Genomic DNA, 57,005 nt, shown 5'->3' on the forward strand with positions numbered 1-57,005 from the left:
TGTGAGTGTGAGTGTGTGAGTGTGTGTGTGTGTGTGTGTGTGAATGTATTTTAGTTGAATCATTATGTTCTCATCATTTGCTGTAAGGAAGAAACAGACTTGGGATCACTTGAATTCTGCTTTGCAATTTACAAGCTTTGTGCTCCTGGGAAATCCCTTGACTTCTCTCAGCTTCAACTTCCTCCTCTAAAGTGGAGCTGAACTCAAAGGGCTGACCTGAAGATTAAATAAAAGGAGAGTGGCATAGGGCCTGGTCCATGGAAAGCACTAGATCGTGCTTTATGAAATTTGTATTGTAAATAAATATCCGTTGAAGTGTAATTCCAGAGTCCCTTATCTCTCCTTCTGACAAGTCTTCATCTGGTTATTACTCAATGCCACATAACTTTAAGCTTATCCTTCTCAATTTCTGCCACATTAATAATCCAAACCCGCAAACAGACAAGAACACATTACAGGGATTTGTTATTTAAAACAGTGACAGCTAACACTATTGAACACTTAAAACGTGCCAAACATTGTGTGTGCTTTTTTAATTGTCATTGACATACAATGTTATATTAGTTTCAGGTACACAACACGGTGACTGGACAGGTCTATACATTACGCGGTGCTCCCCACAATAAGTGTGGTCACCATCTGTCACCATACAACATTATTACAATGTTATTGGCCATAGTCCCTGTGCTGTGCATTTCATCTCCATGACTTAATTATTTTATAACTGGAAGTTTGTATGTCTTGATCCCCTTCACCTATTTTACCCGTCCCCCATCCACCCACCTCCCTTCTGGAAAGTTCCAGTTTGTTCTCTGTACTTAAAAGTCTGGTTGTTTGTTCATTTTTGTTTTTTAGATCCCACTTAGGAGTGAAATCATATGGGATTTGTCTTCTTCTGTCTGACTTATTTCACTTAGCATAATGCCCACTTGGTCCAGCCATGTTGTCACAAATGGTAAGATTTCATTCTTTTTTTGGCTGAGTAATATTCCATTACTGAGTGTGTGTGTGTGTGTGTGTGTGTGTATGTATGTATGTGTATATATATATGTGTATATGTATATACATATACACATATATATATACACATACATACACACACATACATACACATACATACATACACACAGCCCCTCGGGCTGCTTCCATATCATGGCTATTATAAATAATGCTGCAGTAAACATAGAGGTGCATGTATCTTTTCAAATTAGTGTTTTCATTTTCTTGGGTAAATACCCAGTAGTGGATCATATGGCATTTCTACTTCTAATTTTTTGAGAAACCTCCACACTGCTTTCCACAGTGGTTTACCAACTTACACCCCTACCAACAGGGCACGAAGGTTCCCTTTGCACCACATCGTGGTCAGCACCTGTTATTTCTTGTCTTTTTTAGTCTAACCATTCTGACAGTTGCGAGGTGTTACCTCGTTGTGTGCGTGTGTGTGTGTGTGTGCACTTTTCTTGATCTGTCGTTTGATGCTCATGACAGTCCTGTAAGTCCTATAAGGGTCATACTATCATTACTCCCATTTCACAGATGAAGAAACTGAGGCACAGATTAAATCATTTTTCCAAGGTCACACTGCTAACAAGAGGCAGGGTGGAGGGGGAGGGTGGTGAAAAGGCAGGATTTAAACCCAGGCAATCTGACTGTGGAGTACCTGCACTTAACCACTACTCTACACTGCAAGGTTTTTTTTAATGGATTTTTAATCTGCACCTGGGTGGCTCAGTCTGTTAAGTGTCCAACTTCAGCTCAGGTCATGATCTCCTGGTTCTTGAGTTCAAGCCCCACATCAGGGCTCTCTGCTGTCAGCATGGATTCTCTGTCCCCCCCTGCCCTTCCCCTGCTTGCTCTCGTCTTTCTCGAAAATAAATAAACATTTAAAAACTTTTTAAAAATGGATTTTTAAATACTTTCATTAAACAAATCATTACAGATGTACCTGCTTGATAATACTGGATATTGTCAGAAAAGCCACAGAAGTCTTAAGAAAGGGATTTTCCGGGGGCGCCTGGGTGGCGCAGTCGGTTAAGCGTCCGACTTCAGCCAGGTCGCAATCTCGGGGTCGGTGAGTTCGAGCCCCGCGTCGGGCTCTGGGCTGATGGCTCAGAGCCTGGAGCCTGTTTCCGATTCTGTGTCTCCCTCTCTCTCTGCTCCTCCCCCGTTCATGCTCTGTCTCTCTCTGTCCCAAAAAAAAAAATAAATAAATAAACGTTGAAAAAAAATTTAAAAATAAAAATAAATAAAAATAAAATTAAAAAAAAAAAAAAAGAAAGGGATTTTCGGGAATGCTAGATCATCTGAAGTCCACCTGCTGCCTCCAGGCAGGGCCAAAGTTAAACTACTCAGGTCTGGCAAAAAAACTTCCTGAGAACAGAATCCCAAAGCTTTCACTCATAGTTCATTCCAAAACTTAACAGTCAAGATATTCTTAAATTACAACAAATTCAAATCCTTTATACTACAGGCTAAGCCCCATTCCTTGGGCTGATAAACCCCAATATTTCTATTTCTCTGACTCATCCACTCAACCATTTAATAAACTTACTAAGTGTGCCCTGGTGAATTATTTCACTGAAGGTGGAGATAAAAAGCTCTTAAGTTCTGATAGGATCCATCAGGAGACTGACCAGCTGGGAGGAGGAGGGATTTGCAGTGACAGGATGGGGAGAGAAGAAGTCCTCGCTGATGGAGGTGGGCACAGAGCCCCCAAGGCAGCACCAGGCAGCCCACTTGTGGGCTTAACCACGTAATGCTGAAACATCCCAGCACAGACTCATCCAGGGCAAACCCAGGATGAATTCCAAGCAGACATGCCCGGAAAACCTACGCTTTTCTTTCCCTGTGTCCTAAATCTGTCTAACAGCACCATCTTGCCATCCTCTCTGTGTAAAAGCTTTTCATTTACTGGGGGCTGCAATTAACTGGACTCTTTTCTCTTCTGCAAACAAAATAAGTTCAGTGGCTGAATGAGAAATGTCCCGATGTGCTGCTGTTGAACAGCCACAGCTGCGGACAACGTGAGGCCCTGAGACCAGAACACCCAAGCTCTAGATCCTGATCCTGGTGCCATTATGCCTTCAGTCTGCATTTGCTGAGTACCTAAGCTGCCCTCAGGGAACTTAGTCCCTCCAAGGAGAGCGCACCAGCCTCTGTGTACCGCAGTTAGGTGTTATAAAGGCAGTTAAGCTCCCGAAGTTGACGGAGCGCAAGGGAGGCTTTCATCCACCTTTACCCCCGCACCACACTGAGCTCAGGATCCTATTTACTAAAACTGGGATAACTCCTTTTTTGTCTACTGTATGGTGCTGTGGGGACCTCAAAGGCCAAGGCTCCTAGGAAAGCAATTCAAAATAGGGACTGTTTGTTGATGAAAGACGTAAAGGTGCTAATCCACGCGTTAAAAGACGTGTTTCATTCACCGGTGCTACAGGAAAGCGCGAGCAGAGAGCTAGAATGGCTGCAACTCGCTGGTACCTGCCCCGAAGAATACACTTGACCTAATGGCAGGGCTGGGGGGGAGGGGGGGCGGGGGGGAATCCAGGGCAAATTCCAAAGTCAAAACCTCGGAAAGCTACACGCTCAGTCACTCAGCACCCGCCGCTACTAGCGTCCTCCCGCGCGTCACTCTCCAGGCGCTCCGCACCTTCCCCGCCCTGGAAACCCTAACCAGAGGTCCCAACTGGCCGGACCAAGCCGAGGGCGCCCCCTGGCGCCCACGCGCGGGCACCGAACTCGGGGAGCGCGGGGGCGGGGCTGACGAGCTAAGAAGGCGGGAGTCTTCTCGCGTGAACTAAAGGCGTCATCGAGGCGACGGACCCGGAAGGAAGTAGCGTGTGGAGGGGCGTGGCGGTTTCTACGGTTGCACGGGCGTTCGGACGAGTACGGAGTGCCTGGAGGGACAGCCTGGTACGCGGCCCCCGCCCCTTAGTGTGCGCACTGGGCCTTTTTGCGGCTCCCGGCCCGAGCTGATCAGCCGTTCTCCCGGGCTCGAACCCCAGCAGCCTCTCTCCCTCAGGAGCTAGAAAGCAACCCCTTTCTGTTTCGTCCCTTCCCCCTGAACCCCAGGGCGCTTGGGACGCGCGACCCTCTCTCGGAAGAGGGCAGGGAAGGGGCGCGATTTGGGAGCGGGGAGGAGGGCATCTGCAGAAAGGACACAGCTGCAGATCGGTAGCTGGAGTCCGCTACGGTAAAATAAGCGCCTTGCAGATGTCTGAGCCCTAGCTATGTTAGTCCTGGGAGGCAGAATCCACGCCCTGCACGGGTGGGCCCGGGCACGCCTGTGAACTTTGCTGTCAGTTACCATCGTTTTTCCAGATCCTTCGGTGTTCAGAAAATGAGTCTCTAGATGCCAGCTGTTTCTCATCCTGGTGCCTGGACCCAATTGGACCCAGGAGCCCATCTTCCCACCCTTGGGAACCCTCTTTCTTCTCTAACCGTGGGGCTTGGGGACCTGTCGGGTGCAAAGTGCCAGTCAAGTGTATGGGAGGGAGTGTAGAGCCCTCCCCCGTTTAGATCCAGAGGAATAACTGGGAAGGTGGACGAAAAGCCAGAGAATCCCATCCTGGAATTCTGCTCACATGCTGTGTCTGTCGCTCCAGCATCTGGAAGGACTAAATAATGGTTTCTTTTGAAATGGCAGGCAATTAGGACTGGGAGGCTCTGACCAGAATTACATAGCCACAACTGCCTGTCATTTGACATCCTCTGTAATTTGGGCAACATACTGCAGCTGCCTCTCTTCCCTTTTACTAGCGTGAGTGGCTCCCGTGACAGCACATTCGTGTTCACAGGAAGAGAAGGCTGTGTTCTGAACGCTGCCCAATTGGCACTGGTTCTCTCTTGGGGCCCGGCTGTATCTGGAGCCACTGCCTCTCCAGCGAGGTGGGGAATATAATTCCACAGCTAAGGAAGGAGTGGGAATGTTGCCTGAGAACAGGGATGAAGAGAGTTGTAGATCTAGCCTTGTGTTCATACTACAGCAGGCTGGATAGGAGCCACTTGCAGGGAGCCCAGCTTAGTAAGGTGCTCTCTCTGCTTGTCATAGCTTTTCTCCTGCATGTCGGACCACACACATTTTCTTGCATCTTTTTCCCTAGGATAAAGGCTCACTGATGGCTCAGCTGGGAGCAGTTGTGGCTGTGGCTTCCAGTTTCTTTTGTGCGTCTCTTTTCTCAGCTGTGCACAAGATAGAAGAGGGACATATTGGGGTGTATTACAGGTAAGGAAGGGACAGGGAGAAGCTTGCAACTTCCTGTTAAATGACTTTCTTTCCTACTCACTGTCTAGCAGATTCTGTTGAATATCTGTGTACATTGAATAGAGGAATCTTTTAGACTGAGCTGTTGTGTCAGTGACCAGGGGAGGGGGGCATATACACACACGCTTATATACATACATAAATGTAAATATGAAACTTAGTAGTCTCAAGTTGATGTTGTGGACGGTGAATGATAAATGTGTATAGAGGTTTAGAGTTAAAATCCACAGGAAACCAGTGCTTGCAGGTTATCTCTGAAACCTCGTTTTCTCATATCCCCCTCCCGGCATCTTGGTGCCACAAGGTTACCTCCGACGAGCACCAGTTCTTGATGGCAACTTGAGCTAGCCTGATCTGCCAGTTTGTACCCACTCTTTAAAATTAACGTTTCAGGCAAAATGAGAAATCCTGCAGATTGATACATAACCGTTCAGGCAAGCGCTAGGATAGTGGTTCTTACAAGAAAGCTCCATTGGGTAGCTGTTTTATTGCTCTTTTTAAAAAATATAATAATGTATTTTTTTCCTTCATAATATAAAGCAAAGAAGCACTTACAAATCTTGGGTTGCTTTCCTTTCAGTAACCTCCATGACCAGGTTTTTTGCTTTAAGTCTTTATGAGCTCCTTCTCATATATGCTCAAGATGCCTATTCCTGGATTGCTGATAGCAAGTTCTAAAAGTCTCGTTGGGATCCACTCTCCCCTTTATTTCTCCCCACCTTCTGCTTATGTGTCCCCCAAAAAAGGCTTTTAACTTTGTTACCCTTTACATACAACTTGGTTATAAAGTAATGCTACCGCCTGAAAAATATTTGTAAATGATTTTTAAAAATTTTTTTTAACATTTTTATTTTTGAGAGATAGAGACAGAGTGTGGTGGGGGGTATGTGGGGCAGGGGCAGAGAGAGAGGGAGACATAGAATCCAAAGCAGGCTCCAGGCTCTGAGCTGTCAGCACAGAGCCTGACACGGGGCTCAAACTCATGAACCGTGACATCATGACCTGAGCCAAAGTCGGATGCTTAACCGACAGAGCCACCCAGGCACCCCTTGTTTGTAAATGATTTTTAAAGCATTTCTTAAAATTATTCTTTTGATTGTTCATGTCACTGGGATCCAGCATCAGTGCAGTTAATTGATAAATGTGTTAATGGACTTAACTGCCCTCCTGGATTGCCACAAGCTCAACGGATATGACAAAGTCAGAGTTCCTCTTACGTTAAGTATTGCCAGGGATTCTGCCGTCTTTATTCCACTTGGCCCATGTGCCTATTTTTCTTGCCACAAAAGCATAAATAATGGTTTTATGTTTTACCATCAGACTTCCTAGAATATTAGGGTCGAGTTGAGAGGAAGGGGTCTGTGGACATGGCTGAGGCACATGGCACTCTATATGAAACGTTTATGGGGCCGGTGCAAATAATATTGATGTAATAGATACCTCTTGCTAAACTGCCTCTCTCTTCTTCCTCTGCAGAGGCGGTGCCCTACTGACTTCCACCAGTGGCCCTGGTTTCCATCTCATGCTCCCTTTCATCACATCATATAAGTCTGTGCAGGTATACTTGGCTTATGGGGTGTTTGGACCACTGCAGATTTGGGGTGTTGACAAACACGTGATTGTAATCACTTACCATTAGGTCAGTATAATGCCTTTCCAAGGAATCTCATACACACACACACACACACACACACACACACACAAACACGCACACACACATATATATGTGTATACATACATACGTACATGTGTATGTATATATGCACATGTTTATATACACGTATGCATATATGCATGTGTATGTGTACGTATATGTATATGTGTATGTATATATATCTAATGGAGAATGAGGCTCCATGAACCATGTACTCTAGAGCTTTATTTGGTTGTTGAAATAGCTGGATGGAGTCATTGCCTTGGCCCAGCAGCCCCAGCTGGGAATTATTTCTTCACTTCAAGGTAAAACCAAAGAAGAATATGTTCTGAATGTATAGAAGGAAAAGTAGGGTGCGTGTGTCTGTGTGTTTTAAATCACAGGCTACCAAGATAAATAGAAATAAAACATGGTAAATTTGCTGGTTCTTATTTGAAATTCATAGATGTGAACATAATTTGGTGGAGGGGGGGGGAGTTGGACTCAGTGAAGGGAAATGACATCTAAGTAGAAGTAGGATTCGTTATGACAGATCTAAAAGCCTGGCTAAGTTAGACTAGCCATCTTTGAAGTATGTCCAGCTAAGAGGAATAAGATTTAGAGAATGACTTTAAAACTAACCCAGGAAAATATCCCAGGATACCTCCTCAGCATTCTCCCTGTACATCACTTCTGCTATTTCCTCTGCTCGATGGTTTCTAGAGTGCATTTGTGCACATGACCTCACGAGTCTTACAATAAGGCTGAGAATGGGCTGAGCCAAATAAAGAATCCGCTGTTTCAAGACTGGTAAAGGAAGAGACAGAGATAAACACAGGTCTTAGGACTCCTAATGCAGGGTCTTTTTTACTAAGTCATTACTAAGCTCATCTGTATGGTGATTCACTTACAGTGAAGGGGGGGGTAGGTACCTTTGTTTGGGTGTCACACCCTATAAGTAAGGAGGATTAGGTGAAACATTCATGTTTAACAAGAGCAAAGCTCCTCCCAGATAACTTCAAGGACCAGGCCATTTGCGATTCTAAAATGAAGTTACTTTACTTGTCACTGCCCATTTTACAGCATTTTATGTCTCCTCCATTTCTAGACCACACTGCAGACAGATGAGGTGAAGAACGTGCCTTGCGGGACTAGGTAAGGGCCCCGGAGTAAAGCAGTTACACCTGCAGCAACAGAAGGGCTGTCTGGCTGACTGCAGCAAGAGATAGCGAAAAGGGATGCATTCCTTCTTGGTAGTTTTACCAAGTTCCCCACCTCCTAGCTCCCTAGGCTCCAATTTGACTAGGCGGTGCAGTGCATCGGGGAAAATCATGGGAGGTAGACAGGTTTGGGAGAGCCTGGAATGCTGTGATAAGTTTGGACTTTTTCTGTTGCAAGTGAAGATCCACTAAAGGCCTTCAGCAGGCAAATGACCCGATACAAGAAGATAGGTTTTGCATAACCAGCTATGGAGAATGTTTTAAAGGTAGGGGGAGGGGCGCCTCGGTGGCTCAGTCGGTTAAGCATCCGGCTTCGGCTCAGGTCATGATCTCACAGTTCGTGAGTTCAAGCCCCAGTGCCTGGAGCCTGCTTTGGATTCTGTGTCTCCCTCTCTCTCAGCTCCTCTTCCGCTTGCACTCTCCCTGTGTCAAAAATAAATAAACATTTAAAAAAATAATAAAAAATAAATAAAAAGGTAGGGGGAGACCTCAGGGTCTGGTGATCCAAACAGAACACTGCTCTAGTGGTCCGCTTGGAAAGAAGAAGGAGATCTAAACTGGACAGGGTGACAAACACCACCACAAGGAAACATGGGAGCAAATCCAGAATTAGGACATCTCACGGGATAATGGGCCTGATCTCATCACAAGGAGGAGCTTTGGGTTGAAAAGGAGACTTAAAAGACATAAATGTGATGGATGGTGAGCCTTGATTAGAACCTGGTTCAAAAATACCAGCTATGAAAGATAGAGAAGGCCTGGATTCGTCAACTCGGGCTGCTATAACACAGCGCCACAGACTGGGTGGAAACTGGTGAAGCCTCTCTTCCTCGTTTGCATGTGGTGGCTTTGCTGTGTGCTCACACGGCCTTTCCTCTGTACATGCAGGGAGAAAGATGTTTGGTGGCTGCCTTTTTTCGTTTACCACTCTAATTGGGTGAGCGCCCCACCCCTAAGCCCTCATAACCTTAATTACCACCTGAAAGGCCATCTCTCAATACAGTCACCTGGGGGTTTTGGAGTTTACACTTAAGGCTTTTTGGAGGGCACACACTTCAGTCCGCAGCAGGATCGAGTGAGGAAATTGGAATAAGGACTAGGTATCAGAGGCTGTTAAGGAATTCTTGCTAATTTTCTTAGGTTTGGGGATGGAGTTAGGACTACATAGGAGAATGTCATTACTCCTAGGTGAGTGTTGCTTACTAAAGTATGAAGGGGTGAAGAGTATCATGACTGCAACGTTGAAATGTTCAGCATAAAAAAGATCAATCAATAAGGTAAAATGTTAACAGTTGTTAAGTTTAGTGTTCGTGTATGGCCGTTAGTTGTACTATTCTTTTCGCCGTTCCTGTATACCCAAAATTGTTTATAAAAACGAATATTTGCAGGGAAAGGGAAGGGCTGAACCAAAGTGAGGGTGGAGACCATGAGAAATGGTGACCGGAAAATCCCACTGTGACCTTTAAGTTCTGAGAACACCTTGACTTTTCCCTGCAATTGATTGCTTCCGTCAAAAGGCATGGTAGATTCAAAAGATACAGACTATTCTTTTTCTTACTGGTACCCCCAAAAGTTTCATTTTTCTCCGTCTGGAGATATTTTTAGGAGGTGTGGTTTCTTGGGAGACTGTGTTCTTGCTCCAAACTTGGAAGATTCCTACTTGGAGATCCCTCCTGCCTTCTGACCTCCCGAGAACTCTTTCCTGCTGAGTCACACTTCTTACGCCATCGCCCTGGGACTGCACTATGTTCCAGAGCCTACTGGTGACTTCTCTGTCCCTTCTTCCTCCAACAGTGGTGGTGTAATGATCTACTTTGACAGAATTGAAGTGGTGAACTTCTTGGTCCCAAACGCAGGTACGTTTTCCCAGTTTCCCTTCTCCACCGGCTTACTTTGCCCAGCATGTCCCCCCGTGCCCCCCCCCCACCAGAGTCTGCTGCAGCACCTCAGGCAGTGGCGGGGGGGGGGGGGGGGGCTGCCTTTTCTTACCTTGCAATCCCACCCTCCCTCCCAGTGTATGACATAGTGAAGAACTACACTGCTGACTACGACAAGGCCCTCATCTTCAACAAGATCCACCACGAACTGAACCAGTTCTGCAGCGTGCATACACTTCAGGAGGTCTACATCGAGCTCTTTGGTAAGGAAGCCTCTTCTGGCCATGGCATGCCTTGGCAGCTGTTCCCCCCACCACCGACTTCCGAGCCACCGTAGGGCAGGATGGGTACGGGGGGACAGGAAGTGCAAGCCCAGTGCTCAGGAACTGGTCTGTGCCGATAGCAGCAGAAGGTCAAGAAGGCAGGTGAAGTTTGGGCACACAGATGACAGTGGACTGGAGGCCTCCTGGTCCACATCAGGGCTGGAATGGCAGTCCCTAAAACACCTGCTGTCCCTAAAATACCCTTCTGTAATAAGACAGGGTCAGTTCTCAAGCACCTGAGAGAGTATCCAACCCAGCAGCCTCATTTTCAGATAAGGGTACTGAGTGAGGCCCAAAGAGATAAACGGCAGGGCTGAAGCTAGAACTCTCGCTTCACCTTGCTTCCCACCACACCACGCCGAATGCAGGGAAGCCAGGAAAGGCGAGGAGGACGGCAGAAGTCGCATTTAATTCTGGAAGGGGGACAAGGACCATAGCTACTTAAAGTTCCCAGAGCTTTGTGGTGGTGGGTCTTTTTAACCCTATACCTGTAGGGATGAATAGGAAAATCCTTAAAAGAATCCACGTACTTAAGTGGATCCCTTTTGTCCTCTTTAGCCACCAAAGTAAACATAGTGTGACTTTAGCAGCAAGGGAGGGAAACAGTTCAGTAATCCTTAAAGCTCTTTCGCAAGAAGCGTTCTGGTTCAGCTTGCTGCCGGAAGTGTTCTAGTAGCCGGTGCCGAAAGTAAACGATGGTACAGCTAGTCTTGATATGAGGACTAGACAGTGACTTTTCCCAGGAATCTTCTGAAAAAGGACGGTGCGTGAGGACATTTCAGAGTAGACAGGGGAGGAGCGCCTGGTGCTGCCGGAGACCGTGATCAGAGCCCCCTGCACACGGTGTTCCAGATTTGGGAAATCGTCAGAGTCACTTTCGATTTTTCTGCAGTAGGAAGTGAATCTAAATTCCCTTTAGAGGGTTTGGATTCAGCATGCTTTTACAAAAAATGCAGTAAGTTTGCCTTATTTTTTTCTTTTTTTTACCTCAAACTGATTAGCATTTTATAAAATATCATTACTTTTCTCTACAGCCACTGTTTTAGAACTTGTGCCATTAAATGAACATTTTAAAGCATTTGAAACAACAAAAAGCAAAAGAGTCTAATTTCCATGAAGAGAAAATGAAAATGTGACATCATTTTGCATTAGAAAACTTCTTACTGTCAAGGCGCCTGGCTGGCTAAGTCAGTGGAGCACGTGACTCTTGATCTCAGGGTCATGGGTTCGGGCCCCACATTGGGGGTAGAGATTACTTAAAAATAAAATCTTCAAGATAAAGTAAAAAGAAAGAAAGAAAACTTACTGTCACAGAGATAAATTTAGTAGCTTAGTGAAGCTTCTTTTACAGAGAAGCTCAGAAAATACATTTGCTTTGAAATGTTTTTCTTTTTAGAGTTAAGTCTTGGGGTGCCTGGGTGGCTCAGTCGCTTGAGCATCTGACTTTTGATTTTGGCTCAGCTCATGATCCCAAGGTTGTAGAGTCGAGTCCCACGTCAGGATCCATGCTTAGATTCTTAAGATTCTCTCTGTCTCCCTCTGCCCCTCTCCCTTGCTCATACTCTCTCTCTTTCTCAAAAAATTAATCAATTGATTAAAAAAATTAAGTCTTGGGAGATCACTGTCTTGCTTAGAATCTATTTGCGTCTGTAAAGGAGAAATTCATGTCTCAAATCCCACTCGTTAGGCACGGAGGTTTTCTCCTGGTTCTGTCCTCTCAGGACTCACAGCCCCGACTCAGCTTCGCGGCCTAATTCTCATCACTGCTTACCCTGCTGCGTCCTCTCTGCCCACTTTATAAATTTTTTTATGTTTTATTTTTTATATTTGAGAGAGAGACAGAGAGCGAGTAGGGGAGGGGCAGAGAGACAGAGACAGAATCTGAAGCAGGCTCCAGGCTCTGAGCTGTCCGCACAGAGCCCAGTGCAGGGCTTGAACTCACAAACCATGAGATCATGACCTGAGCCGAAGTCGGACCCTTAACCGACTGAGCCACCCAGGCACCCCAGTCTGCCCACTTTATAAAAACATTACCTGGTACTTGCTCAGAAGTTGACCTGATTCAACCTCTTTGTGTAATGTAACCTAATCAGCATTTATCTGCAGAACTATAACGTGTAAACAACTTATTGGTATTGCTTTGATAATAAACCACCTTGCAAAATATTTCTTCCAGATTGTCCTAGAAAGTTACTAGCCCAGGACCACAGGTGTCCATTAATAAATGACAATGTTATTATTAACCTAGGGAGGGCACAGAACATCTCAAATTTGGTTGATCTACCTAAAATAGAAAATATGAAACGTGATGTTTATCTCCATCTGTCAAATTGTTAAACACATATCAGGTCTGAGGTGCTACCTTTGGGGCATTTCTCCCTCACGCTGACAGGCTCATGAGAGCATATCCAGCCCATAGAAATGTTAAAATTCCTTGCTGACCGATATGACAGTTGAAGAAAGTGCCATTTTAGACCTAAAAATTAAAGCATAGTGACCAAACAGGTTTATTAGTTTGACTGCTAACTCGCTTGAGCACATCACTGAACCTCCATGGGCCTCCATTTGGGCATCTGTTAAAGGCATTTGCTGTTCCTCAGTGGCTCCTCTTTGGGCACAGGTGACCAAGAACGGCTACTTCAAGCAGGTGACAGCTGACAGTAATAAGAGAGGTGATTCAGTTCCGATGTCCCAGCCAGATTTCGAGGTTTCATGAAGTCTTCTCAGGGCCTTGCAGGGTCTTATAGAAGACCTTGGGGGGTGGTCGGCGGGGGGGGGGGGGGTAGGAAGAGAAGCCCCAGGCCAGAGAGGGCAGCTGTGGCCCCGCATGGTCACAGCCAGAAGGGGCAACCAGTTAGAGCTCTTCCTAAACTTCCCTATGAAACGACTCCCATGTGAATTCTGACAGAGCAATCAGGGCCAAAGCAAACGACACATCAGAGGACTTAGGCTCATTTCCAGAACCGTAAATTTTCATTTTCCCCTTGTGTTATTTGATGGGAGTTCTTAATGGAAATAGTCTTCCCTGGGGCTTTCCTTGACGTCAGAGTCTGTTTTTCTGGTAGAAACTTCTAAAATTACCAGATTTAATGTGCTTGGCTCCCTTCGAAATACCTAACACAGCCACTCCACCTTCCTTCCTCTTGAAAATGGGGGCCCGCCCTCTGTTTCGCTGCTGTTGTCTAGGGGAAGGCTGCTGCCTGACTCAAGAAATGTGCTAGAATTGTTGTTTGTACTTGTTCTTTTGAAAGCTCAGTTTCCTTTTGGGCAAGGTTGATATTTTCAACAGCCTCGGTGATTTTATCTGGAGGCCACAGGAAAAGGACACTCTCCCATCTAGCTTATGTAGAGGGGCCGCACAGGGATGTCACTTTGAAAGATGGGTGGCGGGGGACGCCTGGGTGGCTTAGTCATTTAAGCATCTGACTTCAGCTCAGGTCACGATCTTCTGGTTCATGAGTTCAAGTTCCATGTCTGGCTCTGTGCTGACAGCTCAGAGCCTGGATCCTGCTTGGGATCCTGTGTCTCCCTCTCTCTCTGCCCCTCCCCCGCTCGTGCTCTGTCTCTCTCTCTCAAAAATAAATAAACATTAAAAATTTTTTAAAAACAAGAAAGACGTGCAGGGTATCTTTAGATGTCTGGGCTCTGCCTTGGGAAGACCTTTGGCCTGTCAGGTGCATTCTTGAGCTGGCGTGTTGGTTTGTACTCTGCCCTCACACTTTCCTCCACCCTGCCTAAAAAACGTAACAACAACGTTTTCGGTCTTTCTTGATTCCAGATCAGATTGATGAAAATCTCAAGCTGGCTTTGCAACAGGACCTGACCTCCATGGCCCCCGGGCTCGTCATCCAAGTAAGCATGGCCACTGTGGGACGCCCCCTGGTAAAGGTGTATCCCCTGCTCTTTCAAGGGATGTCCTTCTCATGCAAGCAGATCAAGGGCTAGTGGCTGCTGCTCGGGTCCCTCACCACCCTCACCTTCCCATCAGGTGCTATTTTTATCCTTCCCCAGGCTGTGCGGGTGACAAAGCCCAATATACCCGAGGCGATCCGCAGAAACTACGAGTTGATGTGAGTATTCCCTCTGCCCAACCTGTACCCCCCACTCTGTCCCACACCCCTCACCTCATCCCATCCCAGAGTTAACCGAAGCCGTGCCACGCGTTTCTTCCCCTCCTTGAGTATTCGGCACAGCCCGCTGCACCGTAAGATGGGGCGGGTGTGTCACAACAGTCACCTGGGCTCCGGAGAAGCCCTTTCAAGCAGCGATGCTTTGAAAAGGGCCAGGGGGCATTGTTTGTGCTTCATGGCTCGTGCCAAAGAAGATGGGAGGGAGAGGCGGTTCAGTGGGCAGGCAGGTGCATTTTACCTAAATAAATTATGCTTTACTTCTCACAAATGAGTTATTTGGGAGGAGAAAGAGAGCCGCGTTACTGCCTGCAACAGATCTGCTCTTACTTGGGACAGGGAACAGCCTTCCAGGCGAGAGTGAGAAAGCCAGGTTTGCCTCTCCTCAGCATAAGTTTGGTTCCTCCAGGGGACAGTGAAGTTCCTCGGAAGCGTTTTCCGCAGCCGCCTCACGGCTGCACACTGTTCTTCCCTTCAGGGAAAGCGAGAAGACAAAGCTGCTCATTGCAGCCCAGAAACAGAAGGTGGTGGAGAAGGAAGCTGAGACAGAGCGCAAGAAGGCCCTGATCGGTCTGGATGTGGTTCTGGGATCCCCTCTCAGGGCGGAAGGGCTGGGGAAGGCAGGCAGATGGCGAGGAAGCCTCGGGCGCGGTTAGGTCACATGGTCCTGCAAACCCTGGCCGCGCACAGGAGCGGCACTTGTACTCCCAGAAGTGACGCTGAAATTGTCAGATGGTGGGCAGGGCCGGTGAGCTTTGAGTCTCCCCCTATCTCTGAAATGAAAGGATCCCTTCCTAGTTAATTCTTAATCGATAATAGGAGTAGCTAATACTTCTCAAGCACCTACCATGAGCCGTGCACTTTTCTAAGCACTTACATGTGACTCGTCTCCTCACAAGCACAAAGGGACTAACGTGCCCAGTGTCATATGGCAAGTAAGTGGTGGAAATGGGGTTCACCCGCAGAGACCCTGGCCAGAACCCGCTCCTAACCTCTGCACTAGATCATCAACGACTACTGACTGCTTCCCAGAGTCAAGTGGCAGGAAGAACCTTTTTAGACACTACCGTATTCCTTAAAATACTCTTTTGGGAGAAACACCCTTGTGACTTAGGAGAGAGGTTGGGACTCATTCCTCGCTTTCATGGGAGGGCCCAGGTCTCCCGGCTGACTGTCTGGTGCCGATGTCGGGGTACTGCACTCACGGGTGCAGTCCACACGTGCCCGCCGTGGTCACCCTCTGGGGCCCTCCCTCTGAACACATCCGCATCCCCGCATCAGGGACTCTGATCACAGGAAGGGTGGGATTTAGTCTAGCCTGTGAGATATCCATAGTGCTCTAAGCCTTTTCTCAACATCGTCACTACAGAGGCAGAAAAAGTGGCTCAGGTGGCAGAAATCACCTATGGGCAGAAGGTGATGGAGAAGGAGACTGAGAAAAAGATTTCGGAAATTGAAGGTGAGCAAAGCCGAAATGAGTGCCTGAGTTTTCCTCACGCCCCACTGTGTGGCTGAGTGGGGGTGGGGTCGGGAGAGCCCTTTCCTTGGCTCTTTAACCTTTGTTCTAAGATGTCCTGATTCCTCTGTGCTCTGACTCAAGTTTGGGGGAGATTTGGGCCAGGCTGGCATATGTTTTCCACTTCAGAGAGCGTTCATTCATTCAACAAATGTCCATGTAGTGCTGTTAGGTGCTCTCGGGTGAGGAGTAAGAAAAAGGGAAATTGTGTAAATCCCTGCTGTCTGGCAAGGGTCTCAGTGGCAGTGAACTCAGAGGCTAGGCCAGAACAGCCCCTCCTTGTGCCGTGCCTACCCCCCACAGCTGTGGCTTCTAAGTCTGTTCTCAGTATCCCTATGGTAGATACTGAGGCAGGTCTGAAAAAGACACCTTTTCGGTACCAACAACACTGGAGCCGGAGAAAAGTGTTTTCTTGACTGGCTTTTCTGAATATTATTCACCTTCAGTTCCCTGCCCCTAAGCCCTCAGCTCATCCCCACCGCCTGCCCTTTCCTTCACGTGGTGCCTTATATCAAGCAAATTCTAGGACAAAAATAGGACCTCGAGGCCCAGCTTCGAAATGCCATGTCAACTTGTACTCACCATGGGGCTCTCAGGCTTTGCAGGGGCCCAGTGAGGAGCCAGCTGGGATTTTACAGGCCAGCAGTTCCTTGTTAGGGAGCTCTCTGCAAAACAACGCATTTTTATTTCTTATAAAAACATGTCATCAGGTGCTAAGACCACTTGAGTGGGCCCCATGCAGCCAGCGCCCCTGCCAGACTGCACGCTCTTTCCGCCCGGGGCCGTGCTGGGGGTGTGCAGTAAGAACCCACCCACAGGCTGACCTTTCTTCCAGGCTTTTTGCTACAGATATTACACGAGGCTGGCTGCATTCCCAAGGCAAGGGAGCAAGCATCAAAAGTTTTGCATCAGCTTGACAGAAAGCTGGTCTCAGCAGATTAAGGAAGTGTTTTGCTTGCATGGTGGAAGTTTAAGTAGGTCTTCATCCAAACAGGTGTTAGTCTGGACCATGGCATGGACTTCTCTTGTTGGGAGTTGTGCCAGCTTAACCAGTGTTAACTAGAATCTTTTTGAAATGGTCAGTGGAAATAAAAGAGAAATGAAGGTGGAGAGGGACCGAGCTGTTTCATGTTCGTGGCATCCAGGTTTAGGGGGAGCCACTTCTGGCTGTCTTTAGAGCCTTCTTTGGGCTCCTCGCGCTCTTGCTGTGCAGCACAAGAGGGGTGAAGTGGCACCCCACCCGTCTTCCCAGACGCGGAGCGACAAGGACTCAGCCTGTGGACACAGGAAGTGTCCCTTGGCAGCACTTTTCCTGAGACTGCCTTTGTAAGTGTCGCTGGGCATGGCAACAGACGTGCTCAGAGTTGGTCCCCACTACCCGGAGATGCCTTCAAAGCATTTTTCACCCATGGTTGATTTTCACAACAACTTGTGAAGTAGGAAAAAATGCCTCTTTCCACCATTTCACGGAACAGGAAACCAAACCACAGAGAGAAAAGAGCAGTCTCCCAAGGTCACAGAGGCAACCAGGGGAACGTCACAGGGCCCAGGGTTCTGGTAACGTCTACACTGCAGTTCACTGCGTTCTTGCCCTCAGATGCTGCCTTTCTGGCCCGGGAGAAGGCAAAGGCTGATGCCGAGTGCTACACCGCTATGAAAATCGCTGAAGCAAACAAGGTAAAGCCCAATGCACCTGGTGACGAGAGGGTATATTTGGCTTTGGGCTGATGTGGTTTGAGGGTTTGTGATGTTGGATGGCCACTGCCACCAAAGCCCCTCCTAGCCAGACGTGCTGGCTGCCGTGCTGTGTGGGCCTGGTGCTCCCCTGTTCCTTAGCCGTGCCTCAATAGAAGCTCAGTTGTCGTGCTAAACCCAGAAACTCCCTAAAACTCCCTTGCAGCTCTGACCTTGGAAATCAGTACCCGTTACTAACAGAACAGTGCGACCAGGAAGGGGTAGGGAAGGCACATTTCTTCGACAAAGACCCTCTCCTTGTGAAAAGTGAAGGGTGCCACCCAGAGTTTTCTCGAATCTGCCTCCACATAGCCGCCTTTCCTTTTTTCTTACAGCTGAAGCTGACCCCTGAGTATTTGCAGCTGATGAAGTACAAAGCCATTGCTTCCAACAGCAAGATTTACTTTGGCAAAGACATCCCGAACATGTTCATGGACTCCGCAGGCGGTCTGGGCAAGCAGTTTGAGGGGCTAGCTGACAAGCTGAGTTTCGATGATGACCCCTTGGAAGCAGACCCTGAGGAGAATTGAAATTTTTGTATACGACCTCAAATGACACTTAAAAGAGATCTTTATTTTTGAATGATGAACCAGGATGCTCCTCCCTCCCACATTACCTGCCTTGACTCTCTCCCACATTCGGTGGTGAAAAAAAAGAAGAAATGGATTTAAATAGATCCCCTCCCTGGGAAGGACGGGAAGGGGTTGATGATTTGGGGTTTTATTCAGGTAAGTGGGTCAGATGACTTCTGTTAAGACTGGGAAACCATGGCTTTGACCTTTGCCCTCTAGACACTAATTTTAGCCCTTTGAAGCAGATTTAAGGAGGGACTCAGTCATTACAGAGTGGGAGAAACGTAGGGTGTTGCCTCCAGGTGATCTGATTTCCCTTATTTGGGAAAACGGGGTCCAGTTTTCTCGCCCCTGCCTCCAAGGTGGGAGACGCCTGGGGGTGAGGCCCAGCAACTGAGCAAATGTGTGCTTTTGAGTTTGCCAGCAGAGCTGCGGGGGGACAGCTGCAGGGGATGTTGGGCTTTGCTGGCATTTCTCTCGGGGCGTCTGTGAGTCACGTTGGCACGCTTTTCTGGAGTCCTCTTAAGGAAGAACCTGAGCTGTCGGCTCTGCAGACCTTTCTGTCCACTGCCCTCCTTGCCCCAGGGCTCAAAGAGCGGTGGCTTCCAACTACATTCCAGAGTCAGGCTTTGGGCACCACCACACGCTTCTTTTTAAAACTTTTCACGTGTTCTGTGATTTGGTTTTTTCCTCTCACGTCTGTTCATTGATTCCACTCGGCATCAGGAAGACAGGAACAAACAACCCAAGTGTCTTAATAGCTGCTGACGTGGGGTCGTCATCTCTCTCAGCCACCGTGGCACCTGCTTGGCAGACTGCGTATGTTCCTTGAGATCAAGTGTCTTTTCTATTGTGGGGATTCTACCTTGAAGAGCTCCTGTGGGGGAGGAGGACGGTCCCCTGGAAGATCTCCTAGTCATAATGCTTCTAGCTTGTGCTGGCATTAGTCTGATGCAGCGATAAAAAGGGAGCCCATTCTCTAAGTAGCACGTGTTTTTAAATCTAGGGCACTGACAGCCACACAGGGGTCAGACTGAATGCTAAATCTCCAGAGACAGCGATGGGGGTACATGCCCGAGGCCCTGCCCCGGCCCCTTGGTTGGAAGGGCTGCATCAAAATCTGTTCAAATGTTTGAGTTTGGTTTTAGTTTTGTTTTTGTTTTTCCATTTCTAAGTAGGAAAAATTTGAGTCACTCTGGGAGATTTGGGATGGAGGAGAACAAACATGAAAGAAAGGTTTCCTTCTATCCTGAAACGGGGGGTGGGGTGGCGTTCAGCTTATGTAGCGCACGAGTCGTGCACCAGATTGTTAGGTTGTCTCGAGTTAACTTGCAAACACGTTGGTATTCTCCATGACAAGCTCTGGTTGAGGATTCAGCCTTGTTATTAGCCTCCCCCCCCTCCCCCTGCCACCAAAGAAACTACCACTGTACCCCCTCAGCGATACTATGAATGATACTTTCTGGCACGGATCCCCACTTCATTTTTGATCCCATGCCCAGACCTGGTTTATCGAACGGCCCCAAAATTCGGGCCAGCTTGCTCCCAAGTAGCACCAGGCTTGTCTAGGGTCCTGGGAACAATCAGCCTGCTTAGGTAGAAACAAAATGTGAACTCCTCTGAAATGCTGCCCTTCTCTGTTCTTATCTCTGGGACTTAGAATTTTCAAACCACTGGTCCTGGTCACACTTTGTGCAAGCAACCACATGTTTGTGGGAATGATGGGTTTTCATGTGCTCACAGGCGCTTGCAGAAGACAGTCAGTCTCCCGAGGCCAACAGGGTAACCGTCATTAAGATATACTCACCCTCCTCCATTTCGGTGCCATTGATCCCTTGTTAGGAGCAACAGGACACATGACATCCAGCATCCCCAGTTTTCATATTTGTCAGCTCCCCCTACCCTGAGACTTGCCGCCTCGGCCTCAGAAAACGCTACCTTAACAGAACCCAAGGCAAGGATGTCTCAGCCTCTGAACAGTACGTTTGCTCAGGTTCTTAACTTGAAAGTCTCCCTAATACCAACATTCTGTGATAGTTTGTCCCTTGCACTAGGTACACTTTAACCACAACAGAGCCTCAGTAAAGTCTGCTGCACCTGCCCCCCTCACTGCTAATGTTGCTTCCTCTTTAACCACAAAGTATAAATGTTGCAGTAGCCCTCGGCTCAAATTCAACGGTTATCTATAACCTGCCTAAATGGTGAAATCATGGAGGTCAGCGGTTTCCTCAGCATGGGACTAACCAGTCTGTCTGTGCGACTTTGTTTCTTTAACACTCACTAGAAAATCCGATCTTAAAACATTTGAGTTCTAAACATGTAAAATGTGACAGCCTACAATTTTGTAGGCAGCAAAGTCATGGCTGCTATTTATAAATGGAACTTCTATCAAAATAAGTAACTGTTTATAAAATTCAGTTTTTGTAGGATTTTCCAAGGAAAAGTCACCTTGGCTGAATGTTTCTCACTAAACTTTACAGAAGTGGTTCATATTCGGTACTGTTTTTAATCACTTTTTTAATATAAGGACAGAATATTTGCAAGGAAGCCAAAGTTTGTTAATAATTTTTATAAGACTAAAATAACATAAATCTGAAGGTAACTGTGGTCATATTAAGTTGAAGGAGGAAAAAAATTGACAATTGTAGCACTATATTGATCCAAAAAAAGTTGTTTTATACATGATCTGTTGTAATTTCTATGGGTATGTGTATCTTTCAGCATTGATAACTTTGCCATTTACAGAGAGTAAGTAGTGAAAGTAAGATCACCGTATTTACTGACTTCTCTAAGTTTGATTGAAGATAAACCTCCCTCAGTTGAAAATAAACCTGTATCTTGGCTAGTGGCTGCTCTGTGTCCATGAACTTAACCTCTACTTTAGTGCTCAGTAGGATTCTAGCCACGGTTTCTATTGCTTCCTTAGAAAAGAGTTAATAGCCAATCAGTTTGTGTTTGTATTTCCATTTCTGTGTAAGCTGGTAATTGAATAGTCAAACAAACTCTACTTTGAAAGAGCCCCAACAGTTTAATGACCCCCTTTGTAAATGAGAAATGATTCTTGTTATATTAATAACTCTATAAATTATATGCTGGATTAATTGCCTTAGGTTGATAGCTGGAGGAATTGTTTTAGACAACACTAAAGGTGTGAATTTATATCTGAGTTTTATTTTCAGTCTTGCTAAATAAAACAAGTCTTTGTATTTACTTTTTACTTTTTTTTTAACGTTTATTCATTTTTGAGAGAGACAGAGCACAAGCAGAGGAGGGGAAGAAGAGAGGGAGACACAGAATCCGAGGCAGGCTCCAGGCTCTGAGCTGTCAGCACAGAGCCCGACGTGGGGCTCAAACCCACAGTGAGATCATGACCTGAGCTGAAGTCAGACGCTTAACTGACTGAGCCACCCAGGTGCCCCTGTATTTACTTCTTTGTTAAAGTGAAATTCAGCAATAGCTCATGTTAGGATAGGTAATATAAAGAAATAAAACTAGTGGGGCACCTGGGTGGCTCAATAGGTTGAGAATCTGAGTCTTGATTTTGGCTCAGGTCATGACCCCAGATTCATGATGGGATCAAGGCCCTTCTGGCTCTGCTGAGCATGGAGCCTGCTTAGGATTCATATTCTCTCTCTCTCTCTCTCTCTCTCTCTCTCTCTCTCTCTCTCTCTTTCTCTCTCTCCCTCCCTCCCTCCCCCCACCCCCTCACTTGTACGTGCTTTCTCTCTCTCAAAAGTAAACTTTAAAAAATATATGTATACATAAATATATTCAGATGAATACCCCCATCATCAATGTAGAAACAGTAAACAACTAATCTGTAAACTTGGCATGATTCTGGGTAGGTGCTGTAGAGGTTGCTGATTTTAAAGAATCCATAGCGGCTGCACTTCCCCAAAGGGCAGAGATACCTTGAGTTGAGCCAAAACTCATTTTGATATCATTTTAGTGAGAAAGTCACAGTCTCTACTCCGGAAAGCCGCCCAGCCTAAGGCTGCCAAACAAAATACAGGGTGCTCCGTTCAGTCTGAATTTCACATGAACAACTAATAATTTTTAGTGTAAGGATGTCTCAAACACTGCATGAGACACACTAAAAAAATATTATTTATATGAAATGCACACTTAACTGGATATCCTATATTTTTATTTGCCAAACTTGGCAACCCTAGCCCAGGCTTTCTGAGTTTTGTTTTTTTTTTTAATGATGCTCCCAAACTTTTTTTATTGGTTTGAGAGCTGCTACTGCTACGCAAATACTATGAACTTACAATTGAACAGGTAAGTTAAGAATGTAGTTACTGGCGTTAGACTGCCATGATTTAGATCCCTGCTCTACCATTTTTTAGGTGTATGGCCTTAAATTCTTTAACCTCTCTGAGCCTCAGTTTCCTCATCTATAAAATGGGGTGAGTGGAGGAAATGAAATAACGCATGTGAAGGGGTTAGCACTGTGCCTACTGTGGGTAAGTGCTCAGAAATAACATTTTCAATCATTTGGAAAAACAGGCCTAGGAAGCATACAACTATAAAGTGGGTACCACTATAAGATTACAGACTGCCTGGCACAGAGAGGGAAAGGGGAACAATATTAGAATGCAGCAAACAGTATTAAGAATACAGCTTCTACAGAAATGGCATATGTAAAAAGTAAGCAGGTTTGGTCCTGTGGAGAACTCCCAGTTCTCTGATTTAAAAACAGTTGAGGTGGGGCACCTGGGTGGCTCGGTCAGTAGTGAGCATCTGACTCTGGCTCATGTCATGATCTCTTGGTTCGTGCATTTGAGCCCCGCTTTGGGCTCTGCGCTGAGCTGACAGCTCAGAGCCTGGAGCCTGCTTCGGATTCCCGATCTCCTTCTCTCTCTGCCCTTCCCACGCACAAGCTCTGTATCTCTCATAAATAAAATAAGACATTAAAAAAAATTTTTAATAAAAAATAAAAAGAGTTGAGGAGGCTAGCAAAGCAAAATGCTAAGACCAAAATGTAAAAAGTAAGAAAATAAAGCCCATGGGTTGACCCCATAAAAGGCATAAGGGGAATTTAGCGACTTCACATTCATAGAAGTTGCATAATGGTTGGCTGGGTATCCTCTAGCTCCCCAGAGACCAGAGAAGAGGAAATTAGTTTGCAGAATGAAGTATTTTTTAAAAGATTCTACTTGAGATAAGACCGGCTAAAATTTGAAATCCAGAAAAGTAGTTGTGTGCAAATAGGAAATAAATCCAGGGATTAACATGAATAACATTTTCTCTGATGCTTTTCAAAAATTGGGGAGATTCTATGCTGTTTGGAGGGTTTAAATGTCATTCTAATTCTGTATGAAAGATCAAATGATCTCTAAAGGTCCTCCCTAGGTCTGTGGTTCTAGAATCTATATTCACATTTCAAAAGCCAAATGTGACAGTATGTTTGCTGAGGGATTGTTGTCATGGTTTCTCTACCTCAATTCATTTAAACTGGGGCACAGACATCATTTCTCCATTTCTCTTTAGAGCCAAGTAACCAGGCAACATTAATTTTCTATTATTTTATCTCTTTTTATCCCCGAAAGAATCACAGTATGTGCAGAAGGAAACAGTTTTAAAATCCATGAATGCATTTCCCATAATTCAGGACCTCAGACTATAGAGGTGAATGTTTTAAACACTTGATGGCCTTTAGGATGAATAAGTATACTAGATTTTTATAAAATTATATAATCTGTTCCTCTGGGTATTTGGCTTTTTAATCTTTCTCTTTTCCCCTTTATCCTTGCAAACTGTCAGAGCAATGTAAAGACAGTTGCTGGTGATGATGTGATTGTGGACTTCCATTTTTTAAGGATTAGGTGGTAGGGAAGAATGAAAGGTTAAATAAGTTACATGGTTGATGTCCCAGAAAGAGGAAGAGAAGAAATTAAAAAGGAAAACCAGGAGAAAAAAGTGGAATACAATTCATTCAAAAGCATAGCTAAGAAGTAAAGAAATTGGAAAATGTGAAATGATGAGACCGGGGTCACCTTGATCTTTTTGCCTTTACTTCCATTTATTTCCGTAGGGTTATAGAAGGTTAGCGATGAAAAGCATCTTAGAAATGAATCCGTAGTAAAGCCTGTCTTACTCATCCTGGTCTCCCCAAAGGTACCTTTACAAAGAAATGCCTCAATAAATGTTGACTGAATAGATAAGAAGGGTGGGGGAACTCACATGTGTTGAATGTTTTTGCACTCGCTTTGGCAGAGCACTCTACTAAGGGTGTTAACACGTTATCTTGATTGATCCCCCCTGCAGCTCTGAAGGAGATTGTGACTCCATTTTATAAAAGAAAAACTAAGAACTTCAGTAACTTATCCAAGATGCCAGTTCAACAATGAAACCAAAATTCGGTGTGTCAATCCTGTGCCACCACTACCCAATCTTGGCACCACTATCCTTATTAACTTGAAAGTTCAAATCACTCTCCTGATGCCTTTTTGGGAGCCATGCACACATTCAACAGTGGAGGCCAGGGTGGGGGAGGTTGACCTTAGAATTCAAAGATGACACCTGACCTATGAAGTTACTCCTACTTGTTATCGTAATAACCTATCACCTGGATTGTACATCCTTTAGCTCTGATGAGGTGTTTATGGTTTTTTAAATGTTTTCCAAATAGCGTGTCACTTTATGTCAGGTTCACCCAATGCTTCCTCTATACATCTCTTCAACATGATCTCCATCACTGTAATCCCTTTTGTTTCACCAGTGACCGCTGCCTAGCCCCAGACCTTTCAACTCCATATCTCTAGAGCAAAGGTCTATTATGTACACACCATGAATAATTATTCTAGTCATTTTTAAAATTTTTATCATTTTGTCAGGAGTAGAAATTATCAAGTCCAGAGCCATTTTGACAACCCTAATTTACAGATACCCCCAGTTACCTGTAAACAGAAACTTCCCCCAAAGTAGTTCTTGATGGCAAGCACCCTCGGTTCTGCTCAAAGTGATTTTCCGGAACACAACATATGAAATTTTATCTCAGTTCCTGGGGTCTGGGGAGATGGTAATAGAAGAAAGAATATTGCCCTTTATTTCCTGAAGATTTGAAGTAAGCCCAGTCACCCCAAGACAACCTGGGGGACGCACTTTGGCCCTTTCTCCAACATAATAGCGTCCCACTCCATCCAGTTGAAACGTTTGAGAATCTTTAAACAGTACAGCCAAAAGCACTTTCCGTAACAGAATTCTCTCTACCCACAGCACCTACTATTTCACCATCTATTAAACTTCGTATTTTACTGTGTTAGCCTTTACATTGTTTGGCTCCTCGCCATGTTTATGACCTTCACACTGCCCAGAGCTGGACACACAAGGACACTCAAGACTGGACTGAATGTGTGCGGAGCTCATGCTAGGCGGTCCAAGGCCACCTGTGCCCTCTGATAAGGCAGCGCTACCGCAGGTGGTCACCAATCTCTTGAAATAATAGATAGCCCGAACTAGGGCATGCGGTAAGTCAAAACTCTGCACCGGGTTTTGTAAATTACGTACGCTTAAAAAGATCTCAGTAAGGTTTCCTATTGGTTACATACCGAAACCTTACCTTGGAGGTACTGGGTCTTAACGTGGTGTTTAATGTATTCATTAAAATGTCTTACTTTTTCTGCGCCTATTGGTAATTCTTTGAATACATGTGTGGATCGCATCATATTGCTATTTGACAGCACTGGTGACAAGGATGACAAGAATAACCATATAATTGAATCGTGCCGTTTCCTCCAGAAACTGTTTTCTGTCTCTTAAGGGTTCCTCACGAGCCTCATCTGAGACACCAGCAGCCATGTCTCCGGCTCTAGCAGCTTCGAACCCTGGTCCCCGCGCACAGAAATCTTAGCTCACAGCTCTCTCAACGCCAGGGACCGGCAAAAATGTGGGTCTTTTAGAAAGGAACCAGGACCCCGGAACAGGCCGCGTTTTTTGCGTCAAGAAGCTCCCGCGGGGACGGGGACCGTGGCTCAGGCAGGAGGACTGGCAAGGGTTGCCAGGGGGCACCGGAACCACGTCAGGCCGGCCTCCCCACACCCACCCCCCGCCTCCGGAGCGCCGCCTCCAGAGCGGGGCCAGGCTGTCCCCAGTAAGCCCGGGGACGACCTCCCCAAGATGGCCGCCGCGGCGGGGTGGGGCCTCCCGCCACACTGCCCCCGTCCCGCCCCCGCGCTGCCCGGTGTCGATTGGGTGAGACGACTCAGTAGTGAGCTGCGATTGGGTCACACCAGACGTGAACTGGGCGGGACCGGAAGGTGGTCTCTGCCTGGGGGGGCTCCCGGGTCTGGGGCTCTGCGTTCGTCCCGGGGGATGTGGAGAGCTGGCAGCATGTCGGCGGAGCTGGGAGTCGGGTTCGCACTTCGGGCAGTGAACGAGCGCGTGCAGCAGGCGGTGGCACGGCGGCCGCGGGTGAGGAAGGGGACAGCGTGGGGACGGTGGGCTGCTGCTTTGAGGAGGGGGAAACACCTGCGTGGGAATGGGTCGTCACGGTGACGCAGAGGGGTCTCCCGGAGGGGCGGGAGCCGTCCTTCCGCCTTGACTTTGGCTCGGGTTGCAGAGCCCCCAAAACGCTTAGCGAACGGTGTCCTCAGCCACCTCGCCGTGAGTCTGTCCGGTTTTCTGGAGGTTGGCTTAGTTGGAGCAGAAGGTATCCACTACCCGGGAAAATGACCAGTCCCCCAGCAGCGTGACCATTGCCCGTCCCACCTCGTGTCGTGGCCAACAGCCTTAGCGGACAGGAGCAGCGCCAGTCCCGTGCCCAGAGGCTACAAGAGGAGACGTCTACTACAGGAGCACCCAGAGGAGGCCAGATCCCCAGATCACGTGTGTGGCAGCGTCTGACTGCTAGTAGGTGCTCAGGAACAGTCAGCTCCACCCGGAGGTGAAAGAGACGGTGGACGGGCCGGGTTCTGGAGACCCCAGAGCTGCATAGCACGTTTGGACTCGAGGGGGGCTGACATCCAATCCCAAGCAGTCTAGAGGGAGATTCCCCCCCCCCCCCTTCTAATATATTTTGTCTCCTCTGGGAATTTCATTAGATCAAGGGTCAGTGTCTGCTCCCCCTCACTGCAAGTTTAAGCCAATGGTGTGGAGTGAGACACAACTGAACAGAGAGGTCAGAGTTTCCCCCATCAAACATTTATGGTGTCAGAACTCAGAATGCTCTTCTGGAGACAGAAGATCTGTATCAGTGTAGTCTTTCCTTGGCTTACCTTGAACTAAGTCACTCAACTGCTGTGGCCCGGAGTTTCCTCACCTGGATAGGCAACGGAATGAGCTCTGACTGCCTTTTAAGCCCGCCCTTGGCATTAATGTTCTATGATTCTCGGCGATTCTCTAAGGAAAGCTAGGGATCTCCCTAATAAACATCACTCTGGGAAGTTCTCCCAGCATAACTCCACAGGTGGATGGGCCGCCTGTTCCACTTTTCTCTCTGGAAGTCATCAATTCGTCAACGTAATCCTAGGAGCTATGACGTGATCTCATAAAAGGCTGGTGATGCATCATCCCTCAGAAGGAAGCTGGAACTTTTTGCTAATGGATCTGAATCTTTAGAGCCTTTGAAAATACAGTGATTCTGTAAAAATTGCAGAGGGTCATCGGCTGTGTGAAAACTGAGCTATGTGAGGATAGGTGGATCTCTTGTTGCCTCTGTATAGATTTGGTTGCAACAGGAAGCCCTGCTCTTTACGTGATGGCCGTAAGAGGGCCATATGGGCCTAACCCTCAGTCCAGAGTTTGTGGTGTCCCTGCCTCAGTTCTGCTGCTGGTTCTTACTTAGATTGAACAATAAATTACATAGCTACCCTACACAGGCCACTTTTGGGGGGGGGGGGGCAATATTATTGAATATACCAGGACCAGAATGAGTTTCCAAAATTTAACCTTGGGGTTTCAGAAGCCAGAAGTGGTATCCCCTCTAGTCAGAGAGTAATGCCTTCCCTTAACAAACTGATTCTTAAACCTCCAACGTTGGCATTGCAAGAGCATCATCTGAAGAGTTTGTTTAAAAAGGAGATTCTCAGGGGCGCTTGGGTGACTCAGTCGGTTGAGAGTCCGACTCTTGATTTCAACTCCAGTCATAATCCCAGGGTCATAGGATCAAGTCCCACATCAGGCTCCATGCTGGGCATGGGACCTGCTTAAGGTTCTCTCTGTGTCCTTCGAACCCTCCTCCCCCACTTGTGCTCTCTCTCAAATTTAAAAAAAAAAAAAAAAATTTTTTTAATTAAAAAAAAAGGAAATTCTTAGACTCCAGCCCCAGAGATTCAGAGTCAGTAAGTCTGGAGTGGTACCCAGATGATGCTGATGCAGTTGGTCAAAGACCGCATTTTAAAGAAATACTGCTTTTACTTACCTTCCCAGGTCTCCTGAGAGAGAACTGTGTTTTGCCAGGTATTAAAGTAGCTACCATATTAGATTTGGATGCCATGCATTTGAAAGACATTTGATCAACATTATTTGATGCTGGTCCCCCTCCAGTATAAGAATAATGGAGCTTACCAAATGTCAAGTTAAGACCTATGCCAACTGATCCTACAGGGTCTATCTTATAGAACTCACTGGAATAATATTCCTAAACGTTCACCCATTGGGCTCTTTCTCTCTTGGCAGGATCTCCCAGCCATCCAGCCCCGACTAGTAGCAGTCAGCAAAACCAAACCTGCAGATATGGTGATTGAAGCCTACAGTCATGGCCAGCGCACTTTCGGGGAGAACTACGTAAGATCCCTTTTCCAAACTCCCTTTGGAAGAGTTGTGATTGCCAGGCTTCTCACTTGTTCTGTTTTTACCCTTCAGGTTCAAGAACTGCTAGAAAAAGCATCAAATCCCAAAGTAAGTGAATATCTGAATTCTTGAGTTTGCATCTAATCTTGGCTCCGCAGTTGAAAGTTAGACCCTTGTTGGTGGTTGGGTTTTATAGCAAGGTTGACTGGCAGTAGAAATGTCTCCATTCACCTCGAGCTCCAAATAAATCTCAGCTAGATTTTCTTTCTTTATTAAAACTAAGACTATAGTCATTTCCTTTGCAGCTTTTTGGATATGGTAATTTAGGAGCTTGCTATAATCCTGGATCCTCTGAGATTGGAAAGCTTTACTCAGTTCATCTTTCTTGGGGTTTTTTTTCATTTTTTGTTTTTTAAAGAAGTCTCCACACCCACCATGGGGTTTGAACTCATGACCCTGAGATCACAAGTCGCATGCTCTACCAACTGAGCCAGCCAGGTGTCCCATAATCAGTTCGTTCTTAATGGATGATATCTAAAAGATGGAGGGAGCTGATGGGAATAAGGAAGAGGAACAGAGCAGAAGCCTTAGGTAGTAGTATCCTTAGGAGCCCAGCTGAAGAGGGTGATAGCAGTTTATTGCATAGACATGAGAAGTCAGAAGGGAGTGTGTAAGGTATTTGAGCCGGCATGGCCTTCGTAAATTCTGAGTCAGACATGGTTACCTTTTTTCCTTCAGATTCTGTCTTCGTGTCCTGAGATCAAATGGCACTTCATTGGCCACCTACAGAAACAAAATGTCAACAAATTGATGGGTAAGATAAAATTCTAAACATGAAGACAAAATTTCTCTATCATTATACTACTTATACTACTTTCTGTGAAAAAGAGAACAGCTTTTAGAATAGTCCTAATTCACCGTTTGTGTTTTGGAGTTTTGGGGAAAAAAATGTTAAGTGCTTAGTATAAGGAAAAAGCCTCATACCAAGAACAGAATGAATTCACCATTGACTGGGTTGTATGTACTTGGAAACCTACCCTACTTTGTGTTAGGTATCATTTGGTAGTCTTCCAAATAAGTTATAAGGAATTGTAGCCCATAAAATTATTCATTGGGCAAGGGAGACATTTTTCTCCTTTTCCCTCTGGATGTAAGACTATGGTAAATGAAATATAATAATATACAGTAAATCAAATACAGTATATATTGTATATAAAATACAATATACAGTAAAGTACAATTAAGAATTAACTACAAAAGAACTTAACCATATGACAATGACATGTGGAGATCTGTCTGAGGAACTGAATACTTACTTCTCTCAAAGGTTTCTAAAATAACCTGTATTTTTTTAAGCAGCTTTTTTGAAGTATAATTGACCTGTAGTAAATTGTATATATTTAAAGTGCACAATTTGATTAGTTTTGATGTATGTTTGTACTTGTAAAACCATCACCACAGTCAAAATAGTGAACACGTTCATCACCCCAAAAAGATTCCTCATGCCCTTTGTAATAACCCCTTCTTTCCGCTCCTCCCCACTCCCCTCCTCCAACACTATTTACCTGCTTTCTGTCACTGTAGATTAGTTTACCTTGCTAAGAGTTTTATATAAATGGAAATATAAAGTATGTACTTTTTTTTTGTCTGACTTCTTCCACTCAGCATAATTATTTTGAGGTTCATCATGTTGATTTGTGTATCAGTAGTTCACTCCTTTTTACTGCTTTATCCATTCACCTACCGATGGACACTTGGGTTGCTTCTAATGTGGGGCCATGACAAATAAAATTGTTATGGCAGTGGCGGAAAAAAAGCTGCTATGAACATCTTTGTATGGACTTTTTTTTTTTTTAATATTTATTTTTGAGAGAGAGAAGAAGAAAGACACAGAGCACGAGCAGGGGAAAGGCAGAGAGGGAGACGCAGAATCTCAAGCAGACTCCAAGCTGAGAGCTGTCAGCACAGACCCCAACGCAGGGCTTGAACCCATGAACCGTAAGATCATGACCTGAACTGAAGTCAGACGCTTAACCAACTGAGCCACCCAGGCACCCCATATGGACTTCTTCTTATCTCTTAAAGTAAATACCTAGGAGTAGAATGGCTGAATCTCACAATAAGTATATGTTTAATTTTTTTTTTAATTCTGAGAAAGTACACATAACATAAAATTTATCACCGTTAACTATTTTTAAGTATTCAGTTTAAAGGCATTAAGTACATTCATATTGTTTGCAGCCATCACTACTTTCTATCCTCTAGAACTGTTTTCCTCTCTCAAAACTGAAACCCTGTACCCATCGTGTATGTTTAACTTTCTAAGAAACTGCCAAGCCATCCTCCAAAGTGGTTGTGCCATCGTACATTCCCACAAGCAGTGCTCAAGTTCTTCCACATCTTTGCCCACACTTAACACAGTCAGTCTTTTAATTTTAGCCGTTCTAGTAGGTATGTGGTAGTGTCCTTGCATTGCCTTAATGGCTTATGATGTTGAACATCTTTTCATATGGTTGCATCTGTTTATCTTCTTTGATGAAGTGTCTGTTGAAGTCTTTTGCCATTTTCTAATTGGATTTTTTTACTTTTAAGACAGGAGAATTCTTTATATATTCTGACTACTAGTCCTTTATCAGATACATGCTTTGCAAGTGTTTTCTTCCACTCTGTTGCTTGTCTTTTCATTCTCTTAACAGTGTTTTTTGAAGGGCACAAGTTTCTAATTTAACGAAGCCCAGTTTATCAATACTGTGCTTTTGGTGTTGTGTCTAAAAAATATTTCTCTATGGTTCAAGTCACAGATTTTCTCTTAGCAGTTCTATAGTGTTCAGTTTTATATTAAGCTTCATTATTCACTTTGAGTTAATTTTGTATGTGGTGCAAGGTATGATTCCAAGTTCTTTTGGTTTTCTGGGGTTTTTTTTTTTGCATATAAATATCTAATTGTTCCAACACTACTTGTTGGAAAGTCCGCCCTTTTTCCATTGCATTCCTTTGTACCTTTATCAAAAATCGATTATCTGTGAGTTTGTTGCTAGACTATCTACTCTGTTCCACTGATCTACTTATCTACTTTTACACTGAAAGCATGATATTTTGATTCATGGAGCTTTATAATTCTTAAAATGGAGTACTGTTAGCCCCCAGCTTTGTTCTTTTTCAAAGTCATTTTGGCTATTCTAGATCCTCCCCATTTCCATATAAACCAATTTGTCCATTTCTACCAAATATATATATGTTTTATAAATATATATATATATGTTATATATATGTGTTTTATATATATATGTGTGTGTGTGTGTGTGTGTGTGTATATATATATATATATATATGTTATATATCAAAAGCCCTGCCAGGTATTTGAATTAGGATTGTATTGAATCTATAGATCAATATGGGGAACAATGACATACTAAAAATATTGAACCTCCCAACACATTAACAAGGTATAGCTCAGTAGTTCTTTAGGTCTTCTTTATTTTCTCTCAGTAATGTTTTGTAGTTTTCATTGTGCAGGTTTTCTTCATCTTTTTTCTGATTTATATCTTTGTTTTTCTTATATTTTGATGCTATCTATTATACTGTTATTGATTCTGTTTAATTTCTGATTGTGTGTTGCTAATATATAATACAGTTGATTTTTGTATATTCATCTTGTATACTGCAACTTTGTTAAACTCACTTGTTCTAGTAGCTTTTTTTGCAGATTGCATATAATTTTCTACGTAGACAATTATGTTATCTATGAACAAAGACAATTTACTTCTTCCTTTCCAATCTGGATGACTTTTATTTCTTTTTCTTGCCATATTATACTAGCTAATACCTTCAATACGATATTGAGTAGAAGGGCTAAGAGTGTACATGCATGTTTTTCATGACGTGCTTTATCAGAAGGAGAAATTTCGCTTCTAATCCTAATTTGCTGAGAGGCTTTATCAAGAATAGATGTTAGATTTTGTCAAATGCTTTTACTGCATCCATTGAAATGATCCTACAGTTTTTCTCTTTCAGTTTATTAACATGTTGAATTACATTTATTGATTTTCTATTGTTAAACCACTCCTATATTCCTAGGGGTGAGCTCACTTGGTCATGCAGTATTATCCTTTTACTATAATGTTGCATTTGATTTGTTAAGTTTGTTTAGAATGTTTGCATCTAGGGGCGCCTGGGTGGCTCAGTCAGTTAAGCACCCAACTCTTGGTTTTGGCTCAGGTCATGAACTCATGGTTCATGGGTTCAAGCCCAGAATTGGGTTCTGTGCTGACAGTGTGGAGTCTGTTTGGGATTCTCCTCTCTCCCTCTCTCCCTCTCTTTGCCCCTCTCTTGCTCTCTCTCAAAAACGAATAACTAAACTTAAAAAAAAGTGTATGCATCTATAGTCACAAAGGACATTGGTCTGTAGTTTTCCTTTCTTATAATATCTTTTTGTAGATTTGATAACAGGATAATGCTGTCCTCATAGAATGAGCTGGGAAGTATTCCCAACCCTTCAGTCTTTTGGTAGAGTTTGTGTGGAATTGGTATTGTCTCTTTCCTAACTGCTTAGTAGAATTCACCAGTGAATCCTGGAGTTTCTTTGTGGGAAGGTTTTTAACTGTAGTTTCAATTTTATTAATAGATTTAAGACTATTCATATAATCTGATTTTTCTTGGGTGAGCTTTCAAGGTTCAAGGAGTTTGTCCATTTCATCTAGAGTAATGAATTTATGGGGCACCTGGATGGCTCAGTTGGTTAAGCATCCGACTTCAGCTCAGGTTATGGTCTCGCAGTTTGTGAGTTCAAGCCCCATGCTGGGCTCTGTGCTGACAGCTCAGTTCCTAGAGCCTGCTTCGGATTCTGTGTCTCCCTCTCTCTCTGCCCCTCCCTCACATTCTCGCACTCTCTCTCTTTCTCTCAAAAATAAATAAGCAATAAAAAAAAATAAAGTAATGAATTTGTGAGCATTAGGTTGTTTGTAATATTCCTTTATTATCCTTTTAATATCTGTAGGATCTGTAGTGATGTCAGCTGATTCCTGATGTTGGTAATGTGTGTCTTCTTTTTTTTTCCCCTAATCCATCTGGCTAGAGGTTTATCAGTTTTATCAGTCTTCTCAAAGAACTACTTTTAGTTTCATTAATTTTTCTCTATTGTTTTATTAGTATATGTTATATAAACAAAAATAATTATGTATTGTGGGATTTATAACATATGAAAAAGTCAAAATGCATTGCAACAATAGCATACAGAATGAAAGTTAAGAAATAGAAGTACACAATTATAAGGTTCTTAAACTATATATGAAGTAGTATAACACCACTTTAAGGTAGACTATGCATAAGTTCAACTTTAAAGCAACCAATAGGGGCGCCTGTCTGGCTCAGTCAGTAGAGCACATGACTTGATCTCAGGGTGTAGATTGGATGTAGAACTTATTTAAAAAATAAAATAAAGCAACCAATAACACAGAGAATTATAGCTAATAAGTCAGCAAAGGAGATCAACTGGAATAATAAAAAAATTTGTGAAATGGTTTCTCATTGTGGTTTTGATTTGCATTCCCCTAATGACGAATGAAGTTGAACATGTGCTTGTTGGCCATTTGTGCATCTTCTTTGGAGAAATGTTTATTCAAATCCTTTGTGTATTTTTTAATTGGGTTTTTTTATTATTGAGTTGTAAAAGTTCTTTATATATCCTAGGTACCAGGCCTTTATGATGTATATCATTTGCAGATTTTTTTCTCCCATTCCATGGATTGTCTTTTGACTTTCTTTATGGTATCATTTGTAGCACAGAAATTTTTCATTTTCATGTACACTTTAATGTAAAATGGACATTTTAAAGTACATTTAGTGTACTTTGTCTCTTTTTTGTGTGTGTGGCATGTGCTTTTGGTGTTATAGCTAGGAAATCCAAGGTCACGAAGATTTTTTTTTTTTTAATAATCTCTATGCCCCATGTGGGGCTTGAAGTCACTACCCAGAGATCAGGAATCACATGCTTTACCAGCTGAGCCAACCAGGTGCCCCCAAGGTCACCAAGATTTACTCCTGTTTTCTTCTAAGAGTTTTATAGTGTTAGCTCTCACCTTTGGGATTTTTTGAATTCATTTTTATGTATAACCTAAGGAAGAGGGAGGTGCAACTTCATTCTTGTCCGTTGAACTGTTTGCACCTTCACCTATATTTTTCAGAGAAATGTTTGCTAACTATAGAATTCCAGCTTGACGGTTTTTTCTTTCAGGACTTTAAAGATGTCACTCCACTCTCTTCACTTACATTGTTTCCAGTGAGAAATAGGATGTCATCTTTATCTTGGTTCCTCTGTATGTAACGTGTTTTTTTTTCTTCTAGCTACTTACAAGATTTTCTCATGATGACTGGTTTTGAGCAATTTGATGATGATGTTTCCTGGTGTAATATTTTCCACATTTCTTGTGCTTGGGGTTCATGGAGCTTCTTGGATCTGGAGTTTATAGTTCTCGTCAACTTTAGAATATTTTCAATCACTGTTTCTTCATATATATGTTCTGCCTCCCCACTCCCTCCCCACCACAACTTCTCTTCTCCTTTGGGGACTCCGGTTACCTGTTTGTCTGCTTGAGGTGTTTCGGCAGCTCACTAATGCCCTTTTAATTTTTATGATTTTTTTCCTGTTTCATTTTGGATAATATCTTCAAAGTAACTGATCTTCTTTGGCATTGTCTAATTTGCCATTAATTCCATCAGTGGATTTTTCATCTCCTACATGTGGTTTTCATGCTAGAAGTTCAGTTTGGGTCTTTTTTAAATATCTCCCTGTCTCTCTGTATTTTTTAATAGATGGCACACAGTTATGGTAACTTTTAATGTGCTGTCTACTGATTCTATCATCTTTGACAGTCTGGAACAGTTTCAATAGATTGATTTAATATATCATATTTTCTGCTTCTTTGAGGCTTTCAGTGCCTGCTTTTTTGGTGGGGGGATAGCCAAACGTTGTGAATTTTCTTGTTGGGGGCTGGTCAGTTTTGTATTCCTATAAATATTTTTGAGCTTTTTTGGAACACAGTTAAGTTACTCGGGAACAGTTTGATCTTTTTAGGTCTTGCTTTTAAGATTAGTTGGTGTGACTGGAGAGAGCTCAGTTCAGGGTGAATTATTCCCCATTTCTGAGACAAGGCCCTCTGTATACTCTAGCCAGTGCCCCATGAATCCTGAATGTTCCAGCCTGTCTGATGGAAACGGGCACTATTCCATGCCCTCTGTGAACATCAGGCACTGTTTCTTCTAATCTTTTCAAATAGTTCCCTCCCCAGCCCTAGGTGATGCACGTGCCAGTCTGTACCCAGCTGAGTTCTGGAGGGGAGCCCTTTTCAAATCACCGGTGATGCCTCTGTATGCAGCTCTCTCCTCTCCCGAATTCTGTCTTGTGAACTCTAGCTGCATAGTCTTTCCATATTCTTAGCTCATGTCCTCATCCTAAGGCCCACGCTCTTCCTCTCTTCCCCTTTTCTGCAACACATTCTAGAAACTCTCCAGGAAAGAGAGGTGGGGCAGTCACTTCATGTGTTGCTCATGTCTCAGAGATCACTATGTTTCACTCCATGATACACAGGTCTTGTAAACCATTGTTTCATATATGTTTCACACATTTTGTCCATTTGGTTGTTCAGGTGGAATGGTCACTCTGGTCCCCGTAGTTACTCCATCTTGTCAGGAAGTAGAAGTCTACTACATTATTCTTAAAAGCTATTTCACACTAGGTATGGGGGAAGTAGAGAGACTATTTACACTTAATAAATCGCAGCAAGACAATCAGCTTTTTAATTTGAGAAATAATTAAATTAGCTTCCCTTCCTCACAGTGTAAATTCCAGCTAGATTAAAGAATCCTAATGTGAAAAATCAAAACCCTAAAAGTGTTAGAAGAGGGGCACCTGGGTGGCTCAGGCGGTTAAGTGTCCAACTCTTGATTTAGGCTCAGGTCGTGATCTCATGGTTCATGAAATCAAGCCCCTCATTGGGCTCCGCCCTGACAGTGTAGAGCCTGCCTGGGATTCTCTCTCCCCCTCTCTCTGCCCCTCCAGGGCTCGCGCACTCACACGCACTTCCTCTCTCTCTCTCTCCCTCTCTCCCTCTCTCTCTCTCTCTCTCAAAATAAATAAACTTTAAAAATAAACAAGTATTAAAATAAAACATAGGAAAATATTTTTATTTTTTCAAGCTGGTGAAAGGCCTTTCTAAATAAAGCATAAAGTCTGGAAACCATAAAAGAAACAACTAGCACATTTGCTTACACAAAAATTAAAGCAAAAAGAAAGCACAGATTGGTAGTAAAATAATAGTTTTTAAAAGGGAAAGAGGTTAATGTCCATAATGCATAAAGAACCATGTGTATATATTTTTAATCAATGAGAAAAACATAGGGGAAAACGAACGGGTCATTTACAAGGATAAAAAATACAAATCCAGGAATGAAGTGAAAAATGCTTAACCTCAATAAGAGAAATGCAACACACAATAAAAAATTCTACCTTTCACCAGTCAGGTTTGCAAAAAAATTAAAAAGCTGCTAACATGCAGTGTTTTGAGAGCATGAGTAAGTGAGCACTCCACATTTTGCCAGGAGGACTCTAAAATGGTAGGGCTTTTTTGAATTTCTCATATCCAATACAATTTAAATTGTGCTTCCTCTTTTAACTAGTAATTTCAATTCTTGGACTCATGCAGCCTATAGCAACATGTATAAGTGTGCAAAGGCCTGTGTGTAAGCTTTGGGTTTATAGTAAAAAAGAAACAATGTCTATTAACAAGAACAATGTTAAATAAATTGTGATCATCTGTTCTGTGGAAGGATGCAGTTGTTAAAAGTACAGGTGGGTTTATGGTACTGATGTAAAAAATCTCCAACATGTATTGCTAACTGGAAGCAAGCAACCCATAAAACATTTAGTAGGAGCCAATTTGTATGTTATTTCAAAAAATAACAGGAAATTCTATGTCTGGGGAGTGTGTGTGTGTGTGTTCGTTTGGATGGAAATACACTAAAATAGATCTGGAAGAATCCTTATCCTAGCAGTAATAGTGATAGTTTCTAGGGTGAGAGGCTTGGAGTTTTTACTGCATATATTGCTTTTACTTCTATATTGCTGCTGTTTTTTTTTTTTTTTCCAACATCAAGCATGCATACTTTCAGTCTCTTTTTTAAAATATATGTAAGTTTTTAAGTGAAGTAGCCTGAACTCAAATTCAGTATGAAGAACATGGAGTCAGTTTGCCATCATTTCAAGTCACAGCTATAATATTTGTTAATTTTGTAAACTGGAATAAACTTTATCCTTTCTGAGCCTCAGTTTCCCCATCTGTAAGATGGAGGTAATAATAGTGTTTCATGAACCATGATAAAGATTAAAAAGAAATGGGTGCCTGGCTGGCTCAGTCACAGGAGCATGTGACTCTTGATCTCAGGGTTGTGAGTTTGAGCCCCACGTTGGGTATGGAGATTACTTAAAAATAAAATCTTTTAGGAGGCCAGGATGACTTAGTCGGTTAAGTGGCTGACTTGGTTTCAGCTCAGGTCACGATCTCATGGTTCGTGAGTTCAAACCCTCCATCGGGGTCTGCGTTGGCAGCATAGAGCCTGCTTGGGGTTCTCTCTCCCTCTCTCTCTGCCCCTCCCCTGCTCATTATCTCTCTCTCTCTCTCAAAATAAACATTTAAAAAAGTTAAATAATAGAATAAAATAAAATCTTTTTAAAAAATAAAAATAATTAAGAAAAAGATTAAAAAGAAATCATGCATATACAACAGTTAGCAAATTGCCTGGGGGATTTCAGTGTTTATAAATGCAAGCTGCTGATGCTGCTTCTGTCTTTGTCATTCTTTATCTGGGCAAGACTAATACTTCATTTCACATGCATCTCTGGAAACGAAGATGGCTTTGATGACGTCAGCATCTCCCTTAGCTCTCCGTATTGAGGTCATTCTGATGTCCTTGTTGAATGAGAGCACCCCCAGCGCACAGTTTAAGAACATGGTGTTAGCATGCCAGGGAAGCACTTTGGCCTCCGTTGGTTATCCTCTCTTTATTGTCATCTTGACCTGTTTCTCGCTGTGTGAGCTGCGATTTAGTCGGATCAAGCCTGCTATTAGGAATCTCTGCAATTCCCGACCCTTAGGAAGCTCTTAGAGTTGGCACGCTGCCGGATTGTGGTGCGTCACCGTTCCCCCTGTTCGTCTTCTCTGATTAGATAGCAATGGGCCGACATCCGAACTCACATCTAGTAAAACTGTCACGTGAGTCTTAGCAGAACTGAGACTTAACTGTCTTGTTCTTTTTCTGGAAAACTGTCTTCCCATCTGCCAAGTCAAATATTGGTTGCGCGTTGCTTGCCACACTGGGACGAGTGGAGAATTACCTTGCCTCTTTCTCATTACAGCTGTGCCCAATCTCTTCATGCTGGAAACTGTGGATTCTGTGAAGTTGGCAGACAAAGTGAACAGTTCGTGGCAGAAAAAAGGTTCTCCTGAAAGGTTAAAGGTTATGGTCCAGGTTAACACCAGTGGAGAGGAGAGTAAGTGACCAGACCTAACTATAGATTTTTCTTCCCTTAGGATGGTTGAAGGTCAGCAAGAATGGCAGGCCTAAGTATCTGATAGCTAAGGTTATAGAAGGAAATCATGGGCCTGTAAGTAAGACGTTTCATGCCTGTAAGTAGGATCTAGAAGGCACAGTGACATCTAAGCCCATCCACATATAATTCTTTCATAACATCATGGGTTGTTATTTCTTAATTTTTTGATGGCCCAAAATTGGACGAGTCAGGAAGGGGATTGTGACTTTGATTTCCAGAAAATTCCCAAAAGTCACCATCACTCCTAAAAGAGACGGCATAGTTACCTGTATAACACTTCTCCAGTGTTAAAAAAAATTTACTTAGCATAATCTTGGGAGAGAACAGAAGAAAATCCCGTGAGCACCCATTAATGAATACCTTCAAGGGGCTTGCGTTAACGTTGTAACCTAGTGAACAGAACTGGAGCTTTGAAATCAGATCTTGGGTTTGACCTCCAGCACTGTCCGTCATAACTGTGGGTTAGTTACCTAGCCTCTCTGTACCTCAGTTTCCCTGGTGGACAGTGCTGTCATAATGATGCCTACTTCAGAGGGTGTTGTAAGGATTATAAGTCTTAATGCGGGCAAAGCTGTTGGACTAGAACCCCACCCATCTCACTTGTTAGCCACTTGATTGAGTGTTTACAGATTAGTCGTTTGCTTATGACCATCAGACCAGTGTTCATCAAACCGTAATATGAAGGAGCACAGCGCCAAGGCTATTTTCTAGATGGGCCCTCAGGTCAGGCTTCCCGGACTGAAATCCCAGTTGCACAGTTTCTAGTTGTATGACCTTGGAAAAGGTACTTAGCTTTCCTGTGCCTCAGTTTCCTCATCTGTGGAAGGGGGATAGTAAGAGTACTTACTTCATAGTTACTGCATTAAGTGAAAGGCTCTTAGGACTTGGCATGTGTACCTGGCAGAGAAGTGTTCTGTAAATTTTAATAATTGTCATTATTTCTACACATATCTAGATTATATCTTACATTACCAATATAGGTAAATCTGAAACTGACTTCAGGTCAAGTCTGTGACATCATTTCTTGGTAATTAGCTATAATTTGCTATAGTTAAAGATTAAAGTGAATGTTCTTAGCATCTCCATTTGATAAATGAGGGAAAGAGGATATCAATATTCCTTATAACTGCATAACAAATAATCATTTGCTGCAGATTCCTCCTCTAGTTGTTAATTGGCAAGTTCAATTAAATTTTGAAAATATATAGTGAAACCCGTGTGATAGATACTTTATTTTTAAATGTTTACAGTCTTGGGGCACCTGGGTGGCTTAGTCAATTGAGAGTCTGACTCTTGATTTTGCCTCAAGTCATAATCTTCATCAGGCTCTGTGCTGACAGCATGGAGCCTGCTTGGGATTCTCTGTCTCTCTCTCTCTCTCTCTCCCTCTCTCTCTCTCTCTCTCTGTCCCTCCCCCACTTGCACTCGCTGTCTAACTAAATAAATAAATATTTAAAAAAATAATAATTTAAAATGTTTACAATTCTAATAAATTAATGAAACTGTAGAAATACCAGAACTAGGAAAAGAATCCTCAGATAAATCTGGTGTTTGGCAATGTGAGTCTTGTTGGTGTCCCAAGAAAAGCAGTGTTTTTTCTCTTCCCTGTACTTTAGCTGTTCTCGGCTCATGTCACTGAGATTCAGATGGTTATTATTCAGAAGGGAAGCAACATAGACAAAGACCTCAAAAATTAGGTTACTCTTTAGGACTTGAGGATATGTGTTTTTCAAGAAGTCCTCTTGTCCGAGAGTCACCTCCTCTGTTACAAGGAAGGGATGGAAACTGAGCCTTCCTCTGGCTACTTAAAACATTTTGGTACAAGTGTCTTCTGTTTCTCTTTGTGAAGGTAAACATGGCCTTTTGCCTTCAGAGACAGTAGCCATGGTGGAACACATAAATGCCAAGTGCCCCAGCCTGGAGTTCGTGGGGCTGATGACCATAGGAAGCTTTGGACATGATCTTAGTCAAGGACCAAACCCAGATTTCCAGGTACTGGGGTCCAAGGATGGCGGGATTGCTCATGCACTAGAGAAGCATCTGAACGAAATGCTGTTGCAGGGCTGGCCGTTGTAATAAAGTTGAAAGCCCTCCCAGATATTGCCTGTCGGGTATCATGACCCTCTTCTGAACTCTCCTCAACTCCCCTTGAACCTGGCTAAAACACAGTCTCTAGAGAAAATGAGCTCTTTTCCTCCTTTCCAGTGACTGATCATTGTTTTGAAAGTAGGAGCATTTGCTAAAAAACTTTAGGTAACTTCTGGAAATTTGGACAGGCCTTGAAACCACGAAGAACCAATAGTCTTTGTCAGAGATGTTCAGATTCAGCCACTCTCAGACACCCTTGGAGAAGGCAGGAGGAAATAATGTGACACTTGTCCTTCTGTTAGGCGTTACTGTCCCTCCGAGAGGAGCTGTGTAAAAAGCTCAACGTCCCCACTGAGCAGGTTGAACTGAGTATGGGCATGTCCATGGACTTCCAGCATGCGGTAAGTGTCCTCCTTGCCCTGTCCGCCCAAGGGGAGGGCCCGAAAGGCCGCAGGAAAGCAATGTTTGCCGGAGAAACCTTCGAAACGCCTCATCATGGCAATAGAGCAGCCAACAGCAGTGGCCCTCAACTGTCCCAACATCCCCCACCCCCTTCTTTTCTGAAATGAGATGTATAGAAATTACAGCCTGACACATAACTCTCCTAAACTCCATCTAATTCCCTAAGGGGATTCTAAAGAAAAATCAGAAGGGGCACCTGGCTGGCCCAGTTGCTAGAGCATGCGACTCTCGATCTCTGGGTTGTGAGTTCAAGCCCCATGGTGGGTGTAGAGATTACTTAAAAACAAATAAACTCTTTTAAAAATTATAGCTCAATTTCTTATTTTTCTTTCTTTATTTTTGGGGCACCTGGATGGCTCAGTCGGTTAAGCATCCGACTTGGGCTCAGGTTGCCATCTCATGGTTCGTGAGTCTGGGCTGTGCGCTGACAGCACAGAGCCTGCTCTGGATCCTGTCTCCCTCTCTCTCTGCCCCTCCCTGGCTCACTGCTTCGCATGTGCGCGCTCTCAAAAATAGACTTTTTAGGGGCACCTGGGTGGCTCAGTCGGTTAAGTGTCCGACTTCAGTTCAGGTCATGATCTTGTGGTTCACGAGTTCGAGCCCCACGTCGGGCTCTGCGCTGACAGCTCGGAGCCCGGAGCCTGCTTCGGATTCTGTGTCTCCCTCTCTCTGACCCTCCCCCCATTCATGCTCAGTCTCTCTCTGTCTCAAAAATAAATAAACATTAAAAAAAAATTTTTTTTTTAAGTAGACTTTTTAAAATTATAGTTTAATTTCTTATTTTTCTTTCTTTCTTTGTTTTTAAGTAATCTCTACACTCACTGTGGGGCTGGAGCTCATGACCCTGAGATCAAGAGTCACACGCTGTACCGACTGAGCCAGCCAAAGGCCCCTAAACTGTAATTTTTTTAAAAAGCATCGCACCGTATAAATGTTTGGGCACGGATGTGTGACAGTGAGTCCTAATGAAATAGTCTGGAGTTCATCTTACGGGTAGATTCACAACAGCTGTAACTATATGCTGAGAGAGATGTGTGGCTCTGGAACAGTAAATAACTTGATCAAGTTCTAAAAACCAAAGTGTCAACCTCACTGTGTGTATCCAGTAGTTGCAGTCTCGGAAAATCATATATATCAAAACGGTGCAAAAATGCTTTGTGTTTATAAGTGAACTGGAATTCGGTCCCGTGCTCAAACAATTACAGGGAGGTTTTTTTCTTCTGACAGTGGAACGTTAGAAAGGGGTGTGGGCTGTCAGACAACCCTTCGTTGTGCCACTGTGTCTCAGTCACACAGGGTGACACGTCTTAACAGCCCCAACTCAATGGCAGTCATGTCCCCTAGTCACTGTGACAGCCAAGGAAATCCTGACTTCTTAAACACACCCCTGGAGGTGCTGTTGTCCCAAAGGGAACCCCTGCCCTGCACCCCTCTTCAGCTGCCTCATCCTTGTTCTTCATAGAAGCCCCTCCAAAGCCAGAACGAGAGTCGGGACTTCAGCATTTGCTGCATGATTTTAAACTCAGCCCTTGATACTCTCTCTTCTTTCCCACAGATTGAAGTAGGATCTACGAATGTCCGAATAGGAAGCACCATTTTTGGAGAGCGAGATTACTCCAAGAAACCTGCCCTGGACAAGTCCCCGGCTGACCTGAAGGCCCCAGTGGAGGTGGCCCAGGCACACTGAGCCCAGGCACAGCCAGCCGTGGCTCGTGGCCCGTGGGCCTGTCCAGGAACACTAACTATGCACTTACCTGGTCTCCATTTTGGTATTCCCCGTGTCACAGCACAGCCATGCTCTCCTTGTGACCTGGAGAGAGCGCGCTAATGATTGTGGGTGTTGATGGGAACCGTGTGTACTTGGGATCTGACATAAGAAGCTCACTTCAGGTAGTGGCTTTGGATTGGGTTTGAGAAATCCAGACACTTCTGCAAAACAGGTATCAAATCAGTAGCCAGGAATCGAGTTCAGTATTGAATCCTGCCCAGGAGCACCAACCAACCCACAAATGCCTTCCCCAGGTTAAAATGTGGTCACTCATGCCTATAATCACCGAAGTGAGAGGGATTCCCATTTGTCATCCACGTTAATGGAAAGTCCCTTCATGCAGACCCCCTACTGAGTAATCACCTTTGCTGCACTGGGGCAAAGTGATTTCTGCCCCCAGGTTTGACTCCACTCAGTAAATATTTGTCCCTACTCTGGAATGACAGTGCAGGTAACTTCAGGAGCTGGCTCAAGGTAGTGCTGCAAACCCAAATCACATTGATCAGAGGTTATGTCATTGGTTACCTCGGTGGTCCCTGTGGACCCTGAAAACTACAGGGGTAAAATAAAGGGACTTGGGCCTTTCGAATATCCTCCTGAAGAGACAGGGCTCTCCTTAATGAGAATTAAATGCTATGATTTGTTCTCCACTCTAATCCTCTTAATGGTGATTTCTTATCTCAAAGGCCAGTGACTCCTTCTCAATCTCTAGGCAGCCTCAAAGACCAGCCCCACAGTGAGTGTAGCTCCCCAGAAACTCCTTTAAGGCCAGTTCAGGCCCACAGTTCCAACAAGGCCTGGCTTTGAGGTTCCTGTTCCTGCAGAGCATTTTCCAGGCACCTCTAAAGCCCTTCCTCGTCCCCACTGTCCTGCTATATATATAAGCCAGAATTTGGCAACTTCTTGATTGTTAATAAAGTAGCAGCAAGGTCTTCAAACACCAGAAAGCACAATTCTCAGATATCCATAACAGATGACTTCCGTCTGGGTGGTTTATTTTCTAGATGTTTTTTTCCTTATTTATTCAAGCCCCAGTCTTCATTTTATGAAATAACTTTCAGAACATGATGCTGCTGCTGCTGAATGTAATTTTGTAAAACTTAAACCATTATGATTCCTGCACTGTTTCAGTCAGAGCTATAACATGTCTCAGAGTCTAGTAAATAAAAATGTGAGTTTGAATTATACCATCTGTGCCAATTACAAAGCAATTAAAAGATTTATTTTTTATGACCCTGTGTAACGAGTGAGTATTAACAGGAGCGGGGCATTGGAACCAACAGGTAGCAGCTGTGCCCATCACTTGACATTGTGCCAGCCTGTCTTCAGAGGAGGGCTTCCCTTGAGTCCCAGATGCAGCCAAAGCCACACAGTGGATGAGAGAGCAATTCTGAACTTCTAAAGGCAAGAAAAGGAAATGTTGGCATTTCAGGAATTACCAAAATCAAGAGCTTACTAACCTCTTACTGCAAGAACCTGTATTCTAAGTGGCCTCTAGATGGCGAGATTGGCTAACCTGTGGGCAAGCACCGGGGTTCCCAGCTCAGCAAATTTCCTGGGAGGGGCCCGTCACCCTTAGTCTCACCTCTTCAGAGAGCAGGAGTGGAGGCCAAAGAGCACGATTTTTCCAAGTGATGTGACTGACTCTTGCGGCGCCGCTAGGTTCTTCCAGATGCCTCATTTCTTTGCTACCTGGGCTAGTGGCCTGACGGTGGCCGTGGAGCACTTTGGGAGAGGGGAACTGGTCTAACTAAGCTTAATAAAGAACTCTCTGGATTGTGCCTAGAGATTGAGAGCAATGAAAGAGGCGAGCCAGGGCCTGATCAAATGCAGATAAGGAAAGGGAAGCCACGGTAAGTCTGTCCAGTGTACCCACAGCGGAAAGAAAATTGAACAAAATTGTGACTTTGGTTTTGTTACACGTGACAGGCAGCAGGTAGAACACTCCCAGATTTTCATCAGATCAGTGAGCATCCCCAGCAAGTTTCCCGGGTCCCCACAGCATGCTGTTCGGGGCTGACCCGCCACTCAGCCTAGCATTCTCTGTGCCACCAGCTGCCAGGGCCGGTGTCTGCCTCAGACGGTTTGGATGCTCAAAGGCTCCCAATTAGCCCGCAAGGCTTTGTCCTGGAAAACTTCCTCCTAGTTTCCAGCTACTGCCTCTCTATTACTCGAATCATACTCTGCTCCCCGCACCTCACTTTCTAAACATTCCAGGCACATAGAGTGCTCTCCCCTATATTCTCTCATTTTGCCCTCACAGAAGTTGGTAGGATAATTTAGGCTACATGGTGGTGTCCCTTTGTGGATAGAGTGCTGAGTCTCAGAGAAGGTTCTGCACTCCTTTTTTATTTTTTATTTTTTTAATGTTTATTTATTTTGGGAGAGACATTGGGGAGGGTCAGAGAGGAGAGACAGACTCCCAAGCAAGTTCCACACCATCAGCGCAGAGCCCGACACGGGGCTCGAACTCATGAACTGTGAGTTCATGACCTGAGCAGAAGTCAGACACTTAACCGACTGAGCCACCCAGGTGCCCTGCACGCTCTTCTGAGGGTAGAGTGGGTCAGTGGCAGAGCAAGAAATAAACTCCGGGCTCTTGATTCCCAGTCCAGAGCAGGCTTATAATGATTGGTAAGCGGCATATTCTTAGATCTATAGGTTTCAGTTAAGAGAAGCATATTCCCGTTAAAGAACTGTATGCTTTTAGTCTATTGCAGTTGTGCAAAACTGACACATCTTTAATGCAGAACAAACTCTGAAACCACAAGCAGTGAGGATGAGCAGGGAGGAGAGAATTAAACCCAGCCTGAGTGGAACCCAGCCTCTCCCTTCTGTCATCCTGTTTCCCTAACACACATCTCCCCCCTCCCCCCCCCCCCCCCGCCCAGATTCAAACTATCCCATGGGCTGCGAGGCCCAGATCGGGTCGTGCAGAGCAGTGCCCTTTTCCCCTTTGAGCCAGACTGGCAGGAAATTGTGTTCCCCATGGCTACATGGGGGAATGAGGTCAAATGGGACATTCTTAAAACCCAAGGCACTTTCCTTCTGAAAAGCAGTGGCCCCGTGCTTCCCACCAAAGCTCTGCACAGGAAGGACTCGCCCACCAATTCCTGAAGGGCTGTGATAAGGGTGGGTGTCGTCAGTGGTGCAATTGGAACTGATTTGCTGTGGGAACTGTGACCGTCTTTACCATGAAATCAGTCGAATTGCTATTACATCAGCCTCATGACTAAGGGCAAAAGAATCCAAACTGTCCACCAAGAAGTTGTACTAATCTGCCCTCTCCCTGCAAGAAGCCTATAGGTAAAAAAGAAAAGGGCTTCCTTTTCCAGCCAGTTTGCATCAATGGGCATCCGCCGTGGCCGTGGCCGTGTGATGTTGAGGGGCTATACACAAGGTAGGGGGCCCTTGAACTTCACCTCCTCTCCTTTAATCACTTCAAGGGTGCAAGAGACCTCAGAGCTAACACTCTTTGCCTGGTAAAGTCCAGCACAGATGAACATTTAAAATGGAATATGCTAGGGACTAAGGGGAGGGGGCTTTGGGTACCTTTCTTGTATTTCAAATAGGTTTTCCGAGCTCACAAAGGAGCAGAAGCCACTCCTTGGGTGCCTGAGTGCCTTCCTAAGCTGCACTCCGGGGGCTCCGTGCGCCCCCTGCCAGGACCTCCCCCCCACTCCGCCCCACCCCGCCCAGGCGCCCCAGCTCAGCGCCGCCCTGAGGCTCTCAGGCTCCGCAGCAAAGCTTGACCCAGCTGCCAATCTCCACAATAAAATCAATGTGTGACCTTACTCGCCAGCTGTACCGAAGAAACTAGCACAAACCAGGGCCAACTTTGAAGCCAAGAAGGGAAGATGAGAAGTTGGGAGAGAGAGAAAGAGGGGGGAAAACTTGGCTGGACTTGAAAGGTGTCTTGTCTGTCTGTTCCCCATTAGGCGCAATCCTTTTGCAATCTGCCGCCTCGACATAATTCTCTTGACCAGAAACTCTCCAGAGAGATAGTGTCAGAAGGAAAAACAAACAGAATAGCATCTCTGACAGCAAAGTCACTTAAAAACCTATTTGGGGGAGGGAGGGGAGAGAAGAGATGTCAGCACGTAGGGGAGGGCGCTCCACAGCAGGCCACGTGTGCAGACACGGCTTACCCTGGGAAGGGACAAGGACAGGAAGGGGAGCCCAGGCGAGGACAACCCCAGGAAGGGAGACTCCAAGTCCTCTGCCCTACGAGCCGAGCCCCTCTCATCAGAGATGCACTTTGTCTGGCTTTCTCACCTGTGCCCTCAACACCAGAATCCACAGTGCTGGGCTTTTTATGGCCCCGTGATGCACCGAGAGAGATTCAGAAGGACTGTCTTCGGGGGGTGGGGGGAAAGTGGTCCCAACCTCTCCTGCCTCACTTTCCCATTGCTGACTGCCACCTGCAGTGGAAGGCTGAGAACCCAGCTCTCCCCGTAAGCCGGCAGTCAACTCCCCCCGGCAGCAAAGACCCTTCTCCCCAAGACCCTTTGACTTGACTTTGAGCTCAGCCACCTAGTGGCCTAGTGTTGGGGAAGGCAGGCCCCACCCTTCGCCGGCGGGAACCCAGAGGGTAAGGAGTCGGGGTACAGGGGCAGGAGAGGGCACAATTCGGGGCTCAAGTTTCTGGGGCAGGCGTCCTGTTATAGGAGAAAACTTTTTTTAAAGGGAAGAAAAACTAATCAGAAAAAAGAAGCAAGAGCTTTTCCCTGCCTTTCAGACTTGTTTATTACTAGGATATCTGATTTCAGCAGAGGAAGCCGGCACTGAAGCAAGGTTTTTATTGGCCGTGAGCAAGAGGAATTCAGGGTTTGCCTCTGATTTGGCTTCCCCAGAACAAGCAGCGCTGAAGAGTGCTCACTCGCTGCTTTCATGGAGCAGCTTGGTGCTTCGGGGGCCCCCAGAACTCCCGCTTTCTGCAGCATCGACTAAAATCCCCTTTGGAGAATGAGGGCGGAGCAAGGGGCCCAGCATGGAAGGTGGCCTCGTAAACATTTCAGGGAGGAGAGCAAAATCTTAGCTTTTAGTTAAGAAGTTCTGAGAGTGGCTCCAGGGGTGCACGAGTGAGGCTGTGCTCACTGCCCCCTACCCCGGTGGGGGGGAGGGTGGGGGGAACCGGAGGAGGGAAGGTCTGGTTTGGATGAAAGCGCGGTGTCTCTAGCTGACAGGGCCAGGCAGGCTGCAGTCGGAGGGCCTGATGGTTTCAATGTGTGGGGCAGATAAAGCCAGGATCCGCAGGGGCAGCCTCCGCCAACAGCTTTCCTCAGCTGGGGCGGCTGGCCCCCGGGGAAGAGATTACCAGCTGGGCCTCAGGCTGGAGGGGCTGCCGCTGATCCCCCAGGGCTCCCCACAGACACCTCCGTGGACCAGACAGCCCAGCCGGCTTGGTCTCACCCTAGTCGGGCACAGCCTTCCTGCCTCCTGCTGGCTTCCGAAGACAGGCGTCTCCTCCACCGGAGAAAGAGGGCGGGTGTCCCTCCATTTGGGGGGGGGGGGGCCTCTGGGTGAGCCCAGCCCTCTCCCTGTCTCCCCTTTTTTCCTTCTTTGTATCCTGTCTCTACTCACCTTGGCCTCTGATCCCTTTCATCACCCTTCCCCCACAAACTGCCTGCAGGTGAGGGCAAGAACCTCAAAGCCGAGGTCTCTCAGGGTCCCTGCTTTGCTTTCCTACTTGACCTGGCTGCTGACGGTGTGAGGACTTTGGGGCCTGCAGGGACTGTAAAGGTCCAGGTTTGGGATGCATGTGAGAGCCACCTTCTTCCTCTGCCTGGGCCTGGGTCTGTGTGCCTGGTCACGGGCCTTCTCCCAGACTGAATGTGCGTCTCGGCCGTGGTGTAGGCTGTCCACAGTATGGCTCTGTTCACCTGTGAGGCCCAGGCCAATCTGGCAGCCACTGTGCCCCCGAGAGTCCTGAGCTGACGCCCAAGCCTGGGGCGGTGGCGGGGTGGGGGAGGGGGGGCGGGCGGCGACGAACAGGGCTCTCACTGTGTCTACTTCAAGGAGCCCAGGCATCAAAAGGACATTATGCATTTGATTTGGGAACATGCTCACGGGGAGAAGAGCTGCAGAAGTGAAATGAGAAGGCCCACGCCAGGGGTGGGGAGCAGCTATTGCCCACAGGCACACACACGTGCACGCGTGTGTACCCATGCGCGCGCACGCACGCACAGAGCCAAAATGCTTGCTCCAAGACTCTGGCACCAGTCTGTCTGGGTTTGACTCCCACATCTGTTCCTCACCAGTCAAATTCCCTTCGGCCAAAGACTTAACCTCCTTGGTGACTCAGTTTCCTCATCTGTAAATAGCGGTGATATTAAACTTTTTTGAGAGAGAGAGAGAGCACTTAAGGTGGGTGGGGGGGGAGGCCTCGATCTCATGACTGTGAGATGATGACCTGAAACAAAATCAAGAGTTGGCCACTTACCCAGGTGCCCCAAGGTGATAGGAAGAATGACTGCCTCCTGGTGTTGTTGTGAAGTTTAAATGTGATTAAGGCATCAACGCCATCTTAGGGTCGTCAGTTCAAGCCCCACGTTGGGTGTAGAGACTAGTTAAACATAAAAAAATCAAGGATGCGTATTTTTTAATGCGATCCAGCATGTGAAACGCTGTATACAGAACCTGGCACATAGTAAAATCTCAGTAGACATTAGTGTCCCTGTGCTGGACCCAGCCCGCTTGGGCTTTGCGGTCTGCCTGAATCTCCATGGAAAACCGGGGTGGAGTCCTGATGGACCCAGCAGATAAGGGCTGTCGGGAAAACTGTTGCCTTCCTTCATAAATGAAACATGATCCTCTAAGGCTGAGGAGGAAGGGAGACCGTCCAAGAGGCAACTAACTCCTGAGCGCCCGCAACCAGCTGCCCTCATGGGCATCTCACTGAGTACATAAGGAAGCTGGACACAGGGAGGTTAAGAGGCCCCACTTCCCCTTAACAGGCTGCCCGATCCGGACACCCAAGCCTTCGCTTCCCTTCCCCATAGCTTTAAACCAAAGACCCAGCTAGGGACTGGGGCAGAAAAACAGCCAAATCAGCCCCGAGTGAAACCAAAAGTAGATACGCTGGCTCACACACCCAGGGCACTGAGACTCCAGTGACACACCCAAACTCCCTGAGCGCAGTCCCCAGGAGGGAGGCCCAGGGAGGGGGCTCCTCCTTCGATGTCTCTCCCAACCTCCCCCTCCATGGCCACAGGCCTGCCAGGGCCCCAAGGCAGCCTGACAGGTCTTAGGGAATAGAGCCTCATCTCCTGCACGGAAGTCTGACCTTGACCGTCCAGGGGGGTGGGGTGGGGGAGAGGTTTAGGGTGCACAAAGTGGACAGGAAAGGAAAGGAAAGGAGGAAGAAATGACAGAGAGAGGGAAAGAAGCAGAGGGAGATAAGAGAGACAAAGGCCAAAGGGCCAGCCCAGAAATCCCCCATGGCCAGCAAGGCATCAAGAGGACAGCTGCTTCAGGGAATTGGGGTCCCATGCAGATTACAAGCCCAGCCTGCCAGGCTGCAGCTCAGCCGTAGATGTGTGTTAATGAGGCTCCCCGCAACTGGAGGGGCTTCCCACACACTCCAAGTGGGCCAGAGGGACCTGCGGGGACAGGCCATGGTGCTGGGAGAGGGTGACGGTGACCCAGAGAACCAGGTTTGAAAATCTATGGAGAGCCACCAGCCTGAAGGCAGCTCCATCCAGTGGAGAGCTGTTGGGGGCGCTCCTGAAAGCTGAACCTGCAAAGCCACCCTCAGCCAGAGGAACGACCCCCCCCCCATCCCGGGGGACTAAAAAGCTCCCTCAGTGGCTTCATCAACAAAGAGCATAGACTAGAAGCAAACCCGGGTGAAAGCCGCCTCCGGGGAGCTGGTTTGGGAGGGGACTGTTCCTTTTCATTACAAGCGCTTCCATGAGGTTTCATATTTTAACCATCTGTGTGCATTACTTTGATAAAAATAATTTTTATAAATAGCGGTGAGGGCTGGAAGCAAGCTTAACTCTAGACAAAGTCTGAGGTTTGCCTCAACCTTGGGCCCCCTGCCACATGCCTTGCAAAGGGAGAACCCAGTCCTCAGCCTCACCAGCCCCCAGCTGGCCCTGTCCCCCTGCATGGCGGGACCGAAATACCCCAGGCTTATCTGGATCTCTCCTCCCACCAGGAATAGCACATGCCAGCTTTCTCCACCAAGTAGCTTTGTGCGCCTCTTCAGTCTTCTTCAGTGCTGCGTGGGCTGAGAGGGACGCGGATGTGTGAGCCTGGGCCCTGGGTTGGGGAGGCCCTCACCCACCATGAGTGGGGGGGGGGGATTGGGAGAGCCCGACTTCCCTCCCCGACCAGCTGCTCCACTGAGGGACTCTGTCATAGCACAGAAAGGAGTGAGGCCAAATGAGCCCTCTCCAGCCCCAACACGCAGCTGCCCTCACACGCACGCGTGCCCACACACGCATGTCACTTAACCGCCGTTAAGTTGGTTAAGAGCCGTTCCAACGTCCTCATCTCTGAGACAATATAGTAGCCCCATAGGGGGGCGACACTGAGGATTAAATGAAATACAGTTGACCCTTGCATAACATGGTGGTTGGGGACACTGACCGCCCTGCACAGTCGAAAATCTGAATACAACTTTGGATTCCCCAAACACCTAGCTACTAATAGCCTACAGTTGACCAGGTACCTTACTGGTAATATAAACAGTCAATGAACACATGCTGTGCATGCTATACGTGCTATAGACTGTATTCTTACAATAAAGTATGCTAGAAGAAACAAAAGTTATTAAGAAAATCATAAGAAAGAGAAATGCATTTACAGTACTGTACTGTAAAAAAAATCCACAGGGGCGTCTGAGTGGCCCAGTCGGTCAAGCCTCTGACTTCGGCTCAGGTCATGATCTCATGGTTCGTGGGACCCAGCCCTGCATCGGGTTCTGCTCTCACACTGCGGATCCTGCTTGGGATTCTCTCTCTCTCTCTCTCTCTGCCCCTCCCCTGTTCTCTCTCTCTCTCAAAATAAATAAATAAACTAGGGTGCCTGGGTGGCTCAGCCGGTTAGGCGTCCGACTTCGGCTCAGGTCACCATCTCATGGTTTGTGAGTTCAAGCCCCGCGTTGGGCTCTGTGCTGACAGCTCGGATTCTGTATCTCCCTCCCTCTCTCCGTCCCTCCCTAACTTATGCTCTGTCTCTCTCTTTAAAAAATAAATAAACACGAAAAAAAAATTTTTAATAAATAAATAAGCTTTAAAAAAAAAAAACACTTAACGAAAAGAAACAAAAAACAAAAACCAGAACCCACCCAGAAGTGTACCTACACAGTTCAAATCCACGTTGTTCAAGGATCAGCTGTAGCACACACGATGTGCTCAGCACCTTAGTGCCTCAGTAAATGTCACTCTTGTTCTCCTCTATGCTTGTTTTCCTACAACCTTGAAGCCTCACGTCCACACACCTTCGGAAAAATGCTGGCCCCATGCCACCTTCTCTCTCTCCTGCACGGCCACCTCCGCCCATCCCACACCCCTACCCACACACACTCACACACTCTCCTTCTGGCCAGTGTTGCTTGCCTGCCTTCTGGCACCTGAATAGTCTGACCCCCACAGGGCTCAGGCAGAGGGGCGTCAGCTTGTGTCTGGCTTCATCCTCTCCACTGCCTCTGGGGGAAAAAAGGCGATGGGTGGAGCAGGTCCTCCAAGGGGGCCTAGAAGAAATGGGTCACAGACCCCAAGGAACCATGAAACCATAGCTCCTGATGGGCTGGGCTGCCTCAGTCCACCAGAAAAAGCCCTCCCCCTCTGTGACCTGAGAAGGCTGTGAATCAAGACGCTTCCTGAATCCTGATGCATCTGTGAGACCAGAGCTCTGAGGAGCCTGGAGCCTTCAGACGTGCCTCAGGGCTGGCCAGGGAGAGGAAGGAGGGAGGAGAGCCCTCGTCCCTCCATCACCGGCCCCCCATCACTCCCTCTAGCAACATGGGTCTGTCCTCTAGGGCACCAAGCTTTTTCCTGCCTGGGGTTAGGGAAGCTCCTGGCCTCCTTCTTTGCCTGGCTGATGCCTGTTTATTCTTCCGGGTCACCTTAGCCACTACTTCCTCAGTGAGGCCTTTCCTGGCCCCCAGTGGAAACTAAGGGCTCTCTGTCCCTCTATTATTCTATCTAGCGGCCCCCTTCCTTTCACAGCCCATCACAATTCCTGACTATAGAGCCATTTGTGCCCTTATTTATTCAACCACAGCCTCTCCTACTAGACTATCAACTCCATGAGGGCAGCAAGCACAGCTTTTTTTTTTTTTTTTTTTAACCATTGTATCCCCAGCACCCAACACAGTGATGGGCCAAACTCTTGATTTTCTCCCCAGACTTTATCCTTCCTGATTCTTCTCCAGCTTAGTAAATGGTGGCTCCATTCTTCTCACAGCTCAACCCGAACGCCTAGGAGGTCAATCTTTTTCTTTTCTTTTAATTGAAGTGTAGTTGACGCACCATGTTATGTTACTCTCGGGTATGCACCACAGTGATCTGACGGTTTCACACATTACACGGGGCTCACCATGCTAAGTGTGGTCACCACCTGCTAGGGGGCATTCCTGACAAATTTTCTCACACCCCACTTCCAGCATGTCAGGGAATCCGGCTGGACTCGCTTTCCCCACATCCAGGATCCAACCTCTTTCTGCCTCCTTCACCGCCCACTTGGCCCAACGTGCCACAGCGTCTCCACCGGACAGGCCTCCTAACTGGTCCCCTGCTTCCCTGATTTGTCATCTTCCATGTGCCAGACAGACAGGAGATTTAAAAGTCTAATTCGGGGGCACCTGGGTGGCTCAGTCAGTTAAGCATCTGACTTTTTCAGCTGAAGTCACGATCGCATGCTTTGTGGGATCGAGCCCCGCGTCAGGCCCTGCACTGACAGCAGGGACCCTGCTTGGGATTCTCCCTCTCCCTCTCCCTCTGCCCCTCCCCAACACCACACGCTCTCTCTGTCTCAAAATAAATCAATAAACCAATAAATAAACAAACATTTAAAAAATAAAAGTCTGGGGCGCCTGGGTGGCTCAGTCGGTTAAGCGGCCGACTTCGGCTCAGGTCACGATTTCGCGGTCCGTGAGTTTGAGCCCCGCGTCGGGCTGTGTGCTGACCGCTCAGAGCCTGGAGCCTGTTTCAGATTCTGTGTCTCCCTCTCTCTCTGACCTTTCCCGGTTCATGCTCTGTCTCTCTCTGTCTCAAAAATAAAACTTAAAAAAAATAAATAAATAAAAGTCTAATTCAGATGAGGTAACTCTCTTTTTTGAACTTTCTAGGCTTTTCTTCTCATTCAAAATAGAATTCAAAGTCTTTCCCAGGGTCTTCAATACCCTGGTGAGGGGGACATGAGCTCAAAGGGCACTGTGACCACACCTCTTATTTCTCTTCCTCTGGCTTAGGCTGCTTCAAACACACTGGTCCCCAACTCTTCCGTGACTGAGCACGGGGAGTGCCCTCCCACCTTGCTGCCACTTGCTGTTCCCTGTGCATGGAACGCTCTGTCCCCCCAAATCCACGCGACCTGTCCCCCCGTTCCTTCTGAACTCTGCTCAGAGGTCACCTTGTCGGAGGGGTCTTCCTCATCATTCCTGATTTCCTTATGCTGCCTCATCTGACCCCCATCTATTAGGTTACACCTATTTACTTGTTATTTACGTGTTATCTATCCCCTCTGCGATAACGTTAGTGTCACCAGGCCACAGACTTTCTTTGGGTTTGCTGCTGTATCTTCAGTGCCAGAAACAGTATCTGGCATACAGTGGCCACTCCATACGCGTTGCTTAAATAAATGACTAAGACTTCTGTCACGCTTTGTCGAACGAATGAAATAAATGTCTCTTCTATCTGTTGTGCACGAAAACAGGCTGGAAATCCTAGAAATGAAAGAATTCCCTCTGCTGGGCCCTCCATTCTAATGGAAGAGCCAAATATGTAAACGGTGAACTGTAAGAGAGGACAGAACTGAGTAGGTACTGTTTAGAAATGCAATTCAACTGAATAAATGTGTTCAATGACTCATGAACCGGCCAGCGCCCCATCCAGCAAGCGGACGGGGGCTCCTCGAAGCTGCACAAAATTGAAGGGGCTTATCGGCAGAAGGGAGTGGGAAAAAGGAAGTTTCTAGCGAAGCCTGGAGGTCTCCTTCCTTTGGGAAAAAGCTGGGTTCTTTCACACAGGTTACCTCGCTAGCACTGACAAGGTTATGCCAGATTGACTGGTCAAAGGTCAGATTCCTGAGAGGCCTGAAACAGAAATCAGGCTGGGTATTAAGTCTTGGTTTGCTGATGTGGGGCTTAGCACAAGTGACTCCATCGTGCCTCTGGTGTTTCTTTTTCAACACGACCAGTTAGGAAAACAGCAGGAGGCCCAAGGGAAGGAGGATAGCTAACATTTACTGAGCACTTGGGGGTGCCAGGCTGGGTGTTCTCCGACATCCATCGACTCTCTGGTCGCAGAAACAGTGCAAACCCCACAGGGTGAGGGCTCAGTCTCCCCACTTCAGATGTCAGTTGGGAGTCTTGGGCCGCCCATACTTTCGACTGACTGGCTGTAAATCGGAGCTTCCCATGACCTCTTGTTCAGTTTTGGTAACTTGCTGGGATGGCTCACAGGACTCGGGGAGACACTTTAATTACCTTTGCTGGCTTATTTTTAAGGATGCAACTCGGGAACAGCCAAATGGAAGAGATGCATAGGACAAGGTACGGGGAGAGGAGGCGAAGTTCCCTTGCCCTCCCCAGGTGTGTGGCCCTCCCAGCACCTTGCTGTGTTCACCAACCTGGAAGCATGAATCTCACTGTTGGTTTTTTTTTTTTTTTAAGTTTATGTATTTATTTTGAGACAGAGAGAGAGTGCCAGTGGGAAAAGGATGGAGGGAGAGAAAGAGAGAGAGAGAGAGAGAGAGAGAGAGAGAGAGAATCCCAAGCAGGCTCTGCGCCACCAGCACAGAGCCTGATGTGGGGCTTGAACTCATGAACCGTGAGATCATGACCTGAGCTGAGGTCAGACCCCTTAACTGACTGAGCCACCCAGGCGCCCCTCATTGTTGGAGTCTTTATA

The 57,005-nt window shown here is 45.9% G+C and overlaps 2 protein-coding genes and 1 non-coding gene across 5 annotated transcripts; 2 read left to right on the top strand and 1 right to left on the bottom strand.

The window, feature by feature from the left end:
- Nucleotides 1–3,848: 3,848 nt before the first annotated feature.
- ERLIN2 (ER lipid raft associated 2) lies at nucleotides 3,849–21,478 on the top strand. Of its 3 annotated transcripts, XR_006964301.1 has the most exons (13): nucleotides 3,849–3,915; nucleotides 5,106–5,227; nucleotides 6,743–6,824; nucleotides 8,008–8,054; nucleotides 9,914–9,975; nucleotides 10,134–10,259; nucleotides 14,098–14,171; nucleotides 14,331–14,389; nucleotides 14,925–15,016; nucleotides 15,816–15,905; nucleotides 17,560–17,639; nucleotides 18,032–18,424; nucleotides 18,995–21,478. XR_006964301.1 is itself a non-coding variant. In XM_047091145.1 (12 exons), exons 2-12 carry the CDS (start codon nucleotides 5,121–5,123, stop codon nucleotides 18,224–18,226), a joined length of 1,014 nt encoding a protein of 337 aa, XP_046947101.1. In that variant the 5' UTR covers nucleotides 3,849–3,915; nucleotides 5,106–5,120; the 3' UTR covers nucleotides 18,227–21,478. The 3 variants fall into 3 exon arrangements, 2 of the variants coding, with proteins under 2 accessions (XP_046947101.1, XP_046947102.1); XM_047091145.1 differs by having other exon boundaries at nucleotides 18,032–21,478; XM_047091146.1 differs by lacking the exon at nucleotides 3,849–3,915 and adding an exon at nucleotides 4,002–4,195 and having other exon boundaries at nucleotides 18,032–21,478.
- Nucleotides 21,479–26,544: 5,066 nt separating this feature from the next.
- Nucleotides 26,545–45,156, top strand: PLPBP (pyridoxal phosphate binding protein). The gene is made up of 8 exons (XM_047091645.1): nucleotides 26,545–26,683; nucleotides 28,889–28,996; nucleotides 29,075–29,110; nucleotides 29,741–29,816; nucleotides 39,411–39,545; nucleotides 41,455–41,597; nucleotides 41,996–42,094; nucleotides 43,711–45,156. The coding sequence occupies exons 1-8, from the start codon at nucleotides 26,585–26,587 to the stop codon at nucleotides 43,840–43,842; spliced, it is 828 nt and encodes a 275-aa protein (XP_046947601.1). The 5' UTR covers nucleotides 26,545–26,584; the 3' UTR covers nucleotides 43,843–45,156.
- TRNAT-UGU (transfer RNA threonine (anticodon UGU)) lies at nucleotides 29,430–29,502 on the bottom strand. Its single transcript has one exon. It is a non-coding gene; the product is annotated as a tRNA-Thr (tRNA).
- Nucleotides 45,157–57,005: the final 11,849 nt, after the last annotated feature.

This window comes from Lynx rufus, unplaced genomic scaffold, assembly GCF_022079265.1.
Source record: "Lynx rufus isolate CCGP_SWC_20201006 ecotype Redwood Valley unplaced genomic scaffold, mLynRuf1.p SCAF_3, whole genome shotgun sequence".
Taxonomy (NCBI): Eukaryota; Metazoa; Chordata; class Mammalia; order Carnivora; family Felidae; genus Lynx; species Lynx rufus.

Excerpts from the sequence above, each read along its gene's own strand:
- PLPBP (XM_047091645.1), top strand. The coding sequence starts at position 26,585 with ATGTGGAGAGCTGGCAGCATGTCGGCGGAGCTGGGAGTCGGGTTCGCA. Across the intron at positions 29,817-39,410 it reads AAATGTCAACAAATTGATGG|CTGTGCCCAATCTCTTCATG; the intron begins GTAAGATAAAAT and ends TTCTCATTACAG. Across the intron at positions 39,546-41,454 it reads TAACACCAGTGGAGAGGAGA|GTAAACATGGCCTTTTGCCT; the intron begins GTAAGTGACCAG and ends CTCTTTGTGAAG.
- ERLIN2 (XM_047091145.1), top strand. The coding sequence starts at position 5,121 with ATGGCTCAGCTGGGAGCAGTTGTGGCTGTGGCTTCCAGTTTCTTTTGT. Across the intron at positions 9,976-10,133 it reads CTTCTTGGTCCCAAACGCAG|TGTATGACATAGTGAAGAAC; the intron begins GTACGTTTTCCC and ends CCTCCCTCCCAG. Across the intron at positions 17,640-18,031 it reads AAATCGCTGAAGCAAACAAG|CTGAAGCTGACCCCTGAGTA; the intron begins GTAAAGCCCAAT and ends TTTTTCTTACAG.